The sequence below is a fragment of the Phocoena phocoena genome, chromosome 11, assembly GCF_963924675.1.
Source record: "Phocoena phocoena chromosome 11, mPhoPho1.1, whole genome shotgun sequence".
In the NCBI taxonomy this organism is placed as follows: domain Eukaryota; kingdom Metazoa; phylum Chordata; class Mammalia; order Artiodactyla; family Phocoenidae; genus Phocoena; species Phocoena phocoena.
This window is the reverse complement of record NC_089229.1, coordinates 58,585,224-58,654,244: the sequence shown is the minus strand read 5'-3', so window position 1 is coordinate 58,654,244 and position 69,021 is coordinate 58,585,224. Positions and strand designations below refer to the sequence as shown.

At 46.2% G+C, this 69,021-nt stretch overlaps 5 protein-coding genes and 1 pseudogene across 18 annotated transcripts in view; 1 reads left to right on the top strand and 5 right to left on the bottom strand.

The window, feature by feature from the left end:
* Positions 1 to 7,563, bottom strand: part of PAN2 (poly(A) specific ribonuclease subunit PAN2) — a 14,859-nt gene extending 7,296 nt beyond the window's left edge. For 7 of the 8 annotated variants that reach the window (XM_065888386.1, XM_065888391.1, XM_065888393.1 and 4 more), the window contains exons 1-7: positions 6,396 to 6,677; positions 2,885 to 3,054; positions 2,653 to 2,773; positions 2,447 to 2,524; positions 1,525 to 1,792; positions 767 to 1,109; positions 468 to 564 (exon numbers count right to left, since the gene is read on the bottom strand). In XM_065888386.1, coding sequence (XP_065744458.1) covers positions 468 to 564; positions 767 to 1,109; positions 1,525 to 1,792; positions 2,447 to 2,524; positions 2,653 to 2,773; positions 2,885 to 3,054; positions 6,396 to 6,677 — 1,359 coding nt within the window. Of the gene's footprint in view, positions 1 to 467; positions 565 to 766; positions 1,110 to 1,524; positions 1,793 to 2,446; positions 2,525 to 2,652; positions 2,774 to 2,884; positions 3,055 to 6,395; positions 6,807 to 7,452 lie in introns of those variants that run through there. The other variant, XM_065888388.1, reaches the window with a different exon arrangement.
* Positions 7,564 to 10,648: 3,085 nt separating this feature from the next.
* IL23A (interleukin 23 subunit alpha) lies at positions 10,649 to 13,212 on the top strand. The gene is made up of 4 exons (XM_065887600.1): positions 10,649 to 11,078; positions 11,294 to 11,392; positions 12,496 to 12,642; positions 12,752 to 13,212. The coding sequence occupies exons 1-4, from the start codon at positions 10,917 to 10,919 to the stop codon at positions 12,911 to 12,913; spliced, it is 570 nt and encodes a 189-aa protein (XP_065743672.1). The 5' UTR covers positions 10,649 to 10,916; the 3' UTR covers positions 12,914 to 13,212.
* Positions 13,213 to 13,878: 666 nt separating this feature from the next.
* STAT2 (signal transducer and activator of transcription 2) lies at positions 13,879 to 27,686 on the bottom strand. Of its 7 annotated transcripts, XR_010656349.1 has the most exons (25): positions 27,646 to 27,686; positions 25,771 to 25,914; positions 25,462 to 25,615; positions 25,018 to 25,113; positions 24,753 to 24,842; positions 24,587 to 24,662; positions 24,065 to 24,150; positions 23,753 to 23,901; positions 19,729 to 19,887; positions 19,534 to 19,626; positions 19,259 to 19,318; positions 18,590 to 18,610; positions 18,269 to 18,362; positions 18,085 to 18,132; positions 17,921 to 18,004; positions 17,676 to 17,774; positions 17,437 to 17,572; positions 17,264 to 17,316; positions 17,058 to 17,152; positions 16,316 to 16,452; positions 15,956 to 16,138; positions 15,661 to 15,718; positions 14,689 to 14,847; positions 14,381 to 14,567; positions 13,879 to 14,096 (listed from the first exon to the last, which is right to left on the bottom strand). XR_010656349.1 is itself a non-coding variant. In XM_065887594.1 (24 exons), exons 1-24 carry the CDS (start codon positions 25,899 to 25,901, stop codon positions 13,954 to 13,956), a joined length of 2,607 nt encoding a protein of 868 aa, XP_065743666.1. The 7 variants fall into 7 exon arrangements, 6 of the variants coding, with proteins under 6 accessions (XP_065743666.1, XP_065743667.1, XP_065743670.1 ...); XM_065887594.1 differs by lacking the exon at positions 27,646 to 27,686 and having other exon boundaries at positions 13,954 to 14,096; positions 14,381 to 14,555; positions 14,661 to 14,847; positions 25,771 to 25,901; XM_065887595.1 differs by lacking the exon at positions 27,646 to 27,686 and having other exon boundaries at positions 13,954 to 14,096; positions 14,381 to 14,555; positions 14,661 to 14,847; positions 25,018 to 25,101; positions 25,771 to 25,901.
* A 1,083-nt stretch (positions 27,687 to 28,769) lies between these two features.
* APOF (apolipoprotein F) lies at positions 28,770 to 29,722 on the bottom strand. The gene is given in 2 exon segments (XM_065888336.1): positions 28,770 to 28,903; positions 28,906 to 29,722. Coding segments are annotated over 2 exon segments (942 nt in total). The 5' UTR covers positions 29,714 to 29,722.
* A 15,439-nt stretch (positions 29,723 to 45,161) lies between these two features.
* Positions 45,162 to 45,930, bottom strand: LOC136131560 (apolipoprotein F-like; annotated as a pseudogene).
* Positions 45,931 to 51,918: 5,988 nt separating this feature from the next.
* TIMELESS (timeless circadian regulator) lies at positions 51,919 to 66,133 on the bottom strand. Its single transcript, XM_065887017.1, has 28 exons — positions 66,043 to 66,133; positions 65,735 to 65,888; positions 65,329 to 65,443; positions 65,172 to 65,234; positions 64,787 to 64,888; positions 64,454 to 64,609; positions 64,076 to 64,209; positions 63,794 to 63,881; positions 63,334 to 63,510; positions 62,752 to 62,969; positions 62,402 to 62,505; positions 62,089 to 62,258; positions 60,089 to 60,223; positions 59,452 to 59,603; positions 58,207 to 58,304; positions 57,994 to 58,114; positions 57,686 to 57,887; positions 57,269 to 57,414; positions 56,561 to 56,646; positions 56,355 to 56,472; positions 56,183 to 56,265; positions 55,076 to 55,218; positions 54,717 to 54,894; positions 54,567 to 54,635; positions 54,325 to 54,443; positions 52,370 to 52,583; positions 52,145 to 52,237; positions 51,919 to 51,992 (listed from the first exon to the last, which is right to left on the bottom strand). The coding sequence occupies exons 1-28, from the start codon at positions 66,125 to 66,127 to the stop codon at positions 51,919 to 51,921; spliced, it is 3,597 nt and encodes a 1,198-aa protein (XP_065743089.1). The 5' UTR covers positions 66,128 to 66,133.
* Between the last annotated feature and the right edge of the window lie 2,888 nt (positions 66,134 to 69,021).

The following is a 69,021-nucleotide window of genomic DNA, read 5'->3' as shown; positions in this document are numbered from 1 at the left end:
TTCAGCAGGCTTCAAAAAACCTTTACTGACTGACTAAACGCAAATAGTAATGAGAAGGGACTTCCCTGGTGGCGCAGTGGTTAAGAATCCGCCTGCCAATGCAGGGGACATGGGTTCGAGCCCTGGTCCGGAAAGATCCCACATGCCGCGGAGCAACTAAGCCCGTGTGCCACAACTACTGAGCCTGCGAGCCACAACTATTGAGCCCACGTGCCACAACTACTGAAGCCTGCACTCCGCAACAAGAAGCCACCGCAATGAGACACCCACGCACCGCAACAAAGAGTAGCCCCTGCTCGCTGCAACTAGAGGAAGCCTGCGCACAGCAACGAAGACCCAACGCAGCCAAAAATAAATAAATAAATAAAATTTATTTTTAAAAAATTAATGAGAACTACCAAAGGAAAAAGACAGGAGAAACACCAATGGCCTGGGGTCGGGGCTGACCCTCTCCTCTCTGAACATACCTGATTGCGCAGCCTGGTGCGGGGGTTGGGTGCATAGCCAATGAAGCCCACCTTCTTCATGGTGCGCAGAATCTCTGCATCCACAGGGGGTGCTCGCCTATAATGTAGCATAGTTCTAGGGCTTGAAGGTTGTGGTGTCTGCCCATTCAGCCCCAATCCCCAAGGGACCAAAAAAAAAAGAAAATACTGAGAGTAGACAAAAATCAGGAAAGAAGTAGAATGATAACACGGCTTGCAGAGAATCCTGGTATCTTGGCCCTTTCCCCCTCCCTCCTTTTGGCCCAGAGGTGAGGTACAACCTGGGAGCTGGAGCGGAGTTGGCAGCAGGCCAATCAGAGAGAAGCGTGTCAGTGGTGAGCGGGACAGGGATGAGGGAAAGAGGCAGCAGGTCCTGGCTCCAGTCCAGAGGAGGCAGTGAGTCCACGAGACAGGGCAAAGCAAACTCGGTCTCACGGGAGTAGGGGTTGAAGGAAGGCTCAGGGGAATCAGTCCAGAGATGCACACAGCCCTCAGAATCCCCAAAGGCGAGGGCCTGCTTGCTGGCTGACACGTCAAACGTCATTAGCAGAGGCCCCACAGGATTCACGTGAAAGATGTCTGCTGGATTGGCCAGGCCTGTGGGCTCACAAAACTGGCACTGCCCTAGGAGGGAGAAGGAAGACCACTGAGCCCTGGAAGATGAAAGGGAGCCATCCTTTTATGCCCTTCCTACCCTCTTCCCCTGGTATCAAGCAAAGATGGGCCCCAAATCCATTCCTAGAGATAAGAGAAAGTACCATCTGATGCCTTCCCATAAACCACAGGGAGGTTTGCTACCCAGCAAAGGACAGTTCTAAAGTTGCTTTGCCTGCTCTACCTATATTTTTTGCATATGTGTTCTTCACACTCAGAGAAAATAAAAGCTCTAATCTCTTACCAAACCTAAGTGAGACCCTGAGATCCCTCAGAAAGGTTACTTTTTCCCCAACAAAGAAATTCCAGGGAGCACACTTCTTCTCGTGCCTAGTTCCCCTTCACTCATTAACTCCTCCTACCCCATCCTACATCCCCTTCATACCTGACTGGGAGATGATAGCAAGACGAGAAGTGTATGTAGGGATGAAGCGTAAGAAGGCAGGATCCACATGAACTTGAAGTGGTGTGATGGCACGCATCATGCGTAGATCATACACCTTAAGGAAACGGTCACAGGCCAGGCCGGTGAGGCGGCTGGAGAAACCACAAGTGGCTAGCAGGTTGCCGTGCACATCAAAATCCGACAGACTCCCTGAGAAGGCATCAAACTCATGCTCCACCTTAAAAGTACGGAGGTCTCGCAGGGAAACCTGAAGAAGAGAGAACTTGGTTATCTGCCAACGCTGCTATCAGGAAGAGGACCTGCCACCTACCCAACCTTGTGAGGCCCCTACCCAAAGAACTACGGCTCTGGGCTTCCCTGGTGGCGCAGTGGTCGAGAGTCCGCCTGCCGATGCAGGGGATGCAGGTTCGTGCCCCGGTCCGGGAAGATCCCACATGCTGCGGAGCGGCTGGGCCCGTGGGCCATGGCCGCTGAGCCTGTGCGTCCGGAGCCTGTGCTCCGCAACGGGAGAGGCCACAGCAGGGAGACCCGCGTACCGCAAAAAAAACAAAAAAAACAAAACAAAAAAAACAAAAAATACAAAACCAAAACAAAACAAAAAAAACTACGGCTCTAGGATACAGGCAATTAAAGCATAAAAAAAAGCAAAAACAGACGCCAAGAGCCAGATGGGACCCCAAAGAGGGCTCTTGTTTATCCCTTTGCCTCTGAGATACCCATTTACAACAGAAAACATCAGGCTGAAAGATAATCTCATAGTATAACATGGCTAAGTAGGAACTCAATCCACTCCTTCCACCCTCCAACTACAGCCCCAGAAATGAGGAAAAGGCAGAGCCCAATCACATATCTGGTGAAACAGGCCCCATGGTGGGAGGAAAAGTGGAACATAGTCAGTCACCCTGCCAGATGTGTGGCCACAGAAGAAGAAGCGATTCGTCTGTCTCATGATAGTGACTCCAGGTGTCTCAACTGCATACTGTGGAGGGAAGCGGGAGAAACCAGTGAGAATGATTCTTCCCACAGACCAAAGGAACAGAAAGGTCGCACACATCACAGGCATTTCCAGCTTATACTCCCCCCAATAACCTCAGGCCCTGCTTGTACCTTCTGAGTCTCCTGGACAGTGTTAAGGTCAATCTCCAATATGTGGTTCTGCAGCCCACCAACGAGCAGAGTGCTGCTGTCAGTCAGCAGCAGACTGTGCATATCTTCACTCTCATCCAGCCTGTGAGAGAGGAAAAGCTAAGGGGCCAGGGTCTCAAAAGTTTCCAATTCTCTAGACCTCCCACTCTGTGAGGGACCCTCTTTCCCAGTCCAGAGGTGAGAAACTACTTACAGGTAATCAAATATAATAAGGCCTCCACGGGCCATATACTTCAGGTTGTTCTTGGTAAGAAAAAGGATGCCATTCTCCAGGCTTTGGATCTGCCGAATGTCATCACTGCCATTGACCTGAAATGATGAGTAGCGTTCCAAAGCTGGGCCGAAAAATGACGTGGCATGGCCCTGTAGTGGACAAGAAGATGAGAGACATCCTGAGTGGAGGGGCAAGGCCATCCCAGATACAAATCAGAGACTGGACATTGCTCAGTTTTTCTCCATTCCTGCCTGGCCTTTCTGGCTAGCAGTGACTAAGGCATAAGGCTGAGCACCAATCTTAGTGATAAAAACACTGATAACACTATCTTATGTTTGTTTAATGCTTTACAAAGTAGTTCTATAAACTCTACCTCATTTTATCCTCACAATGTCCTTGCTGAATAGGTAATGGCTCAGTTGGTTAGAACAGTGCTCAGAAGGTCAGGGACGTGGGTCCAATCCTCCAATGGCCAGCTGGCTTTCTTATGTTCCACAGTCTTTTTTTTTTGTTTAATAAATTTATTTATTTAATTTTTGCCCGCTTTGGGTCTTCGTTGATGTGCGCGGGCTTTCTCTAGTTGTGGCGAACGGGGGCTACTCTTCATTGTGGAGCATGGGCTTCTCACTGCGGTGGCTTCTCTTGTTGCGGAGCATGGGATCGAGGCTCACGAGCGTCAGTAGTTGCAGCACGCAGGCTCAGTAGTTGTGGCTCGTGGGCTCTAGAGCGCAGGCTCAGTAGTTGTGGCTCGTGGGCTCTAGAGCGCAGGCTCAGTAGTTGTGGCGCACGGGCTTAGTTGCTCCGCAGCATGTGGGATCCTCCCGGACTAGGGCTCGAACCCGTGTCCCCTGCATTGGCAGGCGGATTCTTAACCACTGCGCCACCAGGGAAGTCCCCACAGTCAAGTCATAATCTCTACCAGCCAACTGGGAAATGTGTACTGTGGGTCACAGGCTGGAATAGAGAGAATGTGAAACTCATGCCATCCTTGGCTCCTATGACATCATCCACTCCTGGTTTCTCTCCTGACTCTTAGCTCACTATCTTCTCCTTATGTGCAACCCTTATGACCACTCTTGAAACATGGCTATTCCCAGCCCACTATCTTCTCACTCTACTTTTCTTCCTAGATAATCTCACCTACTCTTAAGGTTTTAACCATTCATCTTAAAGTTGATGAATCCTACTTTTCTCCTCTAGGCCAGACCACTGCCTCAAGCTTCAGACTCATACATCCAAATTCCTACTATATGTCTCTATTTAGATATCCCATGAGAACCTCAAACTTGTTACATCCTAAATCAAATTCACCATCTTGGGCTTCCCTGGTGTGGCAGTGGTTAAGAATCCACCTGCCAATGCAGGGGACATCGGTTCGAGCCCTGCTCCGGGAAGATCTCACATGCCGCAGGGCAACTAAGCCCGTGTGACACAACTACTGAGCCTGCGCTCTAGAACCCACGAGTGTTGCAACTACTGAAGCCTGCGAGCCTAGAGTCCGTGCTCCGCAACAAGAGAAGCCACAGCAGTGAGAAGCCCGCACACCACAACTAAGAGTAGCCCCCGCTGGCAACAACTAGAGAAAGCCCGCACGCAGCAACGGAGACCCAACGCAGCCAAAAATAAATTTAAAAAAAATTCACCATCTTTACCCCATTTCAATTCCTCTTAACTGTATTCCCTATGGTACCATGATCTACTCAGTGGAGTAAGTCACTGGTAGTTGACTTAAATCTTATTTATTTTACTTCCTAAATATTTCTCAAATCTGTTCTCATGTATAAATCTCTACAGTGCTTCGTTCAGGCCTTCAATGTATTTTATGTGAACTACTACAACATACTGCACACTGAGTCCTGCCCCATTCCCCTTAAATCAAACTCTGTACTGCTACCTCAGCACTCCACCTAAGATGCAAACCGGACCTTGTCTTTCTGGATAAAAACCTTCAGTGGACTGAAGAATCAGTCCAACTCTTTTAGCATAGCATATGAGGTTTTTTAGAATGTTCTCCCCCCGATATCTGCATGGCTCCCTCCCTCCCTTCTAGGGAGATTAGAATGGACATCCTGGCCTGTATCCAGGTCTCTACTCAAATGTGACTTTATCAGAGAGCCCTTCCCTTGACCAACTATGTAAAATCGCAACACCTCCCACCCTTCGATACCTCAACTCCCTTATTCCACTGTATTTTTCTTAAGGATTCTAAGCAACACCTGATATGTCATAAATATATTTGTGTTGCCTTTTAAAATGCTTATTCCAAACTTAGACCCCAGAGCAAGGTCTGGCACCTTAAAGGTGCTCAAAACACACTGGCTGAAGAAATGTCTAACTCTTCAGCTTCATCGTCTAGTCCAGTAAACCCTACTTGCTTATAGTTCCTGCGCTCTGCAATCATCATGCTATATAATATCTTGGGAATCACTGTTTACCCTGTTGCTTTTGCCAAGATAGCATTTCCTCCTCTTCTTCATCTGACTCCTACTCATCTCTCAAGACTCAGCGCAGGTGTCACTTCCTTCTGGAGATCCTCTAATCCTCTTCTATGCTCACCAACACTCAGTACGTATTTTCACACTGGCATTTATTAGTTTATATCCTAAATTCATAATTATTAAGTGAAACATTTTAGTTTCTTTTAAAGTGCCACAAAATTATCTGTTCGTTTTCCTCGTTGTCCTGTGAACTCCTTGAGGGCAAGGATTATGTTTTATTCAGCTTTATTCCCTGGGCCTAGCCTGTCAGTAGACACTGCCTACTGAATTGAGTATATTACCAAAAAAATCCACTCATTCCAATGGAAAAACAATTCCCGCCCTATGGAAGGTAAATTAGTAAACCAAGGATACCATGTTATTTCTTACAAAATCTTTGGGCTCCCTAGCATATTGGCAATATGGATACATTTTAAGAAATTAACAATGATAACTGCTCCCAGAGAGATTATAATCAGCCAAAGACAAAATGATTCCATGTAACACATGCAGAAACATGCACTAAACATTCTATAATTAGGGAATTCCCTGGTGGTCCAGTGGTTAGGACTTGGCGCTTTCACTGCCAGGGCCCAGGTTTGATCCCTGGTTGGGGGTACTAAGATCCCACAAGCCACGCAGCACGGCCAGAAGAGAAAATATTCTATAATTATAAAAATGGAAAACAGAGGAGGAGCATTAGAGACTATATTTAGATGGCTATAGACTAACTGATGTGTAGTTATTAAGATTAATCAAAGCATGGAATGGGCAAATTGTGGTAGAATTAGGATGCCTTCTGAAAAAGAACACCTATGTAAAGCATCTCTGGATCCTATGACTCGCTCTTTCTCCCTCCACTCCCCTCCTCTTGGCTTGACTTGGAGACCCAGCTAACTTTCATCACCTCAACTCAGTTCTGGCTCCCTGCAAAGCAACTGTTCTTGGGTTAAAACCAGATAAAAGACCTCCAACATCTCCGTCCAGCCATTACAAAGGAGTACAGTTCTTACCCCATGGCTTCCCACCCACAGCATCTCCTCGTGCAAGTCAAAGTGGGAGACGGAGACAGGCACACCCACTTCAGCCACCACACTGTGCAACTCAGAGTAGACACCTTCCATTATGTGCACTGACTCCTGGACGGGAAGAGCCTCTAAGGCCACTCCCTCCGGGTCCAGCTCCACATTCTGTAGCAGACTTGGGTTCAGGTGGGCATCCAGGACAGGATCCAGGGCAGAATGCATGGCTGGAGCATACTCTGCTAGTCCAGGGTCCAGAACCTCGAAGTTCATGATGATGATGATGATGATGATGGCAGCAGATTAGACCCGTGTCACACCCTCCCTTGCCACAGCCCCTTTGGATGCCTGACCCAGCCTTCAGCAGGATGACACCAGTGAACCTAGAATGGACATCCTGACCTGCAAAGGGAAAGAGATAGCTGAGTCAGGGGTAGGCCCAGGTACTTGTATTTAGGGTGTTCCAAGTTTTACCGGCAGGGGGGAGATGATGCAGGCAGAAAATGTGAGAATGCTAGGCACGGGACGAACAAGCAGGAAGGGAATGGGCATTGGGATAGAGGTGGGAGAAGTGCTGTCCCTTCCTCTTCTCCTCTAGGCACTCTGTACTCCCCACCACCCCACTAACTTAATCCCTGACTTCCCTTTCACCTCCCTTGAGGCCTGCTCACTTGCCTGGTTCATCTCTGAACCATCAGTAGTAAGAGCAGCAACTGCGGGGGTAGGGGTTAGGTAGAGTGAGCTAACGTGCTTGTTTCCCAGAATTAGGGGTGGGGGTAGGTGGTTGAGAGGGGAGAACAAGAGAAGTCAATTTCCCAGAATCCTCTGCAATGTTACCCAGGATTCTCTAGGGGAAAATAAGAATGGCCAGTTACCCACAGTTGGGGCGGGGGTAGGGGTACGTGATGGAAATAGCTAGTTACCCAGAATTCTCTGGGGGAACCAGAAAAATCAATTACCCATAATTCTCCCCCGGCGGCGGGGAGGGGAGGGATTAGGGAAGGGGTCAGATGTGTTCCCGGGATGCTTACGGGGATTGGGTCATTACCAAGATTTCTCCATGGCGGATATTTTGGAGCGCGTGGAATTAAAACGAGTAGGGGGGAGAACAAGCGCCGTCAGCTCCGCGGGAAATTCCAGTTTCCCCAATTCTCCCCCGCGCCTCTGGTTCAACCAAACTCTACGACGGAAAAGACGGCGCACTCCCAGTCGTCGCTTCCAATCAGGAAGGGCTAGGGGCTCACCTCAGCCAATCGGAAGGAGCCAGGTACAGCCGGCCCCGCGAGAAGACGTGTGACACGGGAGCTGAGCAAAAGCAAGAGCTACGGGGCGCGGGTAGGGACACACGTAGTCAGACCTTGTCCCTGTTTGCTGCGTTAGAAAGTAACCTCTTCTCTTTTAAGCCTTCTTTAAACAAAATTAGAGAGCCCCAGGCTTGCAGATCGAACTTTCATGCTCCCTATAGCTTTAGAAACTAGAATAAGGGGCGCCCAAGGCAAAGCATTGGGAATCGATTGCTGGGTATTCCCAGTATGGCCCAGTCCACCCCCTCTTCCCGTGGTTCTCTTGTGAGCACTCCGCCACCTCCGACCCTGTTACCCCCGAAACTCGCTGGCATTTCCTATCATTTCCAGGCATGGGAGAGAAAAAAGGAAGCGGGAGGGAGCCTCCTAACACGGCCCAAGTAGCTGTATCTTCTATGATTCTAAAGGCAACCGTCTGAAACTCCCATCTGTGATTGTTCCCTCCCCAGAGGCGCCGGTAATATTTCCAGGGAACAGGACTCCTCAGCTATCAAATTCCCCTAGCTCGTGGAGCTGGACATTATTCCTCAGAGGGACAGGGCATAGCAAATTGAGACATTTGCTTTCCCCAAACTCTTACAGATTTAGCGTCAGCACTTAGGGATTCTTGGGGTCCAACTCTGAGCTTGAACTGCTTTGGAATAGATCCAGGTTGTTAGATGTCTGTGGGGTATTTTAGCTCAGTTTCTAAAGGCCACATAGAGGGCCTCTGGTGGAAGGAATTCCTCATAGAGGATACAGTTTTAAAGCATTTCTCTCTCTCAATAAAGACTGGTAAATAGACCTTCATAAAAGAACCCAAGAATTTAGTTTTCCAGGACTCAGAGGGGTTCTAGACTTGTCAGAGGTCATTGATGGAGAGAAAAACACCTTAACTCAGAGGGTCTCTCAAACTGATCTGACTTCAGAGGTCCCTGGATTTAAAATCCTGTAAAAAGATGGGTGCTGAGAGACAGGCACAGTACCTACCCTTGAGAAATTTCCATATTGAGGTCTCTAAGAAAGGCTCAACAGTGAGAATTAAAGGGCCTGAGATGCCAGAGATACCTGGGCTAAATGAGCTACTTTATTAAGATGCTTAGTGTTGCCTCAGTGTCCAATATAATGGAATGACTGAGAATGCGGGATCTGGAGTCTGCACTGTAATTCTGGCCACTTAATAGTGATCTTAGGCAAATTACTTATCTCTGCACCTCAGTTTCCTCATCTGTAATATGGTGATAACGATAGTACCTATCTAATTGTGTTGTTGTGAGAATTAAATGGGTTAATATATGAAAAGTGCTTAAACTAAGTACTTGGCGTAAAGTGAGAGTTGGATATAAGCCATCATTACTAACCACCTCGGGAAACTTCAACTGGATTTGGCGTCTGGGCATCCAACTGGAAAGGCCTGCTTGTCAGTATAATTTGCATTAACGGTTGAGGTCCTGCTGACGTCAAGGTCTCCTTGCAGCTCCAGGTCAGACCTAGTCCTGGAAGTAGTTCCTGTCACACAACAGTCCCACAATCGCCCCACCAACCTTGCTTCCTACCCAACTCCCGAAGCACCAGGAAGTGAAACAAAGCCCCATGCCTCCAACTCACCCTTGTCCCTCTCATCCCATCCCCCAGCGTTCCACTTCCTCCTCCTGCTTTTCACTTTCCATCTCCTATCCTAAAGGGCTCCCAGAATGGGAACCAGAGGCGGGACAAGCATGGGAGACATTATACAAAAGTGAGGTGAGCTCCCCTACCCCCACCCCCACCCCCAATTTCCTTATTTCATTTGTATTCACCAGTGTAACGAGAGGCAAACCATTTCTCACTCAAACTGAGGTAACCTCTCTGATGCTGCAAATGTTTTATCCAAAGGGTGGATTTACCGCAGAGTCATATTCGAATCAGAGGTTTCATTGGGCAGTTTTGAATAGTCCTATGAGAAGGGAGACCTCTATCGAGGGTGTTTCTCAGAGAGAAAGGGTCAACCTCTTGGGAAGCCTTTGGGAGCCATCTGTGTGGTCATCCATGGCCTCATTCTGACGTCCAGATTGTCCTGGGACCCTCCACTGGGGTTGGGGCAGTCCCAGATTTGGACCACCTTCCACTCCCACGCCCAACTTCACAGTCTTAGCTGTTTCACTGAATGTTGCATCAGGGATGGTGATGAAATCAGTGTCAGCGGATTTTACCCATGGATGCAACAGGCTGAAGGACCAGCCAGGGTCACTGACACTGTGTACCTTCAACTACCCAGAACCCTGGACTTCCTAGCCACGGTGAAGGGCTGGGTGCTGGAATATCTCAGTTGGATTTCTAGCCCTTGCTTACACTGGTGTCCCCCACCCCCAAATCACCTGAATCCCACAGAGCCCAAGAAACTTAGGCCACTAAGGTTGAGGAATCAGATGGTTCTTAGCAACAGCTCTTTCCTTCCAACAGCCCTCCTAGCCTCCAGAGTGAGGCCTGAAGTGAGGGAGCAATAATACCTTATACCGAGCTTATGTGGTTTCCCAGTTCACAAAGTGCCTTCATGTCCATTGTCTCCCAGTGAAAATAACCGTTCTCAACAGAGACTAAGAAGCCCCCTTATTCTTAGATTGAGGGCATCAGGTGGGAACCAAACTTCATTCCAAACTGAGCTTGCCATCCTATTGGGAGATAAATGAATGCTTCTGTTTTGATTTTTACTCAGGCAGGCAGGGGTGAGGAAATTAGGTTTGAAGGGAGGGAAGATATAGCTTAGAGAGGCAAAAAGATGAGGGAAAGGTTAAGCAGGAAGGAACTTGAGACTAGATTCATTTAAATATTCGTTACTCCCACTCCACCCCCTTCTACAGCCTCTTGGATTCCTGGAGAGCATTACACGTTAAGTCCCATCCCAGGCCTCCAGTCACGGCAACCACACGACTCATTTCCCCTGGAACTGAGGCTACTTACCTGGGCTCCCCACGGAGGGAGATGATGCAGGGAGGGGAATCCCACCTGCTGTGAGTCACCTGCTAGTATAAAGGGCGGGTCTTACAATGCAGGGAGCTTAAAAAGAGACTCAGAGACAAGGGGAGAAAATCTACAGAAAGCAGCTCAGAAACTTGGTGAACGACAGAGGGAACCAAACCAGAGACGCACAGGACAAAGAGAATCAGGCTCAGAGCAAGGGGAAGTGGACAGAGATTCCACAGGGACTGCAAGGCACAGAGCCAGCCAGATCTGAGAAGCAGGCAACGAGATGCTGGGGAGCAGAGCTGTGCTGCTGCTGCTGCTGCTGCCCTGGATTGCTCGGGGCCGGGCTGCGCCTGAGGGCAGAAGCCCTGCTTGGGTTCGGGGCCAGCAGCTCTCACAGCAGCTCTGCATGCTGGCCTGGAGTGCACATCAACCAATGGGACATGTGGTGAGTGGCAGCCTCTGGGACCAAACAGGAGCCTATCCAAGCCCTCCTAGGCTGCAGTGGAAGACTCTGTGGCCTAGGGTGGAAGCTGGAGGGTTGAAAGCCATCAGAGGGTAAGAGAGGACAGGGGAGTGGGGTTCCAGGGAGAGTCACAGCCTGAGGAACCAGGTGGGGTTTGAAAGTACTTCTTTACTCTTCCCACCCCTCCTCCATTCCAGGATCTACCAAGAGAAGATGATGATGAGACTACAAATCCTGTCCCCCATATACAGTGTGAGGATGGCTGTGATCCACAAGGACTCAGGGTCAACAGTCAGGTACTAAGATGAGGCTGGGCTGCAAGGAAGAGGGGACTGGGGACAGAGCTGGACACCATGGTGAATTAGTAAAAGTTGTATCTGTCCTTGTCCATTCAGCCTGCTATAACAACAAACCATAGACTCAGTGGTTTATAAACAACAGACATTTATTTTTTATTTTAAAAAATAAATTTATTTTTAAATTTTTAATTTATTTTTGGCTGCGTTGGGTCTTTGTGGCTGCGTGTGGGCTTTCTCTAGTTGCGGTGAGCGGGGGCTACTCTTCGTTGCAGTGTGAGGGCTCTATTGCAGTGGCTTCTCTTGCTGCGGAGTATGGGCTCTAGGCACGTGGGCTTCAGTAGTCGTGGCACACGGGCTTAGCTGCTCCACGGCACGTGGGATCTTCCTGGACCAGGGCTTGAACCCGTGTCCCCTGCTATTGGCAGGCAGATTCTTAACCACTGTGCCACCAAGGAAGCCCACAACAGACATTTATTTCTCACAGTTCTGGAGGCTGGAAGTCCGAGATTAAGGTGCCAGCATGGTTGAGTGAGGGCCCTCTTCAGGTTGCAGACTTCTTGTCTCCTCACATTGTGGAAGTGATTAGGGAGTTCTGTGGGTCTCCTTTATAAGAGCAATAATCCCATTCTTGAGGGCTCCATCCTCATGACCTAATAACCTCCCAAGGGTCCCACTTCCTAATACAGTCACACGGGGATCAGGATATCAAAATATGAATTTTCTGGGGACACAAACATTCATATCACAGCCGTTTCTAAGAATGGCAAATATCAGATGGGTCTTTGGTGGACTAATTAGAAGGTATCTGCCTTTTCTTTTTCTTTTCCTTTCCTTTCTCTTTTCTTTCCTTCCTTCCTTCTCACTCTTTGCTTTCCCCTCCTTTCTCTCTTTCCTTCCTTCCTTTTTTCTTTTTCTTTCTTCCTCTCCCTTTTTTTGTTTTTGGTGTTCTTTTTGGCTGCGCTGAGTGGCATGCGGGATCTTAGTTCCCCAACCCGGGATCAAACCCATGCCCCCTACAGTGGAAGCACGGAGTCTTAACCACTGGACCACCAGGGAAGTCCCTGTATCTGTTTTCTTTCACTGCTTTCTTTTCTCCCCAGTCCTGCTTGCAAAGGATCCACCAAGGCTTGGTTTTTTACGAGAAGCTGCTGGGCTCAGATATTTTCACAGGGGAGCCTTCTCTACTCCCCGATGGCCCTGTGGGCCAGCTTCATGCCTCCCTACTGGGCCTCAGGGAACTCTTGCAGGTATGAACTAGGGGCCTGGAGAAGTGGGGCTTGCAGGTGTCAGAGACAGGGCCTGGCGGGGGAGTGAAGGATCTACAGTCCTCTCTGATTGTGTCCTGTGTCCTTTCAGACCGAGGGTCACCACTGGGAGACTGAGCAGACTCCAAGCCCCAGTCCCAGCCAGCCATGGCAGCGCCTCCTTCTCCGCCTCAAGATCCTTCGCAGCCTCCAGGCCTTTGTGGCTGTAGCTGCCAGGGTCTTTGCCCATGGAGCAGCAACTCTGAGCCCCTAAGCCAGCAGCTTAAGGATGGCACCCAGACCTCCACGGCTCAGCAATGCTAAGATGAATTTATCAGCCTAGACACGTGTGAGCCAACAAGTTAATCAGTCCATTCATTTTAACAGGACTTGCTCTGTTGAAAAATTACCAAAACTGACTTATGATGCTGACCTAGAACAGGTTGGATATTTATTACACGGGAAGGGAAATTTTGGGATTATTTATCGTCGTGGCAGCAGTTTGGGGAGGAGGATTATTTATTATATTTATACTGAATTATGCACTTTTTTCAATAAAGACTTATTTATGTGGATATCTAAGTCTAATTTCTAGGCTTGTTAGTAAAAAGAAACAGAACGGAAAAACAGGGCCAAAGGACTACAAAATGCATCCTTCTACTCTGCAGGGCTATGGTGGAGAGGGATCTTTCCTCATGACCCCTTGGTATATAGAGTAACCGTGATCCTTTTGGCCTTAATCCCTACATGGCTAAGCAAGCTGAATGAGATTACAAGGGACTGTGATTAAGAAGTGGGGGTCCTAAGTGTGGCCCTCTCTTGCTCCCTGACCCAGGGCTTCCTTCCCTGCTTTCCTGGCCGAGAGTGTATTTGGCCAAAGACAGGAGTTCTGAATCACTGCAGGATCAGAAGTCAGAGCTGTTTTGAGCAGAAAGGGCACTCCAGGAAGATGAAGTAGGCACCAGGTTAGTCTTATCAGCTACTAAAATGTTGAAAGCCTTCCATATTGGAAAGAAGTCACTGCCCTGAGCCCTCCAAGTACCTCCTAACTGTTCTAGCCTGCTCTCAAATTCCTATACCTCCCAGCACAGCAGGCAGCCTCCAGGCTCCTAGCTGGAGCTATGGGTAACATCTGTTCTGATTCATTGGTGACTGTTCCTTACCCGTATTATGCTTCTACCTCTCACTCCAAATCCCACGGTTAACCCAGTTTAGAAGGAGCACATGCCTGATTTCCCATCCTTGGAGAGCAACATCATGATGTGAGAGGTAGGAGGGGCAAAATATATGGAAAGAACAGAGAAAATGTAGTTTCTAGTAGTCAGAGGGAATCAAGGGCCCATCTGTGTAGAAATGGCTGCGAGGGAAGACGTAAGCTTCATCCACGGTGTTCTGGCCAGCCAACAGTGGGTCACCATTTGGCATGATTTCTTCAATCTTCATGCTGTTTCTGAAGACTAGATAGTCCAGAGAAAGAAGTCAGGCCCTGATCTTAGGCAAGGAGTTCCCAAAGCAGCAGGGAAAGTGAGAGAGGATGTCAGCAGAGGCCTAGACAGGGCCTGAGGGGGTCACTTAGGTGGGGCGGGGGAGGCGTGTGTGTATTTCCTAATAAAAGGAATCACAGGGATATAAGCCTTTCTCCAATGAGGAGCTCAGAACTGTCTTTTTCTGTAGTGGGTGAGGGAGGGGAGTTGGGAAAGGGAATGTGTCCCCTCTTCCCTAGCCCCATCTCATCACTTACTTTCCATGTTCTCAGTGTTCAAGTGTCTCAGATCATGGGGCAAATCCGGCTCTGGCAGTAGCTGTGAAAGAGGCTCTGGAATAGGCTCCAGCTTCAGTCCTGGTCCCAGGTCTGGCTCTGGGACTCTCTGTGACACCTCGCCTAGTGTGGGCTCCAGCACGGGCTCCAGAGTGGACTCCAGTGTGGGCTCCAGAGTGGACTCCAGCACAGGCTCCAGAGTGGACTCCAGCACAGGCTCCAGAGTGGACTCCAGCACGGGCTCCAGAGTAGACTCCATCACGGGCTCCAGAGTGGGCTCCAGAGTGGACTCCAGTGCTGGCCCCAAATCCAGCCCTGCCTCCAGCAGTGGCTCTAAGTCCAGGCCCGGCCCTGGCTCTGGCCCTGGTGCCAGCCCCAGATCCAGCTCGAATGACTCCAGTTCTGGCTCCAGCTTAAGCTCCGGCAGTTGTTGCAGCTCATCCACCTGTCTGGATACCCCAATACAGACAAAGGAGCAGGGATCAGTCGTTTAGGTAAAGTGGGGAATGGTAGAGAAAGCAGAGGCTATCTCTCTAGTCTAAAAGGCAACAGAGCAGAGGGCTTAAGGTTAACCAGAGGTTTAAATCCTATCATTTACTAGTTGGGTGACCTTAGGCAAAGTGACCTAACCTCTCTGAGCCTCAGATTTATCATCTGTAAAAAGGGAACAACAATACCTCATAATACTTGAGAGGCAGTAAGATGGTTAAAAGCACGGCTTTGGAATTTGACAGACCTGGATCATTGATTAGCCATGTATCTTAGGCATGCCACTTCACCACGCTAAACCTCAGGTTCCTCGGCTGAAAACACTAATGACAGTATCTTCTGCCTCATAGGACAATTATGAGGATTCAATAAATGAGAAAATGAACACAAAGCATTTAGCCCAGTGCCTGGAACATAATAAACTTTCAGTAAATGTGGCTGTTATCATTCATTACTGGCTCAAATGGGTTCTCATAAGGATTAAATTTTTAAAATGTTCTAAAAAAATCTAGTACCATGCTTGGCATTAAGTAGATGTCCATTAACATCAATGATTATGACTATTATTATCAGGGAACCCCTGTGGAGACAACCTAAGGATGGCAGCAGGAAAACAGAGAGGAGAGAGACTAAAAGAGCAGGAAACAAACCTAGAAGGCTGGGGAGTGTGGGTCAGTAGGAAAGAAGGCTGGAGAGACCGGCATTGGGCAGGTTTGGGTCACTATATCAGCCAAAAAGAGTTAGGGAAGATGGGCAAAGAGTTCACATCTCACCTGTTAGAGACCACAATGAGCTTATGTTTCAGGTATTTCTTCCGTTCCTGGAGATTAACTATGGGGGACAGACACAGGAGGCAGGGGAGGTCAGGAGATTGGACACATAGCCCCAGGGTCCCCTAGTGCAGGTGGTCCTGACAGTCATGTCTCCCTACTAACTAGCAGTGTCCCACAGACAAAGCCCTTAACTTCTTTGGATATCAGTTTTCCCACGCTGAAAGGAAAGAGTTAGATTTGTGGATGCCTGTGGATCCTTGCACTCTACCAGTGAAGTGTTATCAATGCTTCTCACCTTTCTCCTGGGAGTAGCACCCAAAAGCCTCATCCCGGGGGATTCGTGGGTAGAGGAAGCACAGTGGGTTCTCAGGTATGTTCTCTTCAGTGAGCAGCTGGTACTGGCTGATGATTTTGGCCAGCGGGAGTGACTGCAGCACCTCCTTGGTGAAGGGCTGCACAGAGTAGATGAGCACCTTATCTGGAGAGTGGATGCAGGAACAGGCAGGCTTGAGGGAAGAGGCTGGGCCTGGGAGCTCCCCACCCTGGCTGCCCAACCACAAATCTGCCGAGGGATTCAGGACAGAGCCAGGGAAGCCAAGGGCAGGCAGAGGGGCAGCAAGAGAGGCTGTGGAAACAGGAGGGCAGGGCAGCTGACCGTCATCTTGGTGTTCCACCCAGGAGCAGGTAATGCCCCCTTCCAATGTTTCACTGAAGCGCAGCAGAAAGGTGCCAGAGATGGTCTTCTTCAGCAGCCGGCGCTCCTGGCTCCGGCTTACAAAGCCCATGATGTGTCTGCAGCACAGAGAGCAGCTGTGAGGCCCTCCTGCCTCCTGCTCCCCTTGTAGAGGGACAGACTGCCAGGTCTGGGCCCTGGCTCTGCCACCTTGTTACAAACTGTTCCATGTTGGCCAAGTCATTTCACTTTACTGACAATATCCACCTCCCAGGGTTGGAAGAGGTGTGAAGCTGCGGTGAGGTCACACAGATGAAAAGCACCTTGTAAAAGGCAAAGTGCTACACAAATGGGCAGGCAGTGTGGTGGAAAGAGCATAGGCGTGAGGTCAGACAGGCCTCGGTTTGAATCTCAACTCTGCCCCTGGTGTAAGTCCTTTAACCTCTCTGAGCTCTCATTTCCTCCCTTGAGGGTGGCAACACCCATCGCCCAGCAAGGTTATAAGGATTACGTGAGAGAATTCATAAAAAGCACCCCGCAGGCTCTGGAACACAGTGGATGCTAGACAAATACGGGCTAGGAGACTATTACTGCAAACGTGAGGGGGTATGACCTGGCACCGGGTTCTGCTCTTTCCCCCTATTTGCCACGTGAGAGCGCACAGAGTCCACTCTCAAGCAGAGAAAGGCAGCAGGGAAGAAAGGGAGGCTGACCAAGGCCTTACCCATCGTTCCAGAGATCCTTCAGGTGGTCATGTACCAGGTCCAGAATTTTGTCGAGCCATGTCCAGAATGGTAGCTTGCCAGGGGGGCTCTCTCGCTGAAGGAGGAATGGAAAGGCAGGAAGAGATGTGGAACTGCCCTGGGTGTGGGGAAGGACTAGTAATTGGACGGGGGCCAAGGTCTAGCTGCACAGGACGCAGAGAGTTACCTTAATGAAATTGACCCAGGACAACAAGGCACCCTCAGTCTTGGAGTTCTGCCCTGTGGGCAGACAGACAGTTCAGATGACAGAAGGCAGGGCCAAGGGTCCTGGGACAGAAAGGATGGAGGGTGCGGGCAGACAGAGGCTGGGGAAATGCTGAGAGAAAAGAAGGTCTGTACCAAACAGCTTGTCCCGCAGCATGCCAAGCTGGTCTGAGTTGAGGCCTCGGCCAACGTAGGAGGAGAACTGCCAACTGAGAGCAGGGCCCAGCAAGTCCCAGGGGGCCTTGGCGGGGCTGGAGAAGAACTGCTGATTCTGCAGAGGTAGGAAGGGACCGGGTGGCTCAGAAGTAGTGCCCTCACACCAAACTTCCACACCCCTCCTTGCCACCCTTCACCTGTTGGCCCCCACCACCTACCTGGGGGTCTGAGCTGAGCAGATTGAACCAGAGAACCGAGGCCCAGGCGATTGAGAGTTGGTTCATGTTAGAAATAATCACCACAGGAAGAGTGTCTGTCTGGGGAGGAGACAGAAATCACAGAAGAGGGATGTGATGTTTCCAGCTGTAGACATCTGGTAAGGGCCAGACAATATTCCACCCTGAGAGGCTTCTGCTTAACCCCTCCTTAGGTCTTTCCCCAAACGCACTCCGTTTTCACTCACTTTCAGTTCCTGCTTCAGACCCTGGTAGGTGTATCTGACTGTGAAGCTGATAATGTGCAGTTCCTCTGTCACGGCTAGCAGCCCCTGGGACAGCAGAAGACAAAGTGATCAGTGTGCCTTTTGTTAAGCTCCTCCTGCCCCCCAACCCCCTGTCCAGGCCTCACCTTATTGCTGCCCTTTCCTGAACTACCTGAACGCTGCTCCATCAGTGTCTGTGAATTGAGGGGAGGGAGAGAGAATACCAGAGCAAGGACCCCAGGGTCCCTGGAACCCCTGCTTTGCCCTCAGGACTTCCCAAGGCCTGGGAACTTCCTCCAGCTTGTTCGATTGGAATACAACCTTTCTTACCAGGTAGCCGAAGTCCCAAATTAAGCCCTGACTCTGCCCTTTCTCAGGAGTCAAAGTTTTCTGGTTTGAGGTCAGAATGTTGAACTTCCGGAAGCTATTCCAAGGAGGAAGAAGATATATGCAGGTCAGGAGCAGAGTTATTCTAAAAACTCAGCAGGAAAATAACAAAAGTTCCACTTCATTTCAGACCTCCCCTTCTCCCTGTCCATACACCACCCACATCAACCTCCTCCTTGTTTGTGTCCCCATCAGGGCTGCCACATGTGATGGTACAGGTCATGCAGTGCACAAAAGTTTGCAGTGTCCTTGTCAGGCACATACCCTTGTGATTCAGGAGGATTTCTGTAAAGAAAAAAAAAATCACTGGGAAGCAAAATAGTGTAGAAGTTAGGAATTTGGTCTGTGGAATCAGACAGACCCGGGTTCAAACCCAAATCTGCAGCTCACCAGCTATGGGGCCTTGCACTAGAGACATAAATTATCTGAACTTGTTTCCTCATTTGAATAGTGCATTGATAATACCTAACTCATGGGGTTCCTGTGACAATTTTATTTTATTTATTTATTTTTATTATTATTATTTTTTTTTGCAGTACGCGGGCCTCTCACTGTTGGGGCCTCTCCCGTTGCAGAGCACAGGCTCCGGACGTGCAGGCTCAGCGGCCACGGCTCACGGGCCCAGCCGCTCCATGGCATGTGGGAACTTCTCGGACCGGGGCACGAACCCGTGTCCCCTGCATTGGCAGGCGGACTCTCAACCACTGCACCACCAGGGAAGCCCCCTGTGACAACTTTAAATTGGGTACTTGACAAGCTACATGTCACATAGTAAGCACTCAACAAAAGAGATGAGCTATTTCTATGAGGTAGGGATGGAAGGGAAAAGAACACAGCCCCAGGGCCCTGTTGTAAAGAGTAGGTGCCTCCTCCACCCCACCACCCCACTTCCTGGCCACCCCTTGGTCCCACCCTTCACCTGCCCCAACTTACCTGTCAATGGAGACTTCTGCAGTCAGTGACTCACTGCCTTCCTGGAGTCTCACCAGCAGCCTGCAAGGGAGGGAGGGAGATGGGGGAAAGTGGTCAACTTCAATCTCCTGGATAGACCAGATGTTTGAAAAAAACAAGGGAAGAGATTAGAAGAGGTAAAGAGATTGAGGGGAAAAGACAGAAGAAACAGCCAAGAGTGGGAAGATTTGTAAAACCAGAAAGCATCAGTGCCAGGGCTGGTAAAAGGAAGTAAGAATGAGTTCTGAAATGCCAACCTTGTTCGGACGGTGAACTTGCTCCCAGTCTTGAGGATGAGGGGTCGATGGGGAGTTTGGGGCATGCAGGGCTGGGTTTCTACTACAAAGGCTCTGGGGAGATGTGGAGAGAATATATAGAGGTCAGTATCTGTAAGAATGGCTCCCCTTGTCCCTTCCCTCTGGCCTCCCTCGAGGTCCCTCCCTGGCCTAGACCTGTGGAGCAGGCGAAGTAGCAGCTCTGTGACCTGGGCCTTCCGCAGATCCACCCCTTCGATCAGAGGGTCCCCCTTATAGGTGACCATGTGACTCAATCCCTTTAGCTCCTTCAGCAGCTGCCGCAGATGAAACAACATCTTTGCTCCAGCTGTGAACCTGGGTGACAGAATCCAAGGGAGAAAGAATCCATCAGTTTCCTGGAATCCCCAAACAGGCTCCAAGAGCTCCCCTTTAACTATGTGGAAAGTCAGAAACTGATTGGGACAAAAAAGAATCCAGGAAGCATGTGAAAGATTTTTCAACTTTGTTCATAACCTAAGGAATGAATATCAAAGCCGCTTTCACATGTAAAATTGATAAAAGATTTATTAACATAATAGAGCTAACTTTCACATGATGCTTGATATGTACTTTTTTTTTTTTTTTTTTTTTTTGCGATACCCAGGCCTCTCACTGTTGTGGCCTCTCCCGTTGCAGAGCACAGGCTCCGGATGCACAGGCTCAGCGGCCATGGCTCACGGGCCCAGCCGCTCCGCGGCATGTGGGATCCTCCCAGACCGGGGCACGAACCCGTGTCCCCTGCATCGGCAGGCGGCAGGCGGACGCTCAACCACTGCGCCACCAGGGAAGCCCTGATATGTACTTTTTTTTTTTTGTGTTACGCGGGCCTCTCACTGCCGTGGCCTCTCCCGTTGCGGAGCACAGGCTCTGGACGTGCAGGCTCAGCAGCCATGGCTCACGGGCCTAGCCGCTCCGCGGCATGTGGGATCCTCCCAGACCGGGGCACGAACCCGCGTCCTCTGCATCGGCAGGCGGACTCCCAACCACTGCGCCACCAGGGAAGCCCCCCTGATATGTACTTTTTATTCTAAGTGCATGCATAGGGTTAATTCTTACAACAACCCTATGAGGTAGGTACTATTATTATCCCTATTTTACAGATGGTAAAGCTAAGGCACAGAAAGATTAAAGTGACTTGCTCAAGGTCATAAAACTAGTAAGGGATGAAGTTGTATGTGTTTTACTGTCTATATAATAAGAAATAATAATAATAGGCAATATGGTAACAGGAAAACAATTATCCACTACATAAGAACAAACAGATTGGGATAGCAGTTTGGAACTATTTTTTTAAAAAGCTTCAGGGTACTCCCCTGGTGGTCCAGTGGTTAAGACTCCACACTTCCAATGCAAGGGGCGCGGGTTCAATCCCTAGTCGGGGAACTAAGATCCCACATGCTGCGTGGTGTGGCCAAAAAATCTATAAAAAATAAAAAGCTTCAAAAAATGTATATACATTTTGCAGTATTCCATTTCTAAGATATATCCTAAGGAAATAATCAGACAAACAAATGGACAAACACAGATGTTCATAGTTCATAGCTTTGTTTTCTGTAATAGAAAAATTAGAAACAATTGGTATTGGGTATATAAATTATGGCATATTGACATCATGGAATACTATGCAACCATTAAAAATAATGATATAGACACAAATTTTTAACAAGAAAAAATTTTCAAAAACATTAAATTATAAAAATTACAAGACAGTATATATATGATATAATCTGAGCTCTGTTTAAAATAGATGTATATTTGTGAATATGCACAGGGAAAATCTGGAAAAATGTATTCAAAAGCATTAACAGGGGACTTCCCTGGTGGTCCAATGGTTAAGACTTCACCTTCCAATGCAGGGGGTGTGGGTTCGATCCCTGGTCGGGGAGCTAAGATCCCACATGCCTCACGGCCAAAAAACCAAAACATAAAACAGAAACAATATTGTAACAAATTCAATAAAGAGTTTAAAAATGGTCCACATCAAAAAATTTTTTTAAAAAAGCATTAACAGTGGTTACCTCTGAATGATCAGATTATGCACATGGGTAATTTTTCTCTTTTAAGTTTTCTGAAATTTTTCCAATTAGTGTATTTTATATTTACAATCAGAAAAAGAAATACAGCTCTTTGTATTAAAAACAATGAAACAAAAGAACAACACAGTAACAGCACCACCACCAAGAAAAGGTATTGGGTTGGCCAAAAAGTTAGTTCAGTTTTAAGTAAAAACAAAAAACACATTTTTCATTTTCACCAAGAATTTTATCGAACAATGCATTCACTAACCGAGCGAACTTTTTGGCCAATCCAATATATACTTTAACCCAGGAATATCACTTCTGATAACTTACATTACAGAAATAATTGGAGATGTAAATAAAGATGGAGCTATGAGGTTATTTACTGCAGCACTGTTTAAAATAGCAAGAAATCACTCACAGGCCATAATTTGCCAACCCCTGTACAAAATGATGAATACGTGTGCAACTGTAATGTAAATACTTATCCTGTACCCTAAGCCCTATATAATTGTTTTCAATTTATCTGAACAGTGGTATATTTTTTTTTATATTAAATTTTATTGGAGAATAGTTGCTTTACAATTTTGTGTTACTTTCTGCTGTACAGCAAAGTGAATCAACTACATGTATACATATATTCCCTCTTTTTTGGATTTCCTTTCCATTTAGGTCACCACAGAGCACTGAGTAGAGTTCCCTGTTCTATACAGTAGGTTCTCATTAGTTATCTATTTTTTTTTTTTTTTTTTTTTTTTTGCGGTATGTGGGCCTCTCACTGTTGTGGCCTCTCCCGTTGCGGAGCACAGGCTCCGGACGCGCAGGCTCAGCAGCCATGGCTCATGGGCCCAGCCGCTCAGCGGCATGTGGGATCTTCCCGGACCGGGGCACGAACCCGCGTCCCCTGCATCGGCAGGCGGACTCTCAACCACTGCGCCACCAGGGAAGCCCAGTTATCTATTTTATACATAGTATCAATAGTATATATATGTCAATCCCAGTCTCCCAGTTCATTCCACGGGTGCCCCCCCATTGGTATATTTTTAATAGTTTAAATTATAATAAATTTTCTCATGACGAAATATCTAAATAATAGGTATTTTTCAAATATGTTGAAGGACACATTAGTTATTTTTTTCTACATCACAATAAAATTAATATAAAATAAGGAGTTTACTGGAAAACAAATAAAGAAATTTGTTTAGGGCTTCCCTGGTGGCGCAGTGGTTAAGAATCCGCCTGCCAATGCAGGGGACACAGGTTCAAGCCCTGGTCCGGGAAGATCCCACATGTCGCGGAGCAACCAAGCCTGTGCGCCACAACTACTGAGCCTGCGTTCTAGAGCCCAGGAGCCACAACTACTGAGCCCATGTGCCACAACTACTGAAGCCCGCGCGCCTAGAGCCCGTGCTCCGCAACAAGAGAAGCCACCGCAATGAGAAGCCTGTGCACCGCAATGAAGAGTAGCCTCCGCTCACCGCAACTAGAGAAAGCCCGCGCACAGCAACGAAGACCCAATACAGCCAAAAAAAGAAAAAAAAAAAAAGTATCATGCGTAGGGACTTCCGTGATGGTCCAGTGGTTAAGACTCCACCCTTCCACTGTAGGGGGTGCGGGTTTGATCCCTAGTTGGGGAATGATCCCACATCCCATATGCTGTGTGGCATGGCCAAAAGATGCAAAAAATAAAAGTATCATGGGCACGGGTAAATATGATATACTGCTAAGTTAAAAAAAACAAACAAACCCACAGGTCTCAAAATAGTATGAACAGTATGATTCAATTTTTGTTTAATAATATTATAGTAGCTACATCTGGATATTAAGGTAACTGGTAATTTTTTTTTTTTGGCATTATATTCACTGCACTAAAAAAAAGGTAAAACAATATTTCTCGGGTGATTAAGCAGGAAGGAGATATCGGATTGTGGATCCATTCATTACTTTCCCCAAAGCAAAGATTGGGCTCTGGGCTCCCTGAGTGGTGAGAATGAAGAGCAGAGCATAGCTGCAGTCAGACAAGGGAGCTGGGATCATTCTGGGGAGCAGAGATTAAGGAGGGCAATATCTCTTGTCATATACAGAGCATTATAACCTACAAAGCACAGGGGGGAGTTAGGACTAGGGCCAGGTGAGCACGAGGGTGGGGAGGTGCCTCTCACCACTTCTCCAACTGCTCCAACCCTCCATCCGGGGGACCTCCAATGCAGGCTTGCTGCTGCTGAACTTTCCACTCCTCCAACTTGGGCAGCAGTAGCTCAATTAGGGTAGTTAATCGGCCTAGCAGTGTTTTGGCGGCATCTAGCACCTCCTATGAAAGACATAAAGTGAGTGCTCAGAGCCTCTCACCATCACCCTCCACCATTCAACCAGGGATGAAGAGACAAAGAAGCCAAGGCTAGGAGGCCAGGGCTCCCGATGCCTCATTTTCCCCAGTTCCCTGCTGCCCACTCCCTCTGTCTTCTGCCACCCACCTTTCTCCTTCTGTCCAGTTCATTGAGCGTTTCCTGCAGAATGTCCTGCTGTCTGGTCTGATGGGGGTCCAAAGAGGGTGTCCTTGCTGGACAGCAGGAGCAGGAGTGAGACAAATGCTCAGACCTAGGGCTCCTCCCCCTCTCCTTCCCAGCCCAGACCTCAGCCAGAGTCAGGAGTGGGGAGTTCTGAAGGGAGAAGAAGGGGAACCAACCAAAGCACAGGCACCTCTGGGCCCTCATGCAAATTCTGAATGGTCTTGCTAGAACCAGAAGCCCACTCAATCTGCTAAGGCAGTTTCCCAAGCATCCCCTCCAACATTCACTAGCTGTCCCTCAGCCACACCTCCAGCCTGACCTCTACAACATACCCTGGCACCTCCAGCTTTGCAATGGCAGCAGGACTGTAACCAGCAAGATGCAGCCGAAGGTGATTATTGCTTACTGGGGCTTTCCCCTTCTGCTCTATTCTACCCTTGGCCTCCCAGTAGGCATCTTTCTCCCACCCCTCAATGTGCTTTCTACCTGAGGTCTGGATCTTATATCGGAAGCAGAAGACATCCTGCTGGTCTTTCAGTTGGCTGATGGATTTCACCAGCTTCTGCAGAGGAGATGAGACCCTGATGAGGCTGCTTCTGTGAGAGGAGGCAGGCTGAGTCCTGCCCACCCTGGCTCTGCCACATCTACCAACCTCCATCATAGCCTTTAATTCCAGGATCCGGGATTCAATCTCATGCTGCTGGCTCTCCCCAGGTGCTGCAAGGGCTGGTTCTCCTTGCTCCTGAAATAAGAGGCTCTGAGCACATTTCAACTCTGATCTTTCATCCCTGAAATCCAGGCCTGAAATGAAACCACAGGATGTGGAGGGATCTTGTTCTGAGGTAAATTTGCTGAGTCCTTTGCAGGATCCCTCTCTACTCCAGGAGCTTTCAACATCACCACCAAATTGTTCTCACCGACTGAGCCCTCTGAGCCTGGGTCAGAATTCTTTTTTCTTCCAGAAGGAGATTAAAGATCATCTCAGCCAATTGGGTAGCACCCTGGGGAAAGGCCTGCAGTAGGAAAAGAGAAAGGATTGATTTAACTTAACTGCCATCAATGAACTACCACCTCAGGCTCTCCCCACCAGTGACCTCAGTATTCTCCCCTTCTTCAGGGTCCCAAGCCCTACCCCTTTTCACCACTGCTCCCCCAAACCCTAGCCTCTTTCCAAATAGGTCATCTAGACTATGTCCTTCTCTCTGACAGTGATCTCCCAAGTCCAGACTGTGTCCCATTTTCCCCAGATCTTCCCCTGTCCTTTGAACCTCCAGGTCCTGTTCCATGTTCCATACCCTAACACGTACTCCTCTACACTCAGCTGCCATTCCTACTTTGTTATTCCTGGCTCCTCCAAGTACCTGAATGTCCCGATAGAATTTTCGCAAGTTGTGCTGTAGCAACAAACACTCAGGGTCCTGGCTGCAGCGGCTACACTCATAGTTCAGTTGGTCCAAGAAGTGGAAGAACAGCATATTAGCCTTGGCCTCATCATTGCCCAGTGCAGCTTCCTGCCTAGGGACCAGGAAGGACAAGGATTAGTATCTCTGCAGGGTTGCTACCATCTTGAGGCCTTCCAACCCCTTCCTGCCCTTGGTGTCTCCAGGATCCTGGGGGCTCAGAAGAAAGAAATCATTTTTCTCATCCCCCCAACTTCCTGAAGGCCTCACCAGTTCTGATCTTCAATCCAGACAGACAAGTTCTGTCGAATGTCCACCGGCAGGAGGCTATTTGAATAGAGCTGGTGCAGCTGATCCTGAAATGGGCTGTCAAGATTCTGCAGCATCTCCCACTGCGCCATTTGGGGTCTGAGCCTAAAGGATGCATGTTCCCAATTGGAAATTTTGCTGGACTAAACCATCCACAGTCTCGTGATTGTTTATCATTACAAATTTTAAAAAATGTTTAATTATTCAGGTAAGAAAAAATACAGAAAAAAAGTAAAGTCTAGATTGACTCCACTCCCAATCTCGGTCCCTTTTCCTCCTCTCCGGAAGTAACCAATATTATCAGTTTGGCATATATTCTTCCAGGGAGTACTATTTAAGAGCTCCAATATGTAGGCCTTTTTGTTTCAATGGTAATTTTCAAACACACAACAAGGTAGAGTGAGTAGTACAAGGATCATCCATGTACCCATTCAACAAACATGTATGATACTTCCGCAATCTCATTTCATCTATCTCCCCCAATGAATTTATTTTAAATTTATTTGTTTGTGTTTGTATTCACTTATGCTGGAGCGTTTAAAGGTCAGTCTTAAGTATTTAAAAAAAGCGTTTTAAATTATTTATTTATTTTTGGCCACACCACACGGCATGCAGGATTTTAGTTCCCCCACCAGGGATTGAACCCACTGCAGTGGAAGCGTGGAGTCTTAACCACTAGACCACCAGGGAAGTCTCAGTCTTAAGTATATATTTCAGCATTATCCCGGCTGGCCCCAAAGCTTTATCAGAGGCTGAACCTCCTTGGAGATAAACTGCTCTCCATGTTGGAAGGAGGAGCTCCATTCTCTAGAAGATGTTTAAGTTATTTAAATACTGTGTAAGGGGTCACTCAATCCCTAAGATTGTGACACTTTTATGACTTCTGTCAATCTGATTCTTCATGTGGATTATTAAGTTCATGAGAAAATTCACTCAAAACTTGTTCTTGCCTGCCACCAAGCAGGCTGGGTGGAGTCCTTCTCCCTACCTTTCCCCGCCCACTGCCATCTGTCTGTTTAGGAAATCAAAACTTCTTGCAGCCTGAACCTAACAAAAAAAAATTAACACCCACGTCTGTGGTTTAAAAAAAGGTCACATGATTTTATTACAAATCAAATGCTTGGGGTGGGAAAGATTCTTTTCCACCAGTACAAATAATCATGAGCTGCCTTTCTACCTCTGGGAAGTAGGAACTAGGGAAGTAAAGAATTGGGCAGGGGCTCCTACTTTTCACTTTAACCCTTTAGTAGTGCTTGACTTTTTACACTATGTACTTGTATTGCTTTTAAAAAACAAACGACGAGGCCCCAGCTCCTAAGGAACTAATTGGCTGGTATTAATAAAGCAAAGCGGCAAGTAAACCCTGAGGTTTAAATACGAAAAACAAAACCAAAAAACCTGGCCTTCTTAAATAGGTTGCAAGCACGCAGGTTAAGGGCTGTAAACTCCTTTTTTCTCCAGTTATCCAACACCCTTTTAGGCGCGTATTTTGTGCTCAATAAGCTTTTCTGAAAAGAACTCTATTTTTTTCTTTCTTTTTTTTGGTAAGAATCAAAAATAACAGACCGGAAGGTAAAAGCGTTGGCCAAGACACTGAACCAATGCAACAATGCCAGGTTTCGGGTCTTGGAAGTTGCAGGGGCGTTTCTGGAGGGCGGGGTGCGTTACGGTTGGGGACCTAGGTTGGACAGGAGGATGAAGGAGGCGACAGCTCCTGTTTCAACCTGGGGACAGAGTCTGAACCCTGCGGGGCGTACCCCCCAGGGCCTGCCTGCCCTCTCAGAGAGAAACTCGCGCCTCCACCCACACCCCCACGCACCTTCTCTGGGCCGGTACCTGGTTAGAGACTCAGCCCCCGCTCCCTCCAGTAGCTGTGGTCCAGGCTCCCGGTCCCCAAAGAGAGCTCTGGCACCAGGGCCTCCCGCGCTGCCCTCGGTTTCCGCCCGCCTCTCGAACCCGCCCCCTTGCCACAGGCTTGAGTAAGCAGCTGAACCCCGGAGCTCGCTATTCCCATAGAGCCGCCCCGTCACTGGCTGCCATTCAGCCAACCTCTTCTCCAGGCTGTGAGTTCATTGGCGCCACCACAACTCCTCCTTCTCTGCGAGGCGGGACAAGCGGAGCCGAAACCGCACCTCTAACTGCAGCGATTGGTAGGAAAGCTCAAGTAAGCCCTGCCCCGTATCTGCGGAGGGAGGAATCCAATGCACAGAAGAGCTCAGGGCGGAAACAGCTGATTTCCGAGAACCAGCACCTACGCAGCGGAACCGAGACTGGCTCAGGACCTTGGAGGCGCTGAGCTAACAAGCGAGGCGGAATTTCGACATATTGGGACAGGAAGGGGAGGGCTTAAGTAATAACAAAAACAACAAAAGCCTATTTATTGTTGGTACCGTGCTAAGCATTAGGACACCGTACCGTTTTTAATTTCCACGAAACCCATTGCAAATCATTATTCTTTAGAAATTTAAAAAACTGAGTTTGGAGAAAGAAGGTACTAGTCAATGGTCGCTGAAGCTCTAACAAGTGGAGCCTGGATTCAAAGCCAAATCCTCTGATTCCGAACCACAAACTTTAAAATTTCTACATTTTACAGTACTGCCTTCCTCCTTGATAAAAAAAAATCAGAGATTTGGATTTTGAACACACACGTACAACTTGTCGGAATATTAGATCTAGTCATCATGTTTACCACTTTTTTTTTTGGCTGCACTGCGCTGGCATGCAGGATCTTAGTTTCCCCACCAGGGATCAAACCCGCACCCCCTGCAGTGGAAGTGTGGATTCTTAACCACTGGGCCGCCAGGGAAGTCCCACCACCTTCTTTTATAATTGATTGATTGATTGCTACGCAGCTTACGGGGCTCTTAGTTCCCCGACCAGGGATTGAACCTGGCCCCTTGGGCAGTGAAAGAGTGGAGTCCTAACCACTGGACAGCCAAGGAATTCCATACCATCTTCTTTTATATCTCAGTAGTATTCCCATCCCTAGGATCTAAGCCATAGTCATAGAGTAAGGTCCACTGCCAGTAAGGAACTGAACTTACTACTGATACCAAAGGGCCCATGGTAGTTGTTTCTTCCAGGTGACTCAATTTGAGGTGCCCCCCAAGACCTCCTTGCTGGTCTCTGGTGGAGGGCTGTTCACCTCTCTCTCATTATAATACTGGATCACCCGCTGAACCCCAGACTTCACTATAGGTTTAAGTGCAGTACTGATCATTACTCCCGTGGGCCCCCCTGACAATCCAGCCATGGCCATCAGAAGTTCATAACCCAGATCTATGACCCCGTCTTGGCCTCGTTCCTTGGCCTTGTCCGAGCAGTTCTGAACAGCATAATACAATGCTGTGCCCAGGTTGTAGAAGGTTCCCACTCCTGGCAACAGCTGGACGACATTGTGCACACTCTGCTCCCGCTCCTGCTCACAGTCCTTGATGGAGAGGGATCGTCGGGCCCTCTCTGGGTCTGGGTGCTCCCTGGCCAACAGCTGCAGAGCAGAGGCCAGGGCATCCACTGACACTCCCGTCCCTGTGCTTCTGCTTTTCTCGAGCTCTTGAAGATGTCTGATGAGGATCTGTGTCGCCTTTACACTCCCCTGGCGGTAGAGCTGAAGCTGCAGGACCCGTACATCAGCTTGACAGCCAGCATTCTCCAAGGCAATCATCAGGGGCAGGCCTACCAGGAACTTGGGGAGAAGGGCCATGTGGGTGAAGCCAGGCAGGGATTTGGGGAGCAGGGCCCGGCAAGACAATGGGGCTGAGGAAGGTAGCCAGGATCCCAAGGATGAGTGAAGGTGCACCAAGACGTTTGTCTGGTTTCCATATGAAATGGCATCCACAGCGTGCAGAAGGAAGCAGCAAAGAAGTAGCTCAGCTGGTACCATGATGAGTCTGAGACCACGCATGTCCAGAGCAGAGTGCACTGGAGATGGGAGAAACCAGAAACATACAAACCGTTTCCGTCAGGACTGTGGTCCAAAAGGAGCCCGGGACTCAGGAAGAACCTCATCTATCACCTCCAAACTTCTGTTCTTTTTAGCTACAGGACTGAGAAACAGGAAATGCAACCCAGTTGTTCCCTCTTGGCCTTCTCCATCTTCAGGTCTTCCTCTGCCTGATTTCCACCCATTTAATAGGGAGCCCCAAATTACCACAAAGTCTGGTGATTAAGAAGTAAGACGGCTTTGATAGATTTGGTAGCTCCTCGATCCTGTTCTGCCTACTCCTCTGTCGGGTGAAGAAAGTAGATATTGGCTTTCCCCTATTATCAGTAAGAGATGTAATCTCTGCAAATATTTGTCCATTTGTACTGGCTTCTCAAACCTTGTCCCCTTGTCACACACTGGACCTCAATACCTAAAAACTCTGTTCTTTGGCATTTCCTGCCGGTCCCTGTCACTTTCACACTCTAGCTCATGATAGAAGCTGGGAAACCCAGAATCAGAAGAGGTTAGATGTCTATGATTCTCTTTTCAGTTTAAAAATTAAATTAGCAAAAAAAAAATTAAATTAGCAAGATTCAGTGTCTCATTGGAGATTTAGTACAAGGTAGATGAATGAGAAAAAAGTTAAAATGCTTCTACGTGTTTCTATTCTGTAGTTTTGGCCTTATTTTTAACTTCCCTTTCCAAAGATAGAAATAACGTTATGCAGCCCATAAGAATCTGCTGGACTCATCCATTGTGGATAACAATTGTTTATCCATCAGCTGTTCTCTATGCTGAGAGAGATTTAGCTCCAGTATAATCCACCCAACTTCCACTTGTTTCTTTTACTAATCCAGTCGTTCTAATGGATATAATAATGGATCACAGATTTGCGATATCATTGCTTAGCCATTTTTATTAGTTAACAATAAGTGTCTTTAAGCTTTCATCAGATTGTAAATGTTCTGAACATTTGAAGTTTCCTTGAATTATAAATGTAGTTATCAATAAAAAAATCAATCTGTCTATCTAGGTATCTATTTCTCTGTCTTTCTATCTAGCTAATGTTTTCAATAGCACACTTTTCAACATGTGGAGGGAAATATGAGGGACTGGAGAATAGAAAGAATATGATGAAGTTTCTTTGCGTGCATTCCAAAGATAAAATTATCATTTTTTAAAAGAGGAGAATAGAAAAACAAACGAACAAAGAAACAAAATGGGCATAGAGAAGTGTAAGCAACCTATCTATTTAGTTTTTAACACTTCATTAGGGCAAGTCAGTTTCAATGGTGCCTGGAAATTCATTTGGAGGATTGAAATCATATACCTCCTAGAAGCAATTCAAGATTTCAAAAGAATAATTTCTAAGTCATTTGATCTTTGTAACACTTTGTGCTCTACAACGCATCGACAAAGTTCAGGAAAAAAAGTGTTAGGAACCATTGAGTCCTGTGTTTACTTTTCATAACTTTGATGCTTTTTTATAATGACTTTGAAGAATGAGAACTTATAAAGAGAGGGTAGTAGGAAAGGGTGGAGTGGAGTTTGATAAGAGCTTGTAAGAGACTATTAGCTTAGCGGGCACAGAGTAGAAATAAGATGATTAGAAATTTTAATAACCTACAATGGAAAAGAATCTAAAAACGGCTATATGTATAAGTATAACTGAATCAGTTTGCTGTACACCTGAAACTAACAACATTGTAAATCAACTATACGTCAATAAAAATTATAAAAACAGAAAAAGAAAGTTAAAATGCTTCTCATGCTTAGACATATTACAGGTACAGTATATGGTAACTGAAAGAAAAAATGGAAAATGGAATGTGAAATAATGACTGAGAGCTACTAAGTGGAGAAAAGCAAGGCTAACACCAGTCACCTGTGTCTTTCAGCACTGGGATGAAATAAAGAGCATACACCTATCCTAAGTGGTGTCCAACATTTCTGCCTACTTACTGTGTCCCATCCTTGAAAGTAGTCCTGGGAAAGCAGACTTGTCACCTAGGTGGCACTGAATATCTGAAGTAAAGAATCTGGACAAGTTCCTGAATCAATTTCCCCATAAAGCACTTCAGAATAACTGTGGAACATTTGATAAATTATATTGTCATCATCCATAGACACTGAGAGGCTCTTAACTTGGGGGTGTCTTCAGCTTTTTACCTAATTCTCCAACATGTTCCCAAGACTCATACCTGCAGTTCTAGGGGATGTTGATAGCAAAAGCTCTGAATTGTGTCACCAGCATCATGGGGGATGGCTTCTCAGCAAACTCAATCACCATCCAAGCTAACTGGCAGACCAGCCACCCCAGTGGGCATATTTGCCATCGTTAATACATTCCTCAGGGTGAGTAGCTGAGTTTTGGATTTATCCAAGCCTCCCTGTGGGTCCCCCAAGACCCCTCAGAATGACTTTAGCATTGCCAATGCCTTCTTCCTCATTGTGCTTTTTGCTCTCTCTCATGGATGAGGGTTTAAGTGGTGTCCTTTCCTCCCATCTTAACAAGCTGAAGCTACAGAATGTGGGCCTCAGCTGGGCCAACATCCTCCTCCTGGGCCACCTCCAGAGCTAAGTTGGATAGGTACTCAAGTAGAGGGGCTAAGGATGGGGCCGTACATAAGAGAACCTGGCAGGTCTTGGAATCTGGGAGAGGGATCTGGTTGGAGAGCATGTTCAGAGGATGCCCAGTTTCTGTGAAAAACAGCTGGAAAGTCAGAACCCCTTCCTGGGTATTTCTTGGGAAGACAGCCAATGGGGACAGTAAGATGCAGCAAAGGAGCAGTACAGCCTGGATCATGGTGGGTCAGCAGAACAGCCCTGCTGGAAAGAAGCAGTGCTCAGATTGGGAAGTGGGGAAAGGCTTGGGATGAAGAGATACTAAGACTGGTCAGAACTAGGAAGTGTCTTGGCCCTTAGAAACTTTGGTTACCTGGGCATACCTCAGGCCCACTATTAAAGGCTATGGGAGATCCTCACTGTTTTGAGGAAGAAACAAACCAGAGGAACAAGAAAGTCCAAACATCTCCTTTGCTTTGGTATCTTCATGGCTGGAATGACTGTTTTGATTTTTTTTGTTGTATCCCACTTTCTCCTTTGCCCCAGCCAGAATCACGAGGATGCCAGAATGCTGATAGTGTCCAAAACAATGACAGACATAGCATTTGCAAATATTTATTCATCTCTCTCCAGCCCAGACTTTGTCCTCCTCACCTTTGTCCTATACTGACAAATAGGCCTTTTCCCTTTTTGACCCTACTAGTCCTGCCCCATATCCCTATTGTCCTAAGGTTTCACCCTGGACCTACACATGAGATGAGGAGAAGTTCCCCTGTATCTTCTGAAAGGGAGAAGAGGTAAGGCAAAAAGGCTGATGACCATTGGCAAGAGACCCCCAAAACGTTTAATAAGTTCTTATTAAAAGTACACATTGGGTGAAAGTCCAGGGAAACTGAAAATATTGGTAAGTTAAATGAAATCGGTACAACTTCTACTTCTCACTTTTCTAATTCCAATGCAAAACACAAATAAAATGTGTTCATCAGCTGGGTGGTAACTCTTTCCATATCTAACCAAAACTCCAAACATTGGGCTTCATCTAGGGTTTAGCATAACTGCAGTCCAAAAATTAGGGGAAGAAGGTATCTGATGCCTTCTGAAACTGGTACAGGTTCCTACATATTGTTATGGTAAAAAGTTTCTTTGGTGCTGTCACTCATTTCTTTTTTAAAAATAATTTATTTATTTATTTTTGGCTGTGTTGGGTCCTCGTTGCTGCACGCGGGCTTTCTTTTAGTTGCGGCGAGCGGGGGCTACTCTTTGTTGCGGTACGAGGGCTTCTCATTGCGGTGGCTTCTCTTGTTGAGGAGCACGGGCTCTAGGTGCACGGGCTTCAGTAGTTGTGGTGCATGGGCTCAGTAGTTGCTGTCACTCATTTCTGACAGACAACCAAAAGGAACAGGCCAGAGGGAGGGGTCCAGAGTCCTTCCCTCTATTTCACTTCCCTCAGTTCCCAGCAGCGGTCCCTGACAACTAACAGCAGACAGAAGAAAGAAGAGGGGTAGGTCTGTAAGGATGCACTACCAAAATTGTAGGAAGCAAGAACTAGGTGCAAAGTGGTCCAACACTACCTGAAGTTACTGGTTGCTAAATCCCTAGGGAACCCTACCTAGGACTATACCATTTCTGTGGAGTAACATAACAAAGGATAAAATATTTAACCCTTTTTTCCTAAGATCTATCAAAAAGCAAGAATATCTACTCATCACTTTTTCAGCATTGTACTGGAAGTCCTAAGTAGTGTAATGAGGAAATAATAAAAAATTAATCACATAAAAAATAGAAAGGAAAGTAGAACGGTATTTATTTAGAAACATGATTGTTTATGTAGAAAATCCTAATTTTTTGAGGAACTTCCATACTGTTTTTTACAGTGGCTGCACCAGTTTACATTCCCACCAAGGAAACTAATATAATATGTCAATTACATCTCAATAAAAAGAATAAATGAAAGTGGGGATATTACTATTTGTTTTACGGAAACAAAAAGGATTTTGAGAGTACTATGAATAGGTGTATGACAATAAATTGGATAATCTAGATGAAATAGACAAATTCTTAGAAACATACAACCTACCAAGACTGAATCATGAAGTAATAGAAAATGTGAATAGACCTATAATTAGTAAGGAGATTGAGTCAGTAATCAAAAATTTCCCAATAAAGAAAAGCCCTGGACAAAACAGTCTTATTGGTGAATTCTACCAAACATTTTTGGGGTCTTTTAGTTTAGTTTTTATTTTTTATATTCTTTTTTTTCCTACCAAACATTTGAAGAAGAATTAATACCAGTCCTTCTCAGACTCTTCTAAAATATCAAAGAGGAGGGAACATGTCTAACTAATTCTACGAGACCAGCATTACCCTGATATCAAAGCTAGACAATGACCCTACAAGGAAAGAAAACTACAGACCTATACCTCATGAGAATATTAATGCAAAATACTAGCAAATTGAATTTGGTAGCATATTAAAAGGATTATACACCATGGCAAAGTGGGATTTATTTCTAGAATGTAAGAGTGGTTCAATATATGAAAATCAATCAGTGTAATTCACCACATTAACAGAATGAAAGAGAAAAATCGCATGATCATCTCAATTGATATAGAAAAGCATTTTACATCAATAAAATAGAAATAGGAAGAAACTATCTTAATAGTAAAGGTCATAAATGAAAAACCCACAGCTAACATCATATTCAATGGTAAAAGACTGAAAGCTTTTCCTCTAAGATCAGGAACAAGACAAAGATGTTTGCTTTCAACACTTTTATTCAACATAGTGTTGAGCAATTAGGCAAGAAAAAGAAAAAAAGACACCCAAATTGGAAAGGAAAAAGCAAAATTATCTCTGTTTGCAGAAGACGTGATAATATATGTAGAAACCCCTAAATATTCACAACACACACACACACACACACACACACACACCTGCTAGAATTAATAAGCAAGTTAAGCAAAGTTGCAGGATAAAAAATCAACACCCCAAATTAGCTGCATGTCTATACAGTAACAGTGGAAAATATGAAAAAAGAAATAAAGAAAACAATTTTTTTTACAACAGCATCAAAAAGCATAAAATACTTAGGAATAAACTTAACCAAGGTGGCAAAAGACTTATACATGGAAAACTACAAAACATTGCTGAAAGAAATTAAAGAAGGCATAAATAAATGGAAAGACATCACACCCATAGATTGGAAGACTTAACATTAAGATGTCAATACTACCCAAAGAGACTAACAAATCTAATGCAATCTCTCCTAAAATCCCAGTAATGTTTTTTGCAAAAACAGAAAATCCATCCTAAAATTCACATGAAATTTCAAGAGACACTGAATAACTGAAACAATCTTGAAAAAGAAAACAAACTTGGAGGACTTGCTTCCTGATTTGAAAATATATTACAAAGCTACATCACTACAAAGATGAAAACAACTTCGATGATCAAAAAGAAGTCAATAAAATAAGACTGAAGTGGTTCCAGAAAAAAAAAAAAAAGCTACAGTAATCATAACAGTGTGGTACTACACATAATGACAAGTACCTCACAGGAGTCATTCTGCAAGGCCAGTCAAAGCCACACTTGCATGCTTTTGTAAGCAGCTGAGCTGCAGTGAGAGAATAATTCCTCTTCTTAAAAATGAAGATACTGGGACTACCTTGGTGACACAGTGGTTAAGAATCCGCCTGCCAATGCAGGGGACACGGGTTGGAGCCCTGGTCCGGGAAGATCCCACATGCCGCGGAGCAACTAAGCCCGTGCGCCACAACTACTGAGCCTGCGCTCTGGAGCCCGCGAGCCCCAAGTACTGAAGCCCGCACACCTAGAGCCCGTGCTCCGCAGCCAGAGAAGCCACCGCAATGAGAAGCCTGTGCACCACAATGAAGAGTAGCCCCTGCTCACTGCAACTAGAGAAGGCCCGCGCGCAGCAACGAAGACCCAAATACAGCCCAAAATAAATAAATAAATAAATAATTTTTTTAAAAAAATGAAGATACAAACGATGACACACAACTAAAGAAGCCTTGCCTCCCGAGAGAATATGCTTCAGCAAATGAAAGCATTTCCTGAAAATAATTCTAGTTTAGCCCTAACAGATAAGTGGATGAGAGACTTTGCTTAACATTGCTTAACATATTGGGAACTTATAAAAATCAACGAGAAAAACAAAACATAGTTTCAATTTAAAAAATAAACTCAGAAAGGCTTCCCTGGTGGCGCAGTGGTTGAGAGTCCGCCTGCCAATGCAGGGGACGCGGGTTCGTGCCCCGGTTCGGGAAGATCCCACATGCCGCGGAGCGGCTGGGCCCGTGAGCCATGGCCGCTGAGCCTGCGCGTCCGGAGCCTGTGCTCCGCAACGGGAGAGGCCACAACAGTGAGAGGCCGGCGTACCGCAAAAAAAAAAAAAAAAAATTAACTCAAAATGGATCAAAGACCTGAACATAAGAGCTAAAACAGTTTCTTAGAAGAAAACATAGGAAAAAAATCCTCATGACATTGCATTTGGCAGTGATTTATTGCATATGACACTAAAAGCACAGGCAACAAAAGAAAAAATAAATTGGACTTCATTAAAAACTTTAAATTAATTAACTTTTAAAACTTTTGTGCATCAAAGGACACTAACAACAGAGTGAAAAAGTAACCCACAGAATGGGAGAAAATCTTTGCATATCATATAGCTGATGGGGTTAATATCCAGACTATATAAAGAATTCCTACAACTTAACAACAAACAAACAATTCAATTTAAAAGTGGGCAAAGGGGAATTCCTTGGCTGTCCAGTGGTGAGGACTTGGCGCTCTCACTGTGATTGCTAACCACAGTGGGCCCTGGGTTGGACCCCTGGTCGGGGAACTAAGATCCCACAAGCCTCGCGGCACAGCCCACTCCCCCGCCCCCCCAAAAAGGGCAAGGGACTTGAATAGACGTTTTTCCAAAGAAGACGTACAAATGGCCAGTTAGCACATGAAAAGATGCCCAATATTATTAATCATTAGGGAAATGCTAATCAAAATCAGAATGAAAGACCATTTCACACAACCTAAATGTCCCTCACAAATAGGTGAACAAAATATGATATACACATACAATGGAACATTATTCAGCCTTAAAAAGGAAGGAAATTTGAACACATGCTATAACATGAATGAACCTTAAGGACATTATAGTAAATGAAATCAGCCAGACACAGAAGGACAAATATTATATGATTCCACTTACATGAAGTACTTAGAATAGTCAAATTCAGAGACAGAAAGTAGAATAATGGTTATTAGGGGCTGAGGACAGGGAGGAATGGGGAGTTAGTGTTAATGAGTACAGAATTTCAGTTTGGGAAGATGATGAAAATGTTCTGGAGATTGATATGTTAACAAAGTGAATGGATATTAACAACAGTGTGAATGTACTTAATGTCACTAAACATACACTTAGAATTGGTTAAAATGGTAAATTTTATGTTATGTATGTTTTACCACAATAAAAAAGCATTAATCATAAAATTAAAGATCAATAAATTGGACTTCAAAATGAAAACTTCTGCTGTTAAGAAAATGAAGAGACAAGGCATGGTCTGGGGAAAATGCTTGCAAATATATATCTGACAAAGAATATCTATCACATATGACACATGTGTGAAATTTATGTCAGTGATAAACAGTTGGCATCAGTATCCATGGATGCAGAACCTGTATGGAAGGTCGACTGTACTATGACATTTTATATAAGGGACCTAAGCATCCACAGATTTGGTATGAGGGGAGGGTTCTGGAGGCAATTCCCCTCAGATACCGAGGGAGGACTGCATGGCACTATAATTTACATCAGTGGTATGATACATGCAATATGCATATAGACACACAATATTAAATAAGCAAACAATTCCATTTTATAAGTGGACAAAAGACTTGAACAGATACTTCACAAAAGAAAACAGTGGCCAATAAACATATCAAAAGATGTACAATATCATGTCATCAAAGGAATGTAAATTAATACCACCAGGAGATACCCACTAGGATGGCTAAAATTAGAAAGACAGATAATATCAAGTGTTGATGAGAATCAAGTAGAACTTTCATACATTGGTACAATCACTTTGGAAAACTGGCAGTTATATGTGTGTATATATATATATACACACATACACATATATATGTATATATGGTTAAATATATACCCATCCTATTGCCTAGCAATTTTTCTTCTAAATATTTACCAAAGAGAAATAACACATGTCCCATAAAAGAAAAGAATGTTCATAGCATATTTATCCATAATAGCCCCAAATTGGAAACTACTCAAATATCCACTAACAGGTGCACGAATTTTAAGAAAACTGTCGTATATTCACAAACTGATATATTACTTAGCATTAAAAAGCTATAAACTACTGATACCCATGAGAACATTGATAAAGCGTAGACACGCTGAGCAGAAGAAGCCAAACTCAAAAGACATATTCTATGATTTCATGTGTGTGAAGTTACAGAGAGGCAACACAGCTACACAGAAATCAGACCAGTGTTTGCATGCGTGGAGGGAGTCATAGGAGACGGGGATGGAGTCATAGGAGACGAGGAGGGCAGGGAAGTGAGATTGACTGGGAACTTTCTAAAGTGTAGGACATGTTCTGTATCTTGATTGGCCTGGTGATGTATCTATGTATCTATTTATGTATCTATCTCTGTGAGTTCCTGTTTTTTTGTGTGTCAAAGCACATTGAACTGCTGTTTAAAATCTGCCTGTTTTATTATAGGTTAATTATACCTCAGCCAAAAAATTATTAACAAAAGTGATCTCTGAGTGATCAAATTTGGGGGGCTTTTTCTTTTAAATTGTTCAGATTTTTTGCAATATGGATATATTACATTTACTACCAGAAAATAAAACCAATTCTTTCATTTTAAAGAAGATATTAAAAAAAAGAGAAGATATTAATGGATCAACCAGCAACAAAAATGTGTATAGCCTTTGACCCACAAATTCCACTTCTGGGAAATTATTTCCGGAAAATAAGAATGAATCCAGGATGGGGGGATGGGTAAATTAGGTTAAGGGGATTAAGAGGTACAAACTTCCAGTCATAAAACAAATGTCACAGGCTTCAAGTTAGTATGAAGAGTAAAGTCCAATTTTTGCTTAAAAATATATGTGCAGGGACTTCCCTGGTGGTTCAGTGGTAAAGAATCCGCCTTCCAAGGCAGGGGACGCGGGTTCGATCCTTGGTCAGGGAACTAAGATCCCACATGCCGCGGGGCAACTAGGCCCTGGAACCACAGCTACTGAGCCTGCAAGCCTCAACTAGAGAGAGGAAATCCGCACGCCACAACTAGAGGGAAGCCCGAGTGCCACAACAAAACAGATCCTGCATGCCACAACGAAGACCCGACACAGCCAAAAATATAAATACATAAATAAATAAATATTTTTTTAAATGTATGTGCATATTACAGTTATAGAAAAATTCTATAAGGATAGTTGGACACCCAAATATTAATAAACTAGCCCTATGATGTGGGTCTATAGGTAATTTCTCTTTACTTTTTTACATTATGTTCACTGCAAACAAAAGTAAAAAAATACTTTACTCATACAAGATTAAAAAGGAAGAAATCAGACTGTCAGATTGTGGGTTAGGGAATTCCCTGGTTGTCCAGTGGTTAGGACTCTGGGCTTTCACTGCCAAAGGCACGGGTTCAATCCCTGCTTGGGGAACTAAGATCCTGCAAGCCTCATGGCACTGTCAAATAAATAAATAAATAAATATTTTAAAAAGATTTTGGGTTAAACCATCACTCCCACTGAACAAAAGGCTGGGGAGTGAGAATGAGGCTGCAGAAAGGCCACGGAGTCAGGCAGGAGAGATGAAATCATTATGAGGAGGGGAGAAACATGAGACCAATACCCCCTGATGGCTATAGGGTAGTGGATCTCAAAGTGTGGTCCCAAGACCATCACCAGCCTCAGCGTTACCTGGGAACTTAGAAATGTAAATTCTTAGGCCCCATCCCTGACCTGCTAAATCAGATACTCAGAATAAGCTGAAAAATCTGTGTGAGTTTTTTGTTTTGTTTTGTTTTTTCCACACCACGCAGGCTTTTGGGATCTTAGTTCCCCTGACCAGGGATCGAACCCAGGCCCTTGGCAATGAAAGCATGGAGTCCTAACCACTGGACCGCCAGGGAATTCTCCAGAAATCTGTTTTAACAAGCTCTACATGTGATTCTGATGTATGGTCAAATTTGACCACAGCTATTGTACCATTGTACCATTAAAGGTTAGGAAGCACAGGTGGCAGTGTGGGGTAAGAGTAGGGCGGGAGGTGCTTCTAGCCACTTCTCCAGCTGCCCCAAATATATTTGTTAATTGTGTAAATTAGATCTAAAAGTGAGTAAGGCAGGATCCTTACCCTCTAGGAGCTCACAATTTAGGGGGAGAAGTAGGAAATATGCTGTAACACCAGAGGATTTGTGCTATAGCAGTGGAAAGAAGAGAGCTCAACTGCCAAAGTTTCTCCATAGATTCAAAGGGTAACAGGGACAACTTTTCAAAAGGAGTGACAATTGAGCTGAGTCTTGAAGGCAGAGGTTTATCCGGAGGACAGGTGAGGTATGTGTGTGTGTGGCTGGAGCCTTCTAGTAGAGGGACGGGCATGACCAACCATCGAGAGAAAAAGCCTGCTTTTGGAGTATGGAAAGTAGTCCAAGATGAAGATGACTTCAATGTAAAGTAGGTATGTGGGTGGCATGGACCTAAGGCTGCCAAGGTTGGACAAAGACCAGACACACTCAGAGGCTCTGGACTCCGTCTTGAAAGTAGTGGGGAACCATCAGGTTTTCTGGACAGGGGAGTGATAGAATCAAACCTATGTTTTAGAAAGATAACTCAAGAGGCAATGTGGAAGGTGGACTTAGGAGGAGGGGAGATTAGAGTGAGGAGGACTAGCAGGACGGCTGCTGCAGGAATCTCAGTCGGAGATGACAAATTGCAATGAGTAGGAAGAGATCTAGAGTAGTCAAAGTTATAGAAACAGAAAGTAGAAGGATGGTTGCTGGGGGCTGAGGGGAGGGGGAAATGGGGAGTCATTTAATGGGTAGATTTTCAGTTTTTCAAGGTGAGAAAGTTCTGGAGATGGGTTGCACAACAACGTGAAGGTAGTTAACACTATTGAACTGTACACTTAGAAATGGTTAAGAAGGTATATTTTATGCTATGTGTTTTTTACCACAATTTTTAAAAAGCTAAACTGGGACTTCCCTGGCGGTCCAGTGGTTAGGACTCAGTGCTTTCACTGCCGTGGGCCTGGATTTGATTCCTTCCTGGTCGGGAAACTAAGATCTCACAAGCCGCCCAGAGCAGCCAAAAAAAAAAAAAAAAAAACTAAGAAAAGAATGAAGAAGAAAAAATTTTCAGATTGAGTAGACTCACAGGATACCAGAAAATAGGTGAAAAAAACCCCATACTTCATGTATTAGTGTGCCAGGGCCGCCATAACAAAATACCGTAGACTGGGTGATTTAAACAAAAGGAATTTATTTCTCATGGTCTGGAGGTTACAAGTCCAAGGTCAAGGTGTTGGCAGGTTTGGTTAGTCCTGAGACATCTCTCCTTGGCTTGCAGATGGCTGCCGTCTTGCTGTTCCCACACATAGCCTTTCCTCTGTGTTTATGCATTTCTGGTGTCTTTTCCACTTCTTATGGCACCAGTCCCCTTGGATTAGAATCCCACTCTTTTTTTCTTGTTGTTGTTTAAATTTTATTATTTATTTATTTTTGGCTGCGTTGGGTCTTCGTTGCTGTGTGCGGGCTTCTTCTAGCTGCGGTGAGGGGAGAGCTACTCTTTGTTTTGGTGCACAGGCTTCTCATTGCAGTGACTTCTTTTGTTGCGGAGTGTGGGCTCCAGGCACGCGGGCTCAGTAGTTGTGGCACAGGGGCTTAGTTGCTCCACGGCATGTGGGATATTCCTGGATCAGTGCTTGAACCCTTATCCCCTGCATTGGCAGGTGGATTCTTAACCACTGCGCCACCAGGGAAGTCCCTAGAATCTTACTCTTATGATATCATTTAACCTTAACTACCTCCTTAAAGGCCCTCTCCCCACATATAGTCACGTTGTGGGTTAGGGCTTCAACTAATGAATTCTGAGGGGGGACACAATTCAGTCCATAACAGCTAGAGACATTATCATGTAATACCAACAATAAAAACTATGAATAATAATTTAAAACTTGGAGAGAAAAGTCAGTTTCTCAGTTGTACCACCCACATTTCAAGCACCCAGTAGACACACAGGGCTCGTGTCCACCATATTGGACAGCACAGATATAGAACATTTCCATCATCTCTCAAATTTCTGTTGGATTGCAGTAGTCTGGAAATTGTGGGAGAAGTCATAAAACCCCTAAGATTGTAATTGACTCTATTTTAATACACCCCCAGGTCCCTCTTCCCTACCTTAATCAGAGGGATCATCCTCATTCCAACCACCTGGAATTTCAACAAGGACTGGTAAGACTTGTCACCTCTGATTTTCAGTACGTGAATTAGCACATCTGTGAAAGACCTGCTGGCCTGGGCAGCATTCTTGCTCCTGGGGCCATCTGATCTTTGGGAAATCTCAATTTATTGCAGTACCCAGAGCCTAACAGAATAAAGCAAGCATGTATATGATTTAAGGAGTCATATGATTTTATGATGAAGGGAAAAAGCCTGTTTTGTTTTGTTTTGTTTTTGAGGGAAGAGGATTCTCTTCACTACCATGAATAATGACAGACTGACATAATCATAGTTGAATATTCTATTCCATATCTGAAGTTTAGGATAAGGGAGTTGGTGATAACTTTAAATTCAGTTTAATTCCTTCTGTGAATAATCTCTTTATTTATATAAAGCAGAAGATTCCTACGAAAAGTATCTAAGTCATGGCCCTTGAATAAGGCCCGAAATGAGTAGGAGCTGACTTTACTTCAGGAGTCTTGTCTTCCGAGGCCATGGTTGTTGTTTGTCCCCCTGGGTGATTCACATCTGTGGTGCCTTCCAAGCCCTCCTCCCTAGTCTCTGACAGAGGGGTATTTGCCTCTTTTTCATGGTAATAATGGTTCAGCTGCTGAACCCCAGATTTTGCTGCAGATTTAAGCACAGAACTCACCAGTAGCCCCTGGGTCCCCTGATAACCTGGGCATGATCACCCGAAGGCTGGAGCCTAGGTCTATGGCCTCATCTCAGCCTCACTCCTTGGGTCTATTGTAGTTCTGAGCAGCAGAGTACAAAGCTATGCCTGACTTCGTAGTAGATTCCCAGTCCTGGCAACAGCTGGACCACGTTGTACATATGCTGCTCTTGCTCATACTAACATTGTAGAGAAGGCACATCTTTATCTCCCTGGATCAGGCTGAACCCTGCCTAAGAGCTGTGGAACAGAGACCAGGGCACTCCCTGGGAGGCCCCTCCCTGTGCTGCTGTCCATGTGGCAGCATGGCAGCATGTATTTGATTGAAGAAAACCTGCATGGCTTTCACATCCTCCAGGCTATAAAGATGAAGCTGCAGGGTCTAGGAATCAGTCTCATGATCAGTCTGCTCCAGGGACATCCTTGGTGGAGTACAAAGTGGGTGAGGCCAGCCAGGGACTTTGGGAACAGAGTCTGGCAGAACCAAGAGCCTGCTGTGGGTGGCTGGATCCCCAGAGATGAGGAAAAAGGCACCAGGGTCTTTTTCTGGGCGCCACATGAAGTGACAACCACAGGGTACAGCAGGAGGCACTAAAGGAGCAGGTCATGGTGGGTCGTGGTGATGTCTAGCTGGATCTGACTATACTAGAGTGGAAGACAACACACAAACTGTTTCCTTTGGGCTGTGGTCTGAAGGAACCCAGAGCTCAGTTAGAGGACATCTCACCCATCAACTCCCAGCCTCTCTTGCTTTTAAGTTTGGGGCCAGGGAATGGGACTCAATTGCTCTTCTTGGTCTCCCTATCCAGATCACCAGGGACTTCCTCTGCTTTATGTGGGCCCCATTCCATGCAGGTATGGGGCCCCAAATTACCACACAATCCAGTCAGTGAGAAGTGAAACTGCTCTGGTAGATCTAGACCCACTCTGCCCAGTTCTCTGTCCCATAAGGAGGAAAGATGGTTGCTTTCCCCAATGATCAGCAAGGGATATGACCTCTATAATTATTTGCCCATTTGTACTGACTGCTCAAACCTTGTCCCCCTGTTACACATTCAGCCTGAAAATACATTGGCACTTCCTACATGTCCGTGCCACATTTCATCTCCAGCTCACAAAAGAAGCCGTGGAGGGAATTTCCTGGTGGTCCAGTGGTTAAGACTCGGCACTTTCAATGCTGTGGGCCTGGGTTTGATCCCTGGTCAGGGAACTAAGATCCCATTTTGCACAGTGCCCCACCCCCCACCCCCAAAAATGCCACGGAGACCTGCCGTTAAGAGAGATCAAATAACAGTGATTCTGATATAGAAGCAACATTTAATTTCTCTTTTCAGTTTAAAAATTAACACAAGCAAGCTATAGCATCCAGTTGGGGAATTAGAAAGTAAAAGGTAGATGAACGGGAAAGATTACAATATCCTTCATGTCTAGTACATAATATAACCACAGTATCTTTCAACTGAAATAAAGAGAAATTGGGAGAAAAAAATAGGGGCTAGGACCTATTAAGAGAGGGGGCAAAGATGACTCTGGTCACATGTCTTTCAGCACTGGGATCAAATGAATAGCACATTTCTGCCCTAAGCTGTCTCAACATTTCTAACTACCTGTTGTGCACAGTCCTTGTACACAGTCCTATCAAAGACATTTGAGACAGGAGATAGGATTCCTCGGAGGCCTTCCCTATCCAAAAACTGTCTGGAAATGTTTCTGTATTAGTCCCAGTATAAGGCACATCAGAATGGTTGTGGAATGCTTGACAAAGTATATCTGATCTTCCATAGGCATTGTGAAGTCTTTAATCTCAGGGTTTTCCATCAGCCGTTTGCCTACTCCTTCCAAATGCTCCCAAGATTTATCTGTGCACTTCTGGGTGACACTAATGGCAGAAATCTTTAACTCTGTTACCAGCTCAGTGGAAGGGAGCATCTCAGCAAATTCAACTATCAGTTGCGCTGTCTCATAGAGCACCCACTTATGTTCCTGCCTACATGCCTCAGGAAGGGTAACTGAGTGCTGCACCCACCTAAGCTCCCCTAAGGATCCCCCCAGATCCTTCAGAATGACCTTAGCATTACCAATCCCTTCTTCCTTATTGTGCTTTTTGCTCTCATGGATGAGGGTTTCAGTGGTATCCTTTCCTCCCATCTTAACAAGCTGAAGCTGCAGAATGTGGGCCTTGGTTGTGCAACCAACCTCCTCCAGGGCCGCCTCCAGAGCTAAGTTGGATAGGTACTCAGAGAGAGGGGCTAAGGAGGGGACTGTGTGCAAGAGATCCTGGCAAGTATGGGGATCTGGGAGAGGGATCTGGTTGGAGAGCAGATGAAACTGGAGGATGCCCAGTTTCTGTGAAAGATGGCTGGAAGTTCAGGGCCCCTTCCTGGGCATTTCTTGGAAAGGCAGCCCCTTGGGACAGCAAGACACAGCAAAGGAGCAGCACAGCCTGGATCATGGTGGGTCAGCAGAACAGCCCTTCTGGAAAGAAGCAATGCTGAGATTGGGAAGTGGGGAAAGGTTTGGGACGAAGAGACACCAGGACTGGTCAGAGCTTGGAAGTGTCCTAGCCCTTGGAAATCTCAATCACGCTGGACATCAAACCTTATAGGCTGTGGGAGATACTCACCTGCTCCTGGTAAAAAAAAGAAACCAGAGGAATGAGATGGTCTGAACATGTCCTTTGCCTCTGTGCTTCTCTGATCTGAATGACTGCTTTCTAGATCTGACCTTCTCTTTACCTGAGACAAAACAGTTGACCCCTCTGAAAACAGTGAAGGACATAACATTCACAAATATTTATCTGCCTCTTCTTAGTTCAGGCTTTGCCCTTACCTTTGCCCCCATGCTGAAATCAGGTTTCTCCCTTTTCCTGCCCCATATCCCTCTCATCCTAACGATTTCTCTAGACCTAAACTTCAATGAGAAAAAACTCCTCTGGGTCTTCTGGGGAAGTGGGAGGTGAAAGGCAGGGATACCAGTGATTTCTGGGTAGGAGACCCCAAAATAGTTATTTAAAAATTTTTATTATTACTATTATTTTTTTTTTGCGGTACACGGGCCTCTCAGTGTTGCGGCCTCTCCCATTGCGGAGCACAGGCTCTGGACGTGCAGGCTCAGTGGTCATGGCCCACGGGCCCAGCCACTCCGCGGCATGAGGGATCTTCCCGGACCGGGGCACAAACCCGTGTCCCCTGCATCGGCAGGTGACTCTCAACCACTGCGCCACCAGGGAAGCCCATAAAAATTTTTATTATTTTTTAATTGAAGTACAGTTGATTTAAAATTTACAATGTTGTGTTAGTTTCAGGTGTACAGCAAAGTGATTCATATATATATATATATTCTTTTTCAGATTCTTTTTCATTATAGGTTATTACAAGATATTGAATATAGTTCCCTGTGCTATATAGTAGGTCCTTCTTGTTCATCTAGTTTACCTATAGCAGTGTGTATCTGTTAATCCCAAACTCCTAATTTATCCCTCCCCCCAACCCGGTTTCCCCTTTGGTAACTGTAACTTTGCCCAAAATATTTTATTTATTTATTTATTTGGCTGTGCCAGGTCTTTGTTGTGGCACATGAAGTCTTTAGTTGTGGCATGCAGGATCTTTTAGTTGTGCATGCACGAGGGATCTAGTTACCTGACCAGGGATCAAACCCAGGTCCCCTGCATTGGGAGCACAGAGCCTTAACCACTGGACCACCAGGGAAGTTGCCCAAAATAGTTCTTATTCAATGGATTTAATAGGTAGAGGAATAGGACAATAGAATCCACCAGAAGTCAGACCAGATAAGAGCAACTTTTCAGTGTTTACATTAATTCCAGGGCAATTCCCTAATTAAATGCATCCATTACCTTGATAGTACCCCTTTCTAAGCCTACATCAAAACTATAGGAATAGGGCTTCATTTCTCATACAGGGGTCTAGGTGAGAAACTGTAGTCTGAACAGTAAGGAACAATGGCATATGGTGCCTCCTAAAACTGGTACAAAAGTCCACACATCATTGTGGCATAAAGGTTTCTCTCTGGTGCCATAACCCACCTTGGAACACAACCAAAGGGAACAGGTCAATGAAGGGGTCTTGGGTCCCTCCTCCTATCTTATTCTCTCCTCCCAGTCCCAGGATGCCTCCCTAATAAGCAAGAAGAAATCAGTCCCTAGAATAAGAGAAGTTAAGTCTTCAGATAGCTACAGGGACACTTTACTAAAACTGGGAGAACTAGATGTAGAGGTATCCAACACTACTGCCTGAAATTCTTGGACCCTAAGTCCACAGGGAACCTCAAGACTCTACTGCTTCCGGACAGCTTAGAGAAGTTTTTGGGTTCTGCCAGATTCTCCCATTTCTGACTTGAGTTCACCATCCATAACTGGACCTCCAGTTCTACAATCAGTGTCATCCTCATCCTCAATATGAAAATTACTTTTCCTTGAAATTCCTTGAATTTCCAACTATGGTGCCTTGGGAATGACAGGAAAGAGAGATTGTGTAAATATGTAGGGGGATGGAAAGTGGTGGTGAGCTTGTCTCCAGGACTGAGGAATGACAGAGGGATGAAGACAAAGCCAGGTCCCCCCAATCAGACTTCCTACCTTTGCTCCTGTCCTCATCTTCTACCTGTTCATCAATTCCCATTAGCTGTCACTTCTTGGATGATGGGTTTTTTAATAGTTCATTCTTGGGAATTCTCTGGCAGTCCAGTGGTTAGGACTCCATGCTTCCACTGCACGGGGCACGGGTTTGATCCCTGGTTGGGGAACGAAGATCCCACAAGCCACGCAGCACAGCCAAAACAAATAAATAAATTAAATTAAATGGCTCAAGAAGCAGAGTCCAAAAAAAAAAAGTTTATTTTTTAGAGTAGTTTTAGGTTTATAGAAAAATTGAGCAGAAAGTACAGAGTTCCCAAATATTCCCTCTCCCCCAACCCCTCAGTTTCCCCTATTTTTAACATCTTCTACTGGTATGGTACCTTAGTTACACTTGATTGTTATATTATTTAAATGTTACGTATTATTATTACCTAGGTCTACAGTTTACATTAGGGTTCAGCTCTTTGCATTGCACAGTTCTATGGGTTTTACCAAATGTATAACGTCATATATCTACATTTACAGTATCATACAGAATACTTTCACTGCCCTAAAAATCTTGGGTGTTGTTTTTGGTTGTCAGTCCCCATCAGCCTGGTTTCCCACTGAGATAGGAGGCATCAAAGTAACTTCATCAGCCCCCTAGACCAGCAAGGCTGGTACATAAGTAATCAATAGCGTTCCTATTATCCCCTTGGGACCCCAGACCTGCTCTCCTTTTGCTGGCTAACAGGAGGGCCCTCAGGGGTTGTGCTCAGTACTCCTCCTCAGGCCTTGCCCTCCAGAGACTTCAGGTTCCAGCACTGGCTGAAGCTTTCCTCCTCCTCTGAATGACTCAAAGAAGCATCTAACTTTCTCGGGGTTCAGCATGCCTGGACTCCACAGGAAGTTTTCCCATGGGGTCAAAGAAGTACAAAGTGGCAGCAGAGTAAAAGGACTAGCCTCTAGATTTACCAGATTGTATTAACAGCTACTCTGTGCTTAATGCTGCACTGGTGAAGATCAGTAAGCGCTGGGACCCTTATTATCATCGCTTTATTCACCTCTGTATACCTAGTCTTTGGGTAATCACATCCAATTGACACCCAGTGCCCAACACAGTGACTCCTACGTAGGAGGCACCAAATACACTGTTGTGTTAGTTGGATATATTAATGAATGTACCTGTGGGATCCAAAGGTGAATACACCGGATCCTGGCTTTCAAGTTCACAGTCTAGTGGGAAAAAGAACAAGATGAAACCCTGTAAGACTGGTGCTTTATCAGGGGAATGAACAAGTCCCAGCTGTAAAAGTGATTGCTTTTGGTTTGGGGTTCAAAGAGTGACAAAGGGCTTCCCTGGTGGCGCAGTAGTTAAGAATCCGCCTGCCAATGCGGGGGACACGGGTTCGTGCCCTGGTCCGGGAAGATCCCACATGCCGGAGCGGCTATGCCCGTGAGCCACAACTATTGAGCGTCCGTGTCTGGAGCCTGTGCTCCCCAACGGGAGAGGCCGCAACAGTGAGAAGCCCGCAAACCACGATAAAAAAAAAAAAAAAAAAAAAGTGACACAGACTGTTTCACAAAAGAAAGCACATTCGAGCCGATTTTTGGAGGATGGCTAGGAGACTGGCAGAATCAACAGCTTGGTGGTGTGAAAAGTTCCCTCTATGAGAGAACACAGCAAAAACATCCTTCAGAAATTAAGGTAAAATCAAGATGTTCTCAGATTAAGGAAAACTAAGAGAATTAGTCACCAGCAGACCTACTCTAAAAGAACGGCTAAGGGAATTTCTTTAAACAGAAAGAAAATTATTTTTTTAAAAAAAAGCTTGAAATGTCATGAAAAAAGAGCAACAGAGTGAAAGATATGTATAATATACCATCTTATTCTCATGAGTTTTCTAAATCATGTTATGTGATTTAAGTAAAAATTATAACATTGCCTTATGTGGTTCTCAGCATACAGAGAAGAAATATTTAAGATAATTACAGTATAAGTGGGGAAGGTAAAGAGACCTAAGGGAACGCAAAGTGTCTATACTTTACTCAAACTGGTAAAATGTGTCTTAGCCCTCGAAAACGCCAATTACCCTGGACATAGCTTCACCTCTACCTTCAGAGGCTATGGGAGGCAAAAAAGATAAATTAGAGAAACAAGACAGTCCAAACGCATCCCTGACCTAGGGCTCTCCCTAATCTGAATGACTATTTTCTGAATCTCACCTTCACTCTACCACAGCTGGAAACACAAGAGGGCCAGGAAGCTAATGGTTTACAAGAATTGGGAAGGACATGACATTTGCAATGTTTACCCATCTCTTTCTTGCCCAGACTTCCCCTATGCCCCAGGCTGACAAACTGGCTTTTCCTCCCTTTGTGTCTCCTTCTTCCTGAGGCATACCTTTTTAAACAATTGAGGTATGGGACTTCCCTGGTGTGCCAGTGGTTAAGACTCCACGCTCCCAATGCAGGGGCTCCAGGGCAGGGGCTCCAGGTTCGATCCCTGGTTAGGGAACTAGATCCCACATGCCGCAGCTAAAGATCCTGCACGTGGCAACTAAGATCCCGTGTGCCACAACTAAGACCCTGCACAGCAAACAAACAAATAACTGAGGTATATACTCAGCTATAAAAAGAAGCGAAATTGTGCCATTTGCAGAGACATGGATAGACCTAGAGATTGTCATACAGAGTGAAGTCAGAAAGAGAAAAACAAATATTGTATAATATTGCTTACCTGTGGAATCTAGAAAGATTATACTGATGAATTTATTTGCAAAGCAGAAATAGAGACACAGACGTAGAGAACAAACATGAATACCAAGGGGGGAAGGGGATGTAGGATGAACTGGGACATTGGGATTGACATATATATGTTTTCCACAGTGGCTACACCAATTTATGTTCCTACCAACAGTGCACAAGGGTTCCCTTTTGTCCATATCCTCACTAACATTTGTTATTTGTGTTCTTTTTGATGATAGCCACTATGACAGGTATCAGGTGATATCTCATAGTGGTTTTGATTTGCACTTCTCTGATTAATGACATTCAGCATCTTTTCATGTACCTGTTCTGATGCATACTCTTTTTACCCTAAAGATTTATCCTAGACAAAGGATCTTGAGGTGAGTATGTTTTTCTGTGTCTCATGTAGGGAAAGCAAGAGAAAAGGGAAGGCTGATAGTCTCTTCTAACCCTAATAGTTAAAAGTTCTTAAACGAACATAGCAGGTGGAGGGTTGAGGTATTTAGACAGATTGGCAAGTCAGATCAACATTGGCAACTTTTAATTTTACATGTTTAATTCAATGCCAAACACCAACCAAACACGTTCATCATCTAGAGAGTATTGCATCCCAACCCTATTTCAACATTAGGAACTGGGCTCAATCTGGTGTTCAGGGGGTGATCATAGGAAAGAAAATGAGGATGGGCTCGTCTAGTGCCTTTTAAAAATGGTGCAACATCCCCACTCATCATTTCACAAAACCCCATCTAGTGCTGTGACCCACCTCCAGCAGAAAGCCAAAAGGAACAGACCAGTGAGAGGGGTCCAAGGTGCCTTCTATATTCACTCACTCCTCTCCTTTGCCAGGGTGTGCTACTAACCAAAGAAGAGGAGGAATAAGTCTCCAGAGAGCTACTGAGGCACACTGATAAAAGTGGGAGGAGCAAGAAGTGACTGAACAGGAGGCCAACACTGTTGCCTGGATTTCCTGGACCCTAAATCCATGGGGAAGCCCAGGGCTCCACAGCTTCTGTCCAGTAAGAGGAGTTTCCAGGTCCTATATGCCCCTCCAAACTCAGATTTAAATTCACCACTTAAAAATGGGTCTGTCTCTGCCTCTAGGCATCTGGCTCTTCAGTCGCTCTCATCATCATCCTCAATCTGAAAGCGCTTCTTCTTCCGGATTCCTGGAGCTCCCAACTCTGGTGCTATGGGAATGACAGGGGTGAGAAGACAGGATATCTAGATTTGTTAAGGGGGAAGGAGGATGGTAGCATTTACCTTCAGGACTGGAGGGAAGAGTGCTAGAGGTTAGAAGAAAAGGCAGATCCCGACCAGACCCTCCTACCTTTGCTGCCGCTCTCATCTTCCTCCTTTTCCTCATCGCTGTCCAACAGCTGTCGCTTCTTGGGTGCCACCTTCAGCTGCTCTTTCCCACCATCAGTCCCTTCCTCTGGAACGACCATGAGAGGCATGAAATTAGGGAACTAGGTCCTCATAGTCTCAAATACCCTATCAGCCCTCTTGATCACAGGGCTGGGTAAGTACTCAATAGTACTCAATAGATAAGTGGTCCTGGTATTACCCTCTGGGGACAGCAGGCCTGCTTTCTCTTTCCCGGCTGACAGGAGGGCCCTCGGGGCATGTGCTCGGTGCTCCTCCTCAGGCCCTTGCTCTCCAGGGACCTTAGGTTCTAATCCTGGCTGAAGCTTTTCCTCCTCCTCTGGTTGGCTCAAAGAAGCTGCCATCCTCCGGAGCTGGGTGGGACTCAGCTTGGCTGGAATTCGCCAGAAGGTTTCCTACAGGGGCAAAGAAGTTGAAAATGAGAGTAGTGGGAAAGGAGCAGCCTCTAGTCCACCAGATTTTGATATTATTCATTGAATAAATATGAGCCTACATTGGTGAAGCTCCATAAGGGTTGTGAACTCTACTTATTGCTTATTTATCCAGTATGTGCCCAATGTCTAACACAGTGCCTGATACACCAGGAGGTTCCCGGTAAATACAGTTGTTAATTACATAAGTAAATGAATGGATTCTGGGGATCTAAAGGTGAGTCAGATATGATCCTTGCTCTCAGGGAACGCACAATCTAAGGGGAGAAAGAACCAATGTACTGTAACACCACAGGATTGGGGCTATATTAAGGGCATGAACAAATCACAGCCGCCAGAATGATTACAGTTGCCCCTCCGTGTCCGAGGGTTTCACATCCATGGATTCAACCAACTGCAGATCAAAAACATTGGGGGAAAAAATGAAAAACTCCAGAAAGTTCCAAAAAGCAAAACTTGGATTTGCTGCACACTGGCAACTATTTACATAGCATTTACATCGTATTAGGTATTACAATTAATCTAGAGACGATGCGCATGGGTTAGCATTTACATCGTATTAGGTATTACAATTAATCTAGAGACGATGCGCATGGGTTAGCATTTACATCGTATTAGGTATTACAATTAATCTAGAGACAATGCGCATGGGTTAGCATTTACATCGTATTAGGTATTACAATTAATCTAGAGACGATGCGCATGGGTTAGCATTTACATCGTATTAGGTATTACAATTAATCTAGAGACAATGCGCATGGGTTAGCATTTACATCGTATTAGGTATTACAATTAATCTAGAGACGATGCGCATGGGTTAGCATTTACATCGTATTAGGTATTACAATTAATCTAGAGACGATGCGCATGGGTTAGCATTTACATCGTATTAGGTATTACAATTAATCTAGAGACGATGCGCATGGGTTAGCATTTACATCGTATTAGGTATTACAATTAATCTAGAGACGATGCGCATGGGTTAGCATTTACATCGTATTAGGTATTACAATTAATCTAGAGACGATGCGCATGGGTTAGCATTTACATTGTATTAGGTATTACAATTAATCTAGAGACGATGCGCATGGGTTATACGCAAATACTATGCCATTTTATACGAGACTTGAATATCTGTGAATTTTGGTGCCGTGTCGGGGTAGGGGGGTTGAAGGAGGGATAGAGACTGCTTCTCTGAGGAAGTGACAACTGAACTATCTTCAGGGTTGGGTGGAGTGTTCATCAGGAAAGATGGGTGATCTGCCACCTTGTGTATGAGGCTGGAGCCTTCCAGTAGGGGGACTGGCATGATCAACTGTTTGGAGGTATGAAAAAGCCTACTGTTTGGAGGATGGAAAGTAGCCCCGGATGACTGTAGTGTCGGGCAGGTGTGTGGGGATGTGGCTGTGAGGCTGCAATGGCTGGCCAAGGCCAGAGACACCGCCTGGAGGCTGTGGACTTTGTCCTGCAAACAGTGGGGAACCATCAAGTGCTCTGATCAGGGAAGTGATATAATCAAAACTGTAATTTAGAAAGATAACTCGGGGCAGTGTGGAAGATGGACTTAGGAGAAGGGAAGATTGGAGAGATCAGCAAGACAGCTGCTGCAGGAGTCACGGTCAGAGGTGACAGGAAATGAGGAGGAGGAGATGCATCTTCAAGTAGCACCAACACGCTTGGCTGATGCTGTAACTGGTGTATTTACCTGCCCAGAGGCAGGAGGCCGAACCCTTAGCTTTTGCAACAGCTGCTGAAACTGTTCATTTTCCATTGCTTCCTCATTTTCTTCTGTCAGTGGCACCAGTGGAACTGCCTGAGAGCAGCCTAGGACAGGGTCAATGGTCACATGGTGAAGATGTGAAGAAAGAACTGGCCCTCCATCCCACGACCAGGTCTCCAGCAGCCTCCAGACCCCAGTCCTCCTGAAACCGTCATTTATCCACTCACCAAACTCTTCCCGATCATCTGCTGCTCGAATGAGGCAGTTCCGGAGCCACAGGAGGGGAGCCGAAAAGCCTAAGGGAAGGTGGAAAACTTACAACTGGCCCATACAACCAACCCCACCACCTGAGACATCTCTCCCAACGGGGCCCTCACCTTCCTGATGCAGGTTTTGCCCAAGGTTTTGAGTTGAAAGGACGGAGCCACCGTGGGCTTGTTCTGCTTCTGAGCCCTCCTCTTTCTCTTCATCCTCTTCACTCTCTTCCTCTGGCAGGTTTTCCTCTTCTTCTAGATCTTCCTGGCAAAAATCGTTCAAGGACTGCTCTTCATTAGGCTAAAATTAATTGGGGTGGGTAATGAACAAAAGGAGACAAGAAGAAGAACTGAGTGGAGTCCTCTGGTTCCTGACCACCGTGCTGGGGGTATCTACTCAGAAGAGCCTGAGACAGGAAGAATCTGGGTGGGCTACTTCTAAGGAGCACTCCCAGCTGGCAGAGCCAGGGTAAGACTGTTACCAAGCTTGAAGGCGCCAACTTCTTCCGGCGTTTCTTGTACAGCTCCCGTCGCTCAGCCACCAGCCCCAGAGCCAGCAGTTTATCTACTATTCGGGCCCGTGAGCGTTTGGCTGTGATGTTCTTCATGATATTACCCAGGACATCTAAAGAGAAAGAACGTGTGAATGCCCAAGAGCAACAGGGGAAAGGGATTAGTAAAGGAAACAGAGGTCTTTGGAAAGAAGCTATAGCTCAATTCACTCCAAAAAGACACCACAAAAAACAGTATGGAGGTCTCTCAAAAAACTAAAGATAGAATTACTATATGACCCAGCAATTCCACTCCTGGGTATATACCCAAAAAAATAAACAAAAACACTAACTTGAAAAGATACATGCACCCCAATGTTCATGGCAGCATTATTTACAATCGCCAAGGTATAAAAGCAACCTAAGTGTCCATCAACAGATGAATGGATAAAGAAGATGTGGTACACACACACACACACACACACACACACACACACACACACACACACACAGAGGAATACTACTGAGCCATACAAAGAATGAATTTTTGGCATTTGCAGCAATATGGATGGAGTTGGAGGGCATTATGCTAAGTGAAATAAGTAAGACAGAGAAAGAGAAATATTATATATCACTTATATGTGGAATCTAAAAAATAAAACAAATGAATGAATATAACAACAAAGAAGCAGACTCACAGATATAGAGAACAAACTAGTGGTTACCAGGTGGAGAGGGAAGGGGGAGGGGCAAGATAAGGGTAGGGGATTAAGAGGTACTAACTATTAGGTATAAAATAAGCTACAAGGATACATTGTACAATATGGGGAATGCAGCCAATATTTTATAACAACGATAAATGGAGTATAACCTTTAAAAATTAGTGACTATAGTGAATCACTATATTGTATACCTGTAACTTACATAATAAAAAAGAAAAAATATATATATTTAAAAACAAACAAAAACGACATCATAAACAGAGCAAGTGGACAGGAAGGAGAGGATAAGCCTTCCTTGGGAACGGGAAGCAGCAGGAAAAGAAATTGAGAGCTTGGCTCTCATTTCAGAGGTTCCCTGAGCTTCCACCTCACTTACCATCAGAGCCCTGGAACTCCTCAAAAAGCCGCTGCAGCTCCAGCTCCTGCTCTTCCGTCCACAGTACAATCTGGGTTCCTTTCCTGTTCAGGGCGGTGTCAGTGGAAGGGGGAGCTCAGGGAGTGAAGAGTGGATTCCCCATCTCAGTTCCCTCCAGAGCATGTGCCTCTACCTCTGGAAGTCCTTGACGCTGTCAGCCAGTCCCAGCTGTACCAGACGGTGGATGACCTGCTTGCGTGTCCGAGGAGCAGTTTTCAGGTGTGCCAAGATGGTGTCCACCACATCCTGACCTGAGGTGGAGGAGGAGTGAGGCAGTGAAGAGGGGTCCCGGAGCTCAGGCTGCCCTCCTCATGCTCTTCAGACCTCAAGGCCTCATACCTTCCACATCCTTATGGGCAAGGTACAGTTCCTGAAGCTGGGCCTCCTCCTCTGGGCTCCACACAGGGGGTCTGTGACTAGAAGATCTAAATGGGGAAAGGAGAAGGGGAGCATGTAGACTGTTGGCTCAAAAAGAGGAGACCAAAGGTCTTCTCTTCTAAAAGGAATAAGGGAAACGCAGGTACCACAAAGGAGCCAGCTAGCAGAGGCCTAAGGTGTGCTTCCTTCCTCTTACTCTCCTTCCACTTAAGAACCCAAAAGTCAAACTAAGATTTTCCAGGTTGGGCCCATGGAACCTGACACTGCAGGGGCTGAGAGTATTATGGGAAAGAGAGAGAAGAGTGAAAGGAGAGGAGCTGAGATACTCAGGGAAAGAGGACAAATATTTCTATGCATCCTTAAGGCTTCCCAGCACATCTTGGGATAAGGCACATATAGACTCTCTCTGGGGGGGCCACCCCACTCTGACTGCCCCCCCCCGAACGCTGGTGAAGAAGGAAACTAGAGTAGACAGGAGACTTAGGGTCAATCCCAGTTCCTCTCTCAGGTGACCTCAGGTAAAGCATTTCACCTTCGGGGCTTGTTTTCTCACCTACGAAAGGGAAAGAAAGGTTACACCAACTGATCTGCAAGCTCTTCCGGCTCTAACACTCTGTGACTGTGTCACCCCCTTCCCCACCGCCAAGCCTTCCCCATCCTCAAGCTCACCTGCCATCCAGGGAGCCATAGCCCTCAGTCATCTCTCGAACCACAGCTGTGTTCTTCCAGAATAGCAGCTCCACAAAGGCTTTCTGGTTGACTGCGGCCAGTGCAAAGAACTTGCCCAGGATGTATCTGGCAAAAGTCACTAGCTCCTGTGGGAGTGGGAGACTGCTGTGAGGCCTGTGGCCTAAATGTACATAAACATGGGCCTTTAGGTATTTTTTTCTACGCCTGTTCCCAGCTGCCCCCTCCTCGCTCAGCCTCTTCTATCCTTCCCCTTGCAGCTCCCTCAACCTGCCTGTCTACTTCCTCACCGTTCTCTCATCGTTCAGCCTTGACACGGCTCAGGGCACTTTATCCCCTATCCTTTTACCCCAGGACTCCCCTACACCTCTAGAACCCCATTCTTTGGTAACTCCTTACTTTGTAGGCCCCAGCCGCAGGGTCGCTAAGCAGACGATTGAAGAGGCAGAAGAGGGAAAGCTGGAAAAGCAGGGCTTCCATTTTGAGATCATAGGCCAGCCGGTGCAGCATCTTGACGACACAGTGGTTGGTGTGGGCGCTATTTTGCTTGTAGCTCCGCAGTAGCAGCACGTAGGCTTGGATGACAGTTGAGTTCGCAAAGCTGCACCGAGACAGGGAGCAAGAGGATGTCAGCATGAGGACGTGTGGTCGTCCTCACAGCCCCACGGTCTCCATCCTGACACCAATTCCATCCTCCCGGCCCGCACCGTTTCAGGTAGTCCAGAAAGTTAAATTCTTTCTCCAACACTTCGACCATGTGCAACTCTTCCTCCTCCACCTCTTCTTCATCTTCTTCCTCCGCCCCTTGTTCCTCTGGTCCTTGCTGCCCTATAGAAAGACTGAGGATTACCGGGTGTCTGTGACGCTGGCGCTAGAGAAGAGCTGGAAGGAGAGAGATGAGAAGGAAATGGGAGACTCACGGGGAAGCGGGGCCCAGACGATTTGCTTCAGCAGCTGAATCTCCTCCTCTGGGGAAATGTCCTGAGAGCCAAACACATCTCCTTCTGGCCACACCTCCCTGGAGCACAGAGAGAAAAAAGACTTTTTTTTTATAATATCTTTTTTTTATAATATCTCAGTTATAACTTGAAGTGGGAGAAGGAATTTAGACTTATTTTATTTTCCAGCTGGAAAAAGAATGCAGACTGTTATTTCAAAGATGAAACAAAGACTCTAGGGAAATTTTCCCTCATAAGCCACACTGCAAAGAAAATCATACAGGAAGAAAAGGCAAATAATCTAAATGCGTGACATTTGAACAAAACAAAAAAAGAAAGAAAGAAAGAGAGAGTTTCTGCAACTACTTACCTGGGCACAGCACTGTAGCTGCTCGGCCAGGGAGGGCCACACAGAATGTACATATCACACAATGGTGTTTTTTGTTTTTATAAATTTATTTATTTATCTATTTATTTGTCGCTGTTTTCACAATGGTGTTTTAAAGCCATCAGTAATTGCAGAAATATATCTGATGAGAAATGATGCTCACGGGACTTCCCTGGTGGTCCAGTGGCTAAGGCTCCGCGCTCCCAATGCAGGAGGCCTGGGTTCAATACCTAGCTGGGGAACCAGATCCCGCATGCCTGCTGCAACTAAGAGTTCACATGCCACAACTAAGAGTCTGCACGCTGCAACTAAGAAGTCTGCACGCTGCAACTAAAAGATCCCGCATGCCGCAGGAGAGATCCCACGTGCCTCACCTAAGACCCGGTGCAGCCAGAATAAATAAATAAATATTTGAAAAAAAAAAAAGAAATGACGCTCACAATATATTGAGAAGTGAAAAAAATACTATAAATCAGTATTGCAATATTTCAATCTTGTAAAAGAAGGTGTATATGATATGTCTATATATAACACAGAGGGAAAAACTCTGGAAGATAACTCATCAAAATGTTAATGATGGCTATCTTTGGCTCATAGAATTAACTTTATTTTTTTTCCCCAACTAACTGTGCTAATATTTCTCAAAAATGAAACAAACAGTAAACCTCCCAATAAACCAACTAAAACTCCCCAGGACTCAGTTCCCTGTACAGAGCCCCAGCGCTTCTGAGGGGACTTCTCTCTTGAAGACTGAGAACCTTGTGCCACAGTGAAAGCCACTCCCTGCCCCCAAAAGCCCAGGGGCTGGATGTGGGAGGACGGGTAGGCAGGGCTCTTACCGGGCAGACCTAAGAAGGGTCAGGGCCTGTGGGGCCTGGCCAGCCAGGAGACAGTCTTGGATCCGCACCACGGCTTCCGCCCGCTGTTCTTCCACGGGCACCTCTGAGGCCGCATCAAAGGGAACCATGGAGTCCAAACTGAGCTCAGGATCCTAGAGAGGGATTATTAAAGCTTTGGTAACAGTTGTTGGTGGTGGGGGGAGACCCAGAGAGCCTGTCCAGAGCACTACCCTCAGGAAACAGAGCGTAGGACTTCCCTGGTGGCACAGTGGTTAAGAATCCACCTGCCAATGCAGGGGACACGGCTTCAAGCCCTGGTCCAGGAAGATCCCACATGCCACGGAGCAACTAACCCCGTGCACCACAACTACTGAGCCTGCGCTCTAGAGCCCACGTGCCACAACTACTGAGCCCACGCACCACAACTACTGAAGCCCATGCACCTAGAGCCCGTGCTCTGCAATAAGAGAAGCCACCACAATGAGAAGCCCGCACACCACAATGAAGAGTAGCCCCCACTTGCTGCAACTAGAGAAAGCCTGCGTGCAGCCACAGAGACCTAACGCAGCCAAAAATAAATATTAAAAAAAAAAAAAAAAAAGAAAGAAAGAAAGAGAGAGTTTCTGCAACTACTTACCTGGGCACAGCACTGTAGCTGCTCGGCCAGGGAGGGCCACACAGACTCCAGTTCCTCTGGGCTGTAGGGGACATTACCAGAAGCTACGGACTGATCTAGGACCTTCTTTTTCTTCTTTCTCTTCTTTCGTTTGTTCTACAGAGAAGGAACTATGTTAGGATGGCACGAGAGCTAGGGAGGCCTTTTCCCCATCAATGTCCTCTATTAACTAATTAATTAGATGTCTGAATTAATTAGACATTCACAGAGTGACCACTATGTGCTACTCAATAGCAATGGGGAAGCAGCAGTGAAGAGCACATTTCCCTGCCCTTGAGGCACTTGTGGCCTAGTGGGGGAGACAGGTAAGTAGACAGGTAGATGACACTACAGCCTGGATAAGACCTAGAACATGGCTGAGCATAAAACGCCATAGCAAAACCCAGGAACAGCACGTGACTCATTTCTTGTGGAAGTGATACCTTAAACAGAAGCCTAGAGAATGAGCAAATTTGCTCTGAGGACAAAAAATTCTATATGAAAAGGCTTTATAAAAATGCAAAACACTCTGCAAATGTAAACTACAATTTTTTCTCCTGAAAAGCAGGAGAATGAGAATCAATACCCCGACCCCACTCCCCCAAGTCATGGCTGTGAACCAGTCTTCGCTGTGGGCAAACAGGAGGGCCTGTGAGGCCCTTAATGAGGTTTGTCCTTTATTCAAGGAACTTATAAACACACTAAAGGTCAGGAGCATGAGTCTGGATTCCAGCAGACCAGGATTTAAGTATCGACGCTAGCCATATACCAGCAAGACCTTGGACAAGTTGCTTAACCACTCTGCGCATGTGCCCTAGTGCTATTGTGAGGATTATAGGGAAACCTTAGCACAACGTCTGAGACCTAGTAAACGCTCGATAAATGATAGAACCTATTAGTACTGCTAATACAACAGAGCTCCGAGTGTAAATAGACCTTTTAGAAAAGGCTCATTGGTACTACAGCCCCTTTCAAGCCCAGTTCTGACCGAGTTTTAACCTATAGCAAATAGAATTATAGGAAAATTTCTACAAAGCAGAGTCCTTATGTCCAGGACTAGAAATTCCTTGAGGTTTTCTTCTTGTCCCAGACTTTTCATTTATTATTTCATTTCAGGCTCATGGGTAGGTGTTACAACCAACTTTTATTTAAAGATCAGGACTCACACAAGCAGCTTAAGTTATTCTAACAGTAACTAACACAGGATGAGATCCCAGACCTCTGAGTTTTTTTTTTTTTGGCTGCACCACGCGGCATGTGAGATCTTAGTTCCCTGACTAGGGATCGAACCTGGACCCCTGCAGTGAAAGTTCAGAGGTTTAACCACTGGACCGCCAGGGAAGCCCCCAGGCCTCTGACTTTTAATGTAAGGTGCTTTCTATCTCATTACAGGGCATCTGAAGTATAACCAGGAAATAGCACAGCATAATTACTAAATTCTAAAATTATCAACCCCCTGGGACTTCCCTGGCAGTCCAGTGGTTGAGACGTCACCTTCCGATGCAGGGGGTGTGGGTTTGATCCGGAGTCGGGGAGCTAAGATCCCACATGCCACATGGCCAAAAAAAAAAAAAAAAAAACCACAAAAAAAAAACCCACAACAGACACATAACAGAAGCAATATTGTAACACATTCAAAGAGACTTTAAAAATGGTCCACATCAAAAAAAAAATCTTTAAAAAAAATAAACAAATAAAACTATGAACCCCCAGAGTTCATGTGCTTAAGCACAAAGCAGGTGTTTAATAAATGTTTCCTGAATGAATTAAGATACCTATGGTAGATCAGGGATCAATCTAATGAGAGGAGACTCACAAGGCAGAACTACATCGGCAATACCAACGAAACTCTTGCCCTTAGTTCAGAGTAGTTCTAACAGACCAGCTTAAGCTACAGAAAATGTGAGGAAAATGAGCCCCCTGTCCTTCCTGTCCCCCACCCTTTCTCCCCAGCTCTTTCCACACCCTGGGCTGCCCAGTACCTGCACCATCAGGTTCCCACGGCTCCGGCAGAACCGCTCCAACATCTTGAGGAAGAGGTGGGTGGTTTCCACCAGGTCACGAAGGAAAGAGTGGGGCTGGCATCTCTCATTGAACTTTCGAAAGAGTGCCAGGAAGAGCTCTCGGTACTCCATCACATAGAAAATGTTGTCTAGAAACAGGGAAGAGAAAGGAATGGAAGGACTGACCTGGAAAGCTTGGGGAAAGGAGAGACGGGTGAAGCTGGGTCCGGGAAGAGTGAGATTCGGATCAAGAGGCAGGGAAGGCGGGATCAGAGACCAAGCGAGGCCTCACTCTGGATGATGCGGCTGCTCTCCCTCACGGCCTCGTCTGGGGATGCATTCATCTCATTCACTGTGGCCAGCAGCTCCTGATAGGCCTTCAGAGCCAGGTGCATCCTGTGAGAGGGAAAGAGGTAAAACGGAGGACAGCTTAGGACTTTGGTTCATGGAAACGGTATCACCCTTTGCACCCTCGCCTGCCAAAACAGTTCCATCAAAAACTCAATGACCCAGCCAGTCCTTGCTCCCCAGCTGACCACCTGAAGCCTGAGACGGGACAGAAAGTACCATCCAGAATTCAGGCATTCAGATTCCCAGCCTGGCCAAGATTCCCACTCTGACCCCACTTCTCCTCCCGCTCACCGGCGTGCCCAGGAGGTGGCTTCCTTGCGGTCAGTCAGCATCATCTCATAGTAGTTGGTGAGGTTCTGCTCAATGAAGTGGAAGGTGCGGACGGTGAGGGTCTCAGAAACCAGGCCTGGCCGGAAGGAGGCAGCTCGGTTGAAGGCCATGAAGAAAGCCAAAGCCCACATGTAGTAGGTCTCATCGTGCTGCTGAGCCTTCTCCCGAAGCAGGTGGTCCTGATGTCAAGGAAAAACAGACCACTTCATGACCTCAGGGCTTCCAACTTCCTCCTGTCCTATGATGACCATGTGGACCCTGGACACCACTGTAACAATATCCTAGGACCCAAATTTCCACCCCTCTCTCATTCTCCCCAACGTTCCCTTCCCCTTCCTCTGTGGCAATCTCTAGAGCTTTTTTGGTCGTATCGATAACCCACTGCCTCCTGACTTCGTCACCATGTCTCAGGGGCACCCTACATCCGTCTCACCTACTAGTCCACTCTCTATGGTCAGTTTTCCATGGGTTTCTCCCCAGCTTGCCCTTCTTACCCACCGCTACCCCAATCACCTCTCTACTCCATCTTTCCTAGGCTCTCACCTTCACCGAGCCCATGAGCCGGTTGTAACAGTTCTCCAGGAACTCAGAGCAGAAGTCTCTGAGAAAGAGTCTCACGTTGAGGGCAGAGCGGCGCTGCACGGACAGCTCCCGGGCAGCCTGGCGACGTTTAGGTACCCGTCGGGGCTGCTTTCCCAAATCGGAAGTGTAGTTTTGGAGCTGGGGATGTAGGTTGAGGGAATTAGAATTACTCCTAACCACCTCCCTCTCCGGCAGCTCTTTACACATCCTTGGTACTACAGTTTTCTCAGAAGAAACTTGTAGAAGGTAGAAGGTGCTCTCCCTCTGGTACTAAGTGAAGATGCAGGTAGAGACAATGCCAAAAGCTCTATTTCTCCTAGGTCTCCAACTTTCTAAGCCCAAGAACAGAGAAGCTTTACCTCCAGAGAGGTAAAGGCCCCCAACTCCACAATGTTCCCACCCCTGATGGGAGCGGACTCACATTGTGGAGACCTTTGTGAAAGATGAGGTCCCTCTCCCCAATGGACTTCAAGCCCTGGACAATGTAGGAGCCCCCAAATCGAGAATGCCTGCAGAGAAAAAAAAGTCCAGGGTGATTCCTCAATTCTCTGGAGGCTCTATCCCCATTCTCTTTCAGCAGCACATCAGAGCATGTTGTAACTGCAAAGTGCTCTCGTCACCACTGCCTTAGCATTTGGCCCAAGCCCTAGCATTCCATAGTGCAGGAATGGGAACATGGGTAGAGTGGCTCTCCACCACTCACCTGTTGCCTCGCTGCAGGGCTCGAGTCTTCTTTTCTGCCATCTCTCGCTGGCGCAACACCTCCAGTTCTGCCACAGCTGTCCTCCGCTCCTGAGCTAAGCGTCCCTGCCCTACTCCTGCCAGCTGCTCAGGGTTCTAGATTTAGAACAAGGAGGGAAGAGTCAGAAGGACAGTCATTTCCTATTCTGAGTTCACTCCTAGTGGGGACAGAAAGAGTGAACAAAATAGGACTGTTGATGGGACCCTGTACTTAAGACATGGCTATTCCACCTGGCACCTGCCTTCCCCAGGTATTTCAGTCATGATACAAGAGCAATTCCGGCTGCACAGCAGAAACGGACATGAGGGAAGGGATTGAGGCAACAGGTGAGTGTCTCACCTGGTCACGAAACATAAGGGAGATGATCTCCAGCACATGGAGGCTCCACTGATGCTCCGCAGTCGAGCTGGCCAGGAAGAGGAGCAGGTCGTCCAGGCCACTGAGATGAATCGCCCAGAGCAGCCGGTCGTGGACACTGGCGTCATCATCAATCCTCTGAGCAGTGAGTGGTGAGGGAGAAAGGGGAGATCAGTCAGTTCTACTGCCCTGCCTTCAGGTTTTCCAACTCATTCCTTGACGAAGGTCCCTCCCGAGTTTCGTCAGAAGACAGGACAGCGAAAAAGGGGCAGCCCAACCTAATCAAGCACAAGAACTCGGACCAGCCAAGATCACCTTCTCCTGATCAAGGTCGGCTGGGACATGGAGAACATTTCTGACCAGCAGCAGGATCCGCTCAATCAGCAAGCTGTCTTCCTCCTGCCGTTCCTCCCAGCCCTGGTCAGAAGAAGGAGAGTTAGAGGACAAGACCCCCTGTGGAAGGCGGGAGGCATCTACCCTGATGGGGCGAGAGAGGCACAGAGAAGGATCAGGATTAAAAAGAAAGAAGGAAGAGTTCGAGTAGTCCCGAGGCAGCAGAGACAGCGGATTGGACTTGTACCCCCGAGCACTGGGACCGTATCTCCAAATCCCGCGTGTTCTGACGCCCCACTTGGGGTTCTGCCCAGGGGAGGAGCAGGGCGCTAACTGTCCCCTGGGATCTTGTGAGGCGGAGACTCACCAGCTGCAGCAGTTCATACAAAGTTTCACTGAGGACTCCAAAAGCCTTCTCACTGGCAAAGGCCTACGAAACAGGGGGATGGACCTTAAGTAGCCCCCGCCCTCTCCTTTCCCACCGCCCCCAAACTCTGCCTCGGGATTCTGGAGGAAAACCTCACCTCTTTGTAGGCCTGCAAGTATGCTAGCACCTGCAGAAAGTGGTGCCGGAAGCTGGGCTCCTTGGGCACGCTGCCAAAACAGAGCAAGGCTGGTTGTGTCAAGTTCACCATCAGCCTGGGGAGACCATGAAGGAGGGAGAAGCTGTTCAATTTCCTCACCAGGCACAAATACCAAAGGCTGGCACACAGTATATGTTAAAAAGCTGGGGGATCAACAACAAGGTCCTGCTGTATAGCACAGGGAACTATATTCAATATCCTGTGATAAATCATAATGGAAAAAAATATAGAAAAGAATGTATATATGTGTATAACTGAATCACTTTGCTGTACAGCAGAAATTAACATAGCATTGTAAATCAACTATACTTCAATTAAAGAAAAAAAAAAAAGCTGGGGAATCAACCTGATAACAGCATGAAAGAGAGGCTTGTCCTGGCGGTGTTGGGTAAGGATGGGTAGGAGGTCGCTCTGCAGGATTTGCGCTGCCCCCAGCTGCTGCCGTACATCTCGCGTCTCATCCTCATGCCTCAAGTAGCGGATCAAATCCTTCACACTCTCTTCAGGGACAGAATAAACACTTACATGGAACCCTGGCAGAAGCTCTACCCAGGCCCATGTGCTTTTCATACCCATGGCTTGAGAAATTCAAAAGACCTAGACTCAAGCAAGTGTTGTTTTTTTTTTAACCTGTTACCTCAAAAAGCGACTCACCTAAGCAATCTGGCTCCTTGTGGTAAGTGTCTCCCTCCAAGTACCCAAGAGCACTGCACGTGGCTAGAAGTTCACAATTCATCATGTACAAGTCCACACATCAGTGGACCAGCCGTTAGAGAAGAAAGGCAGGTGGAGCCAAGGGAGCTAGAAATGATGAGGCCTATAGAGACAAGGAAAGATAACAAATGTAGGGGGACTTCTCTGGTGGCGCAGTGGTTAAGAATCCGCCTGCCAATTCAGGGCACGTGGGTTCATGCCCTGTTCTGGAAAGATTCCACATGCTGCAGAGCAACTAAGCCTGTGCACCACAACTACTGAGCCTGTGCTCTAGAGCCCATGCTCCTCAACAAGAGAAGCCACCGCAATGAGAAGCCCGCGCACCACAACAAAGAGTAGCCCCCACTCGCCGCAACTAGAGAAAGCCCACGTGCAGCAACAAAGACCCAATGCAACCAAAAATAAAAATAAACAAATAAATAAATCTAAAAAAAAACCCCAAAACAAAACAAATGTAGGGTCCTCCCCATAAAAGGGAGGGGGAAGCAGGCAGGACCCTAATGCTCTGAGTATTCTGATCAAGGTCCTCAAATGCTTCTCTTTTGTCAGCACCGAAAGTGCTGTTCCCAGTCCCGGGGAAAGCTTTAAGTGAAGACTTCTACCCAGGAGGCTCCGAGACTAAGAATTAAGCCATCCCATCCTCTAAATCGGGTCTGAAACTGTAGAAACAGTATGTCTGAGTCTAGATAACCTAGTAGAAAGAAAGGCTGGTTAGCAAAGGGCATCAACTCTGAGAATTTCACCCTGAGAAAGCTCTGCAGCCTTGTGAGAAGGTGGGAGAATGAGCTTCCCTCTGCCTTAAAATTGCTGGGGGAATTCCCTGGCGGTCCAGTGGTTAGGTCTCAGGACTTTCACTGCTAACGGTCCAGGTTCAATCCCTGGTCGGGGAACTAATTCCACAAGCTGCGCAGCATGGCCAAAAATAAAAAAATTGCTGGACCCGGTCCCCCCTCCACCTTCCACCCACACAGTTATAGCTCTTCTGTACCACAAGAACTGAGAAAACCCAGCTCTGACTGTACAGTGATCCCACTGAGGATCTGATATATCCCAGGAGCCCTGAGGCTTCTGAGACTCTGGGGATGTGTAAAGAAAGTTCCTTCACTCTCCTCCCCAAAGTTACTCTTAAATTTTGGTGATCTTAGTAGAAGCCAGTACCTAACAGAATGGGTGAGAAAAAGAAGTAAATAGGAACTAGTTAAGTTCCTTGTCCCTCTCCACAGAAGAACCATCTTCCTTTTCTAAAGCACACCCCCTTTTATTAAGATCCCTAAACCCTCATCAGATAATCAAGTAGGCACAGATCCTGGATGTTTCAGAACCTGACACTAGTCATACACACACACACACACACTACATTCACTATGCGTCCCCTTGTCACATTCAGCCACACTCTCAGCACACAGCAGCTTCCTCTAAAAACACCTTTCCCTGTTCCATACGTACTTCCAACTCCACCCCTGTTCCCCCACAGGAATAAGAAATGGGCCATGTCCAAAGGACCAAGGTTTAATGCCTGATGTTATCTCCATGCATTTATGTAACTGGGCTACTTCTCTAGGCTGCTGCTTTCCCTTCCCCTACCCAGTGCTAATCTCCTTTCTGACCGCTCAGCCCAGCAACAGTGAGCCAGTAAACCACAGAATGACCAGGAAAACTGAAGGGATACCTGTCTTCGCTTCCCTTTCTCATGGGACTTGCAGACCCTAAGACCTGGGCTCCAGTGAGGCAGGTGCAGTGTGTGAGATCTGTGACTCTCCTCCAAGATAGATCTAGCTTAAAAAAAAAAAAAAGATACATCTAGTTTTTCCAGACAGACCACTGGTGTATACACACATACACACACAGAGCAGACCAATTCTAATATTCAATATTTGTAAAACTGGCCCCGGCAGAGTACTCAAACCTCTGCTTCCAACACATCGGTTTACCTGAAAGGCAAAAATAACAGAGGTGGTAACTGCTGTTACCTGGCTACCTAAATAAAAGCTAGAGGGGAAAGAAGATAGGGAAGGAGCATCCTTGCAGATGTGAGAAGGGAAGAAGTTATGTAAGAGACCTAAGATTTCAGGTTCTAATCCCCTGCATTTCTGACAGAACCAGAGAGCAACAAGCAAAGTAGAGGAAGAAATGGGTAAGATGACTATTATAAAGCTCCCAGGCAAACTGGGTTTACATGAGGCAAGCTGGCAGTCTTGGGCCTATTCATTAGAACTGGAATAAAAGAGCTCTAAACAGGAGTTCCAGCCCTCACTGGTGGAAACATACTATTAAAAAAAGAGCCAGGGACAGAAAACTTACAGTTCACTCTCTTTTCATGCAGTTATCTAGAAGCTACTCACCTAGTCTGTGGGGCCTCATCTTCCTCTCCTAAACCACTTATAATCTGATTATCTCTACTTCACACTTACCCATCCAACCCACCACTTCTTAGATCCATGCCTTAGGTGCCTCCTCTGGCTATCTAGTCCCCCAACCCAGGAACATAAACATACACATTCCAAGACATAGAGCCCCCTCACGTGCTCTCTAAACCTTGCTTCCTCCTTCTGGAAGGTCCACCTCCCTTAATTCCAAAAGTTCTAAGCCTACCTGACCTTCAAGATCCAGCTCAAATGCCACTCCTCCATGAAGCTCTCCCTGATAGCCTACAGCAGGACAGGATCTGACTGCACATATCACTCTAAATGGACTTCCTCCTCTGACTGTACTACTTCTTTTTTTAAATTTTATTATTATTATTTTTTTGCGGTACGCAGGCCTCTCACTGCTGTGGCCTCTCCCGTTGCGGAGCCGGACGCGCAGGCCCAGCGGCCACGGCCCACGGGCCCAGCCGCTCCGCGGCATGTGGGATCCTCCCGGACCGGGGCACGAACTCGCGTCCCCTGCATCAGCAGGCGGACTCTCGACCACTGCGCC

Excerpts from the sequence above, each read along its gene's own strand:
- IL23A (XM_065887600.1), top strand. The coding sequence starts at position 10,917 with ATGCTGGGGAGCAGAGCTGTGCTGCTGCTGCTGCTGCTGCCCTGGATT. Across the intron at positions 11,393-12,495 it reads GACTCAGGGTCAACAGTCAG|TCCTGCTTGCAAAGGATCCA; the intron begins GTACTAAGATGA and ends TTTTCTCCCCAG. Across the intron at positions 12,643-12,751 it reads GCCTCAGGGAACTCTTGCAG|ACCGAGGGTCACCACTGGGA; the intron begins GTATGAACTAGG and ends GTGTCCTTTCAG.
- STAT2 (XM_065887594.1), bottom strand. The coding sequence starts at position 25,901 with ATGGCGCAGTGGGAGATGCTGCAGAATCTTGACAGCCCATTTCAGGAT. Across the intron at positions 17,317-17,436 it reads GCTGCGGGACAAGCTGTTTG|GGCAGAACTCCAAGACTGAG; the intron begins GTACAGACCTTC and ends GTCTGCCCACAG. Across the intron at positions 14,848-15,660 it reads CTCATTGTGGTCTCTAACAG|ACAGGTGGATGAGCTGCAAC; the intron begins GTGAGATGTGAA and ends TGGGGTATCCAG.
- TIMELESS (XM_065887017.1), bottom strand. The coding sequence starts at position 66,127 with ATGATGAATTGTGAACTTCTAGCCACGTGCAGTGCTCTTGGGTACTTG. Across the intron at positions 62,506-62,751 it reads GCCACCTCCTGGGCACGCCG|GATGCACCTGGCTCTGAAGG; the intron begins GTGAGCGGGAGG and ends TCCCTCTCACAG. Across the intron at positions 55,219-56,182 it reads GGAGTTCCAGGGCTCTGATG|ATGTCCTGGGTAATATCATG; the intron begins GTAAGTGAGGTG and ends CTTTCTCTTTAG.